Below are 72,089 nucleotides of genomic sequence, written 5' to 3'. Positions count from 1 at the left end.
AGGACTGATACTGAAGCTAAAGCTCCATTACTTTGGACACCTGCTATGAAGTCTGACTCATCTGAAAAGACCCTTATTCTGGGAAAGATTGAAGACAGGAGGAAAAGGGAACAACAGAAGATGAGATGGTTGGATGGCATCACTGATTCAATGGACATGAGTTTGAGCAAGCTGTGGGAAATGGTGAAGGACAGGAAAGCCTGGGTTGTTGCAGTCCGTGGGGTCTCAAAGAGTCAGACACAACTGTGGGACTGAACAACCTGGTCAGGATCTTTCTAATTAATATGAAAACCAAGGACATGACTTAGGGAGTGAACAACAGTAACAACATACTATAACCTACCTTAGAACATTATCGTGATTGTCTGCAAAAATTTTTATTTGTGATGTAGCCATAAACAAATGTAGTCATCATATAACATTTATGATGTAGTCTCCTTATGCACTTCATCCCCCATTATATTAATGATACTCAGAAAGGTTTAATGTTAAGCTCAATGAAAGTGAAAGTGAAATTGCTCAGTCATGCCTGACTTTTTGCAACCCATGGACTGTAATCTACCAGGCTCCTCCATCCATGGGATTTTCCAGGCAAGAGTACTGGAGTGGGTTGCCATTTCCTTCTCCAGGGGATCTTTCCAACCCAGGGATCGAACCCAGGTCTCCGGCATTGTAGGCAGATACTTTACTGTCTGAGCCACTAGGGAAGTGTTCAATATTTTAAACCAAATAAGAGATGGAGTCTTGATTGGAATCTCTCAGGGGGCTCCCAGTTTTCAAACCCTGGAGCAGTGATTCTCAACCAAGAGTGATTTTTCAATTAAAGATATTTGGCAATATTTGAAGGGGTCCTACTGAACTCTTCTGATGTACAGGACATCATCCAGTGCAAGTAATCATACTTCCCAAATATCAACACTGAGAAGGTGATGAAACCTATTCTAGACTAGCACTTCTCTGAATCCACTGTTTCTACAAATTACCAAGGATTGTATTTCAAATATAAGTTATTTTTCAGTAGGCCAGATCAGGGGCCTGGGGCCCTGCATTTCTAACAAAATCCTAAGTGTTATTTGATAGTACAGGTCCTGGTCTGTGGATGTCAATTTAAGTACCAAGAAAGTGATTCTGTGTTAGATTCAGGTGTAAGTAGTTTTAGGCCTTCACCCAGAATCCTCCATTCTTTCTTAATTTTGAAAGAAAAGATTTTTGATCACCTTTTAGGTAGTGATAAATTTTGTGTTTGATTTTTTATAGAAGTATTGAGAGACATCAAATAACTTCTATTAGAATAAGATTTTGTAGTAGTCACAATAAGATCCTCCAAAAGATGTCTACAGGAAAATCTCAAGAACCTTAGAATAGCCTAGTTTACATAACTAGCTTAATTACAATAGCAGAGGAAATAAGGTTGCTCATCACTGATCTTTATTTAAGAATATTAGCACAGATATCCAGGTCAGACTAATACAATTATGATGATTTTTCTAACCATGCAAGAGGGAGTAAGAGTTGGAATTAGAGAGAGAGTTAAAATGCCAGGCACCTGCATTTGAATATGGAGGAAGGACCCTGAACTATGGAATGGTGGTGCCCACTAGAAGTAAAACAGAAAATTTAATGCAACCTGTTTTGGAGGATCCATAAGGATCACAGTCTTGCTCAATGAGACTTCAGGCCTCTGACCTTACATAATTTTATGGCAGGCACTTTTTTTAACACACAGGTGTGGCAATTTGTTATTCTAGCAATAGGAATCTAAAATATATTTGTCCAATCATCTACTATTTCTAGGAGCTCAGCTAAAGATTTTTGATTCACACAATAAGCTTCTCTTAAATAGGACATTTTGTGTTGAACTCCTACCATATATAGGAGGAAATCAGAGTCACCTTAGAGATCTTTTTCCCATTAGCTGATACACAGAATTTTTTTTATCTAAATGTAAATGTGGCTCTGATTTTGAGGCCTTTGAAATTTAAAATAGGAAAAGTACATCATTATTGAAATTAATAACCTACTTTAAATCTTTCTGTTAACATTTCTACATTCTTTCTAGTTTATGTTAATTCAAGCATTTTTTTTTTCTTACTTCTATCCTTCCAACTTTCTCTCAAGTTTTCTTTCAACACAATCGATGAGATTACTAATGAGACTGTGTGCAATAAATATATGTGAATGGGTTTATTTCAGAGAATGGTGTATACAGATGCAGGCACATATAAACATATATGTACTCCTAACCTTGAATATGGTTTGTGGACTCAGCAAATATTTCTATGCATTGCATAAATACCTCACAATATCCAAGTGAAGCTAGAATTTATCATCTCATATTTTCTTATGAAATAAAAACAGAGGCTTAGTTCAGGTCAGGTCAGTTCAGCTGCTCAGTCATGTCTGACTCTTTGCAACCCCATGAACCACAGTACGGCAGGCCTCCCTGTCCATCACCAACTCCCAGTGTTCACACAAACCCATGTCCATTGAGTCAGTGATGCCATCTAACCATATCATCCTCTGCTGTCCCCTTCTCCACCTGGCCTCAATCTTTTCCAGCATTAGGATCCTTTCAAATGAGTCATCTCTTCCCATTAGGTGGCCAAAGTATTGGAGTTTCGGCTTCAGCATCAGTCCTTCCAATGAACACTCAGGACTGATCTCCTTTAGGATGGACTGTTTGGGTCTTGAGAGGGACTCTCAAGAGTCTTCTCCAACACCACAGTTCAAAAGCATCAATTCTTTGGTGCTCAACTTTCTTTATAGTCCAACTCTCACATCCATACATGATGACAGGAAAAGTCATAGCCTTGACTAGATGGGCTTTGTAGGCAATGTCTCTGCTTTTTAATATGCTGTCTAATTTGGTCATAACTTTCCTTCCAAGGAGTAAGTGTCTTTTAATTTCACTGCCACAATCACCATCTGCAGTGATTTTGGAGCCCAGAAAAATAAAGACAGCCATTGTTTCAATTGTTTCCCCATCTATTTGCCATGAAGTGATGGGACCAGATGCCATGATCTTAGTTTTCTGAATGTTGAGCTTTAAGCCTACTTTTTCACTCTCTTTTTTCACTTTCATCAACAGGCTCCTTAGTTACTCTTCACTTTCTGCCATAAGGGTGGTGTCATCTGCATATCTGAGTTATTGATATTTCTCCCTTCCTCCAGCCTAGCGTTTCTCATGATGTACTCTGCATATACGTTAAATAGGCAGGGTGACAATATACAGCCTTGACGTACTCCTTTTCCTATTTGGAACCAGTCTATTGTTCCATGTCCAGTTCTAACTGTTGCTTCTTGACCTACATATAGGTATCTGAAAAGGCAGGTCAGGTGGTCTTGTATTCCCATCTCTTTCAGAATATTCCACAGTTTATTGTGATCCACACAGTCAAAGGTTTTGGCATAGTCAATAAAGCAGAAATAGACGTTTTTCTGGAACTCTCGCTTTTTCAGTGATCCAGTGGATATTGGCAATTTGATCTCTGGTTCCTCTGCCTTTTCTAAAACCAGCTTGAACAGCTGGAAGTTCACGGTTAATGTACTGCTGAAGTCTGGCTTGAAGAATTTTAAGCATGACTTTACTAGCATGTGAGATGAATGCAATTGTTTGGTAGTTTGAGGATTCTTTAGGTTTGCCTTTCTTTGGGATTGGAATGAAAACTGACATTTTCCAGTCCTGTGGCCACTGCTGAGTCTTTCAAATTTGCTGGCATATTGAGTGCTGCATTTTCACAGCATCATCTTTCAGGATCTGAAATAGCTCAACTGGAATTTCATCACCTCCACTAGCTTTGCTCATAATGATACTTTCTCAGGCCCACCTGACTTCACATTCCAGGATGTCTGGCTCTAGGTGAGTGATCATACCATCGTGATTATCTGGGTCATGAGAATCTTGTTTGTACAGTTCTACTGTGTATTCTTGCCACCTCTTCTTAATATCTTCTGCTTCTGTTACTTCTATGCCATTTCTGTCCTTTATTGAGCCGTTCTTTGCATGTAATGTTCCCTTGGTATCTCTTATTTTCTTGAGGCAATCTCTAGTCTTTCCCATTCTATTGTTTTCCTCTATGTCTTTGCACTGATCGCTGAGGAAGGCTTTCTTATCTCTCCTTGCTATTCTTTGGAACTCTGCATTCAAATGGGTATATCTTTCTTTTTCTCCTTTACTTTTCCCTTCCCTTCTTTTCACAGCTATTTGTAAAGCCTCCTCAGGCAGCCGTTTTGCTTTTTTGCATTTCTTTTTCTTGGGGATGGTCTTGATTCCTGTCTCCTGTACAATGTAACATACCTCCATCCATAGTTCATCAGGCACTCTTTCTATCAGATCTAGTCCTTTAAATCTATTTCTCACTTCCACTCTATAGTCATAAGGGATTTGATTTAGGTCATACCTGAATGGTCTGGTGGTTTTCTCGACTTTCTTCAATTTCAGTCTGAATTTGCCAATAAGGAGTTCATGATCCAACCACAGTCAGCTCCTGGTCCTGTTTTTGCTGACTGTATAGAGTTTCTCCATCTTTGGCTGCAAAGAATATAATCAATCTGATTTCAGTGTTGACCATCTGGTGATGTACATGTATAAAGTCTTCTCTTGCATAGTTGGAAGAAGGTGTTTGCTATGACCAGTGCGTCTCTTGACAGAACTCTATTAGCCTTTGCCCTGCTTCATTCTGTACTCGAAGGCCAAACTGTCCTGTTACTCCAAGTGTTTCTTGACTTCCTACTTTTGTATTCCAGTCCCCTATAATGAAAAGGATATCTTTTTTGGGTGTTAGTTCTAGAAGGTCTTGTAGGTCTTCATAGAACTGTTCAACTTCAGCTTCTTCAGCGTTACTGGTCGGGGCATAGATTTGGATTACCGTGATATCGAATGGTTTGCCTTGGAAACGAACAGAGATCATTCTGTCATTGTTGAGATTGAATCCAAGTACTGCATTTTGGACTCTGTTGTTGACTCTGATGGCTACTCCATTTCTCCTAAGGGATTCCTGCCCACAGTAGTAGATACAATGGTCATCACAGGTAACTGAGGCTCAGGGAAATTATATTGTTAATAAGAACATTTAATTGTGCACCCTTTAAATTATTCACAAGTGGAACCATATACTATACTCTTAATTTTGGACATTTAGAAAGCTGTATACTTTAAAAATGTGCAGTTCATTGTATGCAATTACATGTTAATGAATCAGCTAAAAATTAAACATTTCTAGTGCTGCGTGGTTTAAGGTAATATGTTAAGCACAAGTAGTTGAGTCACAGCTAAAATTGGTTGGAGCTAGGAAGAAAGCAAAGTGTCAAAGTGTTTTATTTATATATTTTATATCACATATGTCATATACATATGATATTTATATTATCCATTGTCTTTTACTGATTATGAAAGAAATTAGAAGGGAGAACATAATTCATTTAGAGCATAGGAAAGAATCACATTCTTAGGCTGCAACAATGGAATTTTTTTCAAGCAGAAAAAGATACAATTACACCAAACAATCCTACACCCCAGTGATAAACATCTTTACACACAGACAATGAAATGACATGCACCAATAAGTAAACGACACCATGAAAAAAAGTTTGCATAGAAATAATCTTACAGAAATTTTTGCTACATCATACTAAAGTTCCCCTCTGACTCTAGGTTTTATAATGTCAAACTCTTACTGAAATTTTTGTTTCATGTACACACCAATTAGAGACATGTTTTTGATGTTCACTTTTGCCAGTGACTCATGTGGGTAAAGTGGACACTGAGCTACATAGAGAACAGTACACTGTGAGGGCATAAAACCAGATAAAGTACTATGAAACACACTACCTGTTAATGTCTACTATTTTTCAGAAAGAGCAATTATAGTGGTGATGTTTCAAGATACGATGAACCAAAATGTGATAAAATGTAGTTTCATATTTTACTCTCCTATGAAATTATGTAATAGGTTTGGGTACAGTTTTTTTCCATAAGTGTAATTCATGATTATTCTTTAGTAAAATGAAAGAAAAAATACTCAGTATAAAGTATTTCATTTCAGAAGAATTTATTCTTAAGAAATGGGTGAAGTCTCATGAGATAATTGGAAATTTACATATATGTCACGCAAGAATCAATTTGAGAGAGTAGAAAAAATGACAAAAGAAAAAAACTTAGATAACAGAGAAAATTTAATAAAGGTTATTTTTAAAATTTTATAGATAAGTTTAAATCAAAGAAATGGAAATACCAGGCTATAAATTGAAGAAGCAATTACTATTATCACAATCTGAACAAAGAATCACAATATCTGCCTATGAGGCTTTGAGTCCTGCTGTCATGGGCATTTCTTCAGTCCAAGGGCAAATGGGCCTATTAAAATGTTTCCATCCCAAAGAATCTTTTCAGAGCCCTCTTTATGTCTTTATTTCTCAGACTGTAGATGAAGGGGTTCAGCATGGGTGTGACCACAGTGTACATCACTGAGGCTATTGCACTTGCTTCTGAGCTGTGGGTATCAGCAGAGCTAAGGTACACTCCTAAACATGTAAAATAAAATAAGGAGACAACAGAGAGGTGAGATGCACAGGTGGAGAATGCTTTATACTTCCCCTGAGCAGATGAGATTCCACAGATAGAGGACACTATCTTAGAGTAAGAGTAAACAATACCAGCCAGGGGAACACCGCCGAGAATTCCAGATCCAAAATACAGCACTGTGTTATTGAGGAAAGAGTCAGAACAGGCAAGTTGGATCAGCTGTTTGATTTCACAAAAAAAGTGGTGGATTTCCAAGTCTGAGCAGAAGGACAATCGCAATATCATTAAGCTGTGTAACAAGGAGTTCAGGACACTAATGATCCAGGAGACCAGAACCAGCCATCCACAGAGCTGGACATTCATGGTGACTGTGTAATGCAGGGGGTGGCAGATGGCCATGAAGTGGTCATAGGCCATCACAGTCAGGAGAATGTCATCTAATCCTGCAAAGAGAATGTAAAAATGCATCTGGACAATGCAGCCTTCATAAGTTATGACTTTGCTCTGTATCTGAACATTTTGCAGCATCTTTGGGATGGTAGTGGAGGTGAAGCAGATGTCTATAAAGGACAGGTTGGAGAGGAAGAAGTACATGGGGGTGTGGAGGTGGGGGTCTGAGCTGACGGCCAGGATGATGAGCAGGTTTCCAAGTACAGTGATCAGGTACAAGGAGAAGAAAAGCCCAAATATGAGGGGCTGCAGTTCTGGTACCTCTGAAAGTCCCATGAGAAGAAAGTTTGAAATGTATGTATTGTTCCCTGGTTCCATATAGTGAAGGCGACTCTTGGAAAAAAAGAGAACAACGTGACTAATTTTTCATGAAATTTGCATAACTCACATAGCTGAAATACTATTATTTCTATTTTGCTTGCAAGAAACTGATGTTAATATATTATATGTAGATAGACCCTCCCTGAGGATGTATCCCACTTCACCTCTCACCAGATATCTTTATCACATTGTCAGCATACTTCCAAAAAGTTCATGTATTTTCAGTTTTAATGAGGAATTATTTCAGATATTTGAGAAATATTTTATATTGAGGGCCAACATGCTCCAAGCACATATAGGGAATAAGTAGAGGTGCTGAAAAACAGATTTCCCACAATCCAAGGATGGTGAAAGATGATATTCAAATAAATATATTTTATGTCAGAAGGTGAAAGATGTTTTGTTTTGAAGAAAACCAAAACAGATATAAAGGAGTGAGTAGGAGGGAAATTTATTATGTACTGAGTGTTCAGGCAAGGCCAACAAACAAGAGGTTATTTGAAGAGATGTTAAGAACGAGACAGAAGGATACAGTATGACACCAGGAGAAGTGTGTGCCTGGAAGAGGCAACAGCCACTGCAAAGGTCCTGAGCAAGACACTTGTTCCACATGTTCAAATGCAAACAAGGAAGCCAGAGGAATGAGCAAGAGGGTGAGTGATTAGAGATGATGTCAGGGATGCTGAGTAACAAGGTGGCCTCTGTTACAACTGACACCTCAGTCCACAGGGAATTCCTCCTTCTTGTTGTTCTTTGCACTTTGTTAATTTTCTTGCAAAAATGTCCTATGAATTATACTAGATCCCTTTCATAGTTCCATCTGTTGGTTGAGTTCTGGCCTCTGTGAACTTCTTATGTCAACTTAATATATGAATCCAGGTGTCTCTGCTTTAAGAACTGCTCTCACTTCACAAGGCACAGGCACACCCCTCCCCCCCCATAGCCTCCTGAATTACATCACTGGCATGAATTTCTCATCTGGAACCAACCTCCTTGGGCCATGGGTGGTTGAAACTCAAAGCTGGTCAGATCAGATTAACTTTTTTCTAAACAATGTTTTAATGGTGCCCAGAAATTCTAGTTCATAAGATTCTGAGAGGGTAATAAAGTTATGGTTCCTTTTAACTACAACCACTTTCTGCCCTGTGTTAAAAAAAATATAAAAAGTATGGCAGAGAGAGATAAAATGAAGAGAAAAGATCTAACAAGCTCAAATCATCCCTGAGACAATGGGACAAAGAAAAGCCTCCTTGGTTTGACAACATTTCAACTTTAGCTACATCTCCTTGATGCCCAGGAAAAATCAGAAAGAAACATCTCTTTTCCAAGGAGAGAAACAGTTATATCTACATGATGTGAAAAACCAAAACCATACAGATTTAATTTCCCAAGAGAAAAATAAGTAAAGATAGTAAACTCACAATTCAAAAATAAAAACACACAAAATACGACAAGTTTCTGATGTGTTACATGAAGCAGTACAAGATGTCTTTCCTGTGCTTTTCCATATGATCTGAACTTTTTCTGTGTGGTCTGATACTGAATGAGGCAAGCCCTGTCTCTTTTTTTCTTATGAGTCGTAATTTGTTTGCTACTGTTGGTCTTAATGTTTCACTTTTTTAATTAATCCAATGGGCACACTTCAAGTCTAGTTCTGATCTTTGACCAACAGGCAAAGGCCTTTCCAGACCATACTCTATAAAGTCAGAGTAGGCCATGAAAATTCCTTCTTATTCTGGATAAATTTCTTTACATGATTTAAGCCTGAAGACTACATTTTATTTTAGTGTACTGTGACATTGTCACTATATTGCAAGATGCTTATCATCAGAGACTTAAATTGCCTTGTTCAATTCTTATTTTCCCAGGCCTGTGACTATATTTGCATTTATTTAAAAAGCACACTGAAGAAAAATACAAATTATGAAATGACAAAATATGGCTAAAATAGGAAACCAGTTAAAAGGGTGATTTCACATAATTATATTAAAGAAAACGGAATGGAACAGCAAAAGCTGACTGAAACATGATGTATATAATAGGAGTAATTAAGCACTTATGACATGAATTAATAATTAATTTAGAAAAGACCTTGACCCAAGAGAATATAACATAGAATGATCCAGAAATTTCTGGCAAGTAGCAAATGTTTTGCTATTAGTTGTCGAATGATTAAGAATTAGGTCCCTTTAGATATGAACACTATCCTATGGGATGGTTGCATCCTATTTGCTTGGAAAAGGCAGGATTGTTGAATAAAAGCTGGAGTAAATGGCCACCTATCTAGAAGGAAATTAAGTAGTTCCTTATCTGGCACATCTTTTTAAAAGGGACTAAAGACCCCAGTGTAAAAGTGAGCAGTACTCTTTAGATGAATATACGAAAAACTACACTGGAACTACTTTTCCATTGATATTAGAAACACGGATAACTTTTAACTCAGGATTCCTCAGTCTCTGCACTATTGGACATTCTCTGCCAGATTCTTCTCTGGGGTGGGGTGTGTCCTATAAATTGCAAGAGGTTTAGAAGCATCCTTGCCCACCACTTACCCATCATCAGTGTGACAGTGAATAATGTCTACAAATACTGCATAAAGGCTCCTGGGGGACACAGTTATCCTTGGTTGAGAAAAATAATATTAAATTAAGAATTGCAAAGTACTTTTGTAGTAGTGATATAATAGTCACTTATTGATAAATAATATAATAGACCACCAAATGTCTGAGTCACACAGTCACACCATGTGATATTATACAGATATGGAAATAATGGACTGGCATTATACTGGTTGATTGGAAGCAAGTCCCTGAGGTATTACTGAGAAAGAAACAAAAGAGGGATGAATTATAAAAAACATTAAACATAATGACGATTTGTCACTAAAATATAAAGACCATTTCTCATGAATTCAGGATTGTATCTATCCATTTGTGTAAAAGTATAAAAGCATGTATAAGAACACATTTTAGAAAGAGATATTTCAAAAACTAAGAACTTATGGAACAAAACATATTGGTGAGAGTGCAATTATGTTAAGTATATTGTTTCCTGAGCAATATGGCATATGCTAAATAAGTAACTTCAGTCATATCTGACCTCATGTGACCGTATGGACTGCAGTTTGCCAGTAGCCTCCATCTGTCCAAAGGATTCTCCAGGCAAGAAGAGTGGAGTGAGTTGCCATGCCCTCCTCCAGGGGATATTCACAACGCAGAGATCAAACCTGCATCTCTTAATTCTCCTGCATTGGCAAATGGGTTCTTTACCATTAATACACCTGGGAAGCCCCTTGCTGAACAATAGGATGTAATAAAATTGAGTGAAAATCTACAACTAACTGATAAAAAGACACAAAAGAGTAAGCATTTAGCAATATTAACATGGATCTCTAATTCAAATCAAATTGCCAAAGATTTGGAAGTGAAATAATATAACAGAAGAACATTTACAAAGTGAAGAAAGAGCAGTATCTAAGTTATAATTTTATCTTATATATAGACAGAGGAATTCAAATACGCTTATGTAATATAAGTCAAATGGTAAAGAATTATGATCAGAAGAGATGCAATTTTTAGGAAAAAATTTAATCAGAAGGCCGAAAGGAATAATAAGGAATAACTGATGAGAAACTCTTAATAGAAGTAAATATGTATGAGTTGTCTATCACACTAAGAATGCTAAAGAATTCTCACTTTCCTTTCTTGCTTACAGCAAGAGTTGACACATTTAGAATATTAAAGTGACAAATTATTACGGTAAGAAAAGTAGCAATAAAGAGCAATGAGCGGTATGTACTGTGCAGCATGGTGACATCAGTTCATAATACTCTTTATCGCAATTGAAAGTTGCATGAGAAACGCTGGGCTAGAAGTACAAGCTGGAATCAAGACTGCCGGGAGAAATATCAATAACCTCAGATATGCAGATGACACCACCCTTATGGCAGAAAGTGAAGAGGAACTAAAAAGCCTCTTGATGAAAGTGAAAGAGGAGAGTGAAAAAGTTGGCTTAAAGCTTAACATTCAGAAAACTAAGATCATGGCATCTGGTCCCATCACCTCATGGGAAATAGATGGGGAGACAGTGGAAACAGTGTCAGACTTTATTGTTTTGGGCTCCAAAATCACTGCGGATGTTGACTGCAGCCATGAAATTAAAAGACACTTACTCCTTGGAAGGAAAATTATGACCAACCTAGATAGCATATTAAAAAGCAGAGACATTACTTTGCCAACAAAGGTCCATCTGGTCAAAGCTATGGTTTTTCCAGTGGTCATGTATAGATGTGAGAGTTGGGCAGTGAAGAAAGCTGAGGGCCAAAAAATTGATGCTTTTGAACTGTGGTGTTGGAGAAGACTCTCGAGAGTCCCTTGGACTGCAAGGAGATCCAACCAGTCCATCCTGAAGGAGATCAGTCCTGGGTGTTCATTGGAAGTACTGATGCTGAAGCTGAAACTCCAGTACTTTGGCCACCTCATGCGAAGAATTAACTTATTGGAAAAGACCCTGATGCTGGGAAGGACTGGGAGCAGGAGGAGAAGGGGACGACAGAGGATGAGATGGCTGGATAGCATCACCGACTCGATGGACATGAGTTTGAGTAGACTCCAGGAGTTGGTGATGGACAGGGGAGGCCTGTTGTGCAGCAATTCATGAGGTCGCAAAGAGTCGTACCTGCCTGAGCAACTGAACTGAACTGAACTGAAGAGACAGCATATCCTAAAATCTCCCCTCACAAGAAACAAATTGTAACTATATGTGGTGACAGATGTTAAGCTGATTCACTGTGTTGATCATTTTGCAGTATAAACAAGTATTAAATCATTATACTGTGTACCTGTAACTCATATATTGTCATAGGTCAAATACCCAAATTCTTTTGGAAAAGCAATGAAGAAAATGTTGGCAGATGTGACCAACAAAATTTATCAGTTCTTATACAATGTCACAAATATATCTATGCATATATAAAAGAACTATATCACAAATTTAAAGTTTTTGTTAAAAAATAATCCTTCCTGTCAAAGAATGCAATTTTAAAAAGGAATAACAACACTCTGATACCACTATATAAAACAAAATAGTTACAGAGACATTTTTTTTAATAGAGAAACACTGCATGACTAACAAATCCATAGATCTATTTAGCCTCACAGATAATAAAATAGTTGGATTGTAAACCTCCCTAGCATACATCTTTTTGTTTACATAACTAAGTTTTTTTTGTTTGTTTTCTTATGTGCACACAAGAGTGAGAGAAGATACTGTAATGTGTATGTTGCCTACACAGCTATTGAAAGTGTGTATTTGCAAACAGTCCTCAGTTTAGATCTTTCTCCTCTATGTGGAGGCACAGTCTAATATGCCCCATCTTACAATAAAATGAAATGCCCTCACCTCACTGACTGACCCTCTACAGTTAATACCCTATTTGTCTACTCCTGTTAATTAACAAGAACTTTAGACTCATGTTCCACTTTCACTGGATGCAATTTATACCTTCCATTCATTCTTCTGTTGGACTTCACTGAAAGTGAAAGTTGCTCAATCATGTCCGACTCTTTGCGACCCCAGGGACTATAGAGTCCATGGAATTCTCCAGGTCAGAACATTGGAGTGGGTGGCCTTTCCCTAGCATGATTTAATTGTCAACATTGACATTCTCGTTTTCAAGGGCAGTGTTCCTTTTTCAGCATCATAAAGAAATACATTTTCAGGAAACCCAGCAAACAACCATGGTGACCTCTGCCTCTGGGATATGCTAGATTAGCCCTTGGGTGACCTCTGGTACCTTCCTGGCTTCCATCCTCTCTGATACTCTCCTGCAGTGTCTGTGGAGCGCTCAGACTCACCTATTTGGGAACTCTGTGAGGGAGGCTTCCTTGTGAAAGTCAAAATTCACCCCTAAGTAGTTGATGATGCAGATCCACGCTCTGTCTCCCCACAAGACAGCAATAAGAGATCAGGCATTGTTCTCTCAGCCATATGTAGGATTGCAAAAGCAACAACTACATCCTGTCCAACCAAAGAGGCACAGGCTGAGGGACTGCAGCAGAGGAGATATTTACATCTCCCATGTCAGCTCATTAGACATATTTTCCCTTTGTTATTCCAACCTCTAAGTACGTGATTTCCCTTGGAGAAGTGCTCTGAACAGAATGTATTTTTTTCTGCTGATTCTCTGTTCCTAAGAGACTCCATTATAAGTCAGGTAAATTCAGCTTCCTCACTCCTTCACCTTTACTTCTCCGGCTTCCAAAGCTCTAAGACTCCTGGAACCTCATCACATCCCTAAGTTCAAGTTTTCTAAAGAGTATAATATTGACAATTGGTCTTGACTAGGTCCTTTGGGTCTTCAATGCTTTGATCTGTTGTGGGAACACAACCGAAGAAATCTCTGAATATGACTATTTTTCCCTTTTCAAAACAGGGGATAACTTTGCTCCTTTAATATAAAACTTGGTTTCAAGCAAGTTTTGCAAAACCTAAAAAGATTTCCTTCTTACATCAGAAATGTTTCCTGCCAACGCAGGAAACATAAGAGAGGCGGGCGGATAGGATTCCTGTGTTGGGAAGATCCCCTGGAGGAGGGCCTGGTAATCCATGTCAGTGTTCTGGCCTGGAGAATCACATGGACAGAGGAGCCCGGCGGGCTACAGTCCATGGGGTCGCTCAGAGTCAGACACAGCTAAAGAGACTTAGCACAACACAACACACATCCTGCTCCTAGGAGTAGAGTTTAACCTTTGGAGTCAGTCAATGAACTTCCTTTACATAAGGTCATTTATGTTACACGCTGATCTTTCAGTCACTATGGACAGATTTTGCCCCCTTAGTTGGTACAGAGAATTTCACTTTTTATAAATGTAAATGTGGATCTGACTCTGAAGCCTTTGGAATTTAAGATAGGAAAAGTAAGTCTTTATTAAAATTAAGGTCACACATTCTACTTTAAATCTTCATATTAAAATTTCTACATTGTTTCTAATTTATGTTCATTCAAACGTTCATTTTTTTTTCTTTTTTTTTAACTTCTCTCCTTCCAACTTTCTCTTATGTTTACTTTCAGGACAATGGATGGAATTACAAATGAAACTGTGTTTAAATCTATGTGTACATGGGTGTTATTTCAGAGACAGTGTATACAGATACAGAGGTACATACGTATTCCTAAGCATGAACAATGTTTGTGGGCTCAGCAAAGTATTTCTACGCACTTCATTCATTCCTCACAACATCCAAGTGAAGTTAGGATTTATCATCTCACGTTTCCTTCTGAAAGATAAAACTGAGGCTCAGGGCAACTCTATTATTAACAATAACATTACAAAGAAATTAAAACTTATTGTGCACCCTTTTAAATCATATGCAAATGGAACTATGTAATATACTGCTAATTTTTAAAATTCAGGAAGTTGAATACTTTAAAAATGTACAGTTTATTATATGGAATTACACTCTAATTAATTAGCTAAGAGTTAAAACTTCCTGGCAGTACATTGTGGAGGGAAGTATGTTAAGCACAGGTGGTTGTGTCATATCTAAAATTGATGGGAGATAGCTCCTCTAATTAGGAATAAAGGGAAGTGACACATATGAATTAGGAACAGGAAAATTTAAATAAAGCAATTAACATTTGAGAAACCTAGTAATTTCCCTATAAACGAAAGACTGACCTAATATATAAAAGGAAGAAATTGGCATAAAGTGGTCCAAGACAGAAGAGCAATACACTGCACACCACACCATGGACGATCCTTTAAAACAGAAAACAGAGCCTGCCAGCTGACAGCAGGCCCAAGAAGAGACAATCGGAACTCAGATCAGCTGCCCATCATAGAAACCATCTGGTAAATCTTCATTATAATAAGCCATTTGCTTTTAAGATGACTTGCTATGTAGCAACAGGTAAAGGAATCAGTAATCAAAATGAACAGAACTGGGGGGAGTTATAATAATATGCTTCTTTTTTCTAGACAACTGTTGTGATGTTTGAATAACATTCATGATGACTCTATCATTCAAGTTTATGTCAACTTTATAAAAAAGGGATTCTGTTTAGCGTTCTGTGTAGGTAAGCAAGTAAGGTTAAAAGGATATGCCTTTTGAGGAGAATTCTATCAAACAGTTAGATGAGAGCTAATGCCTATCCTTCTAAACCTCTTTCAAGAAATTGCAGAGCAGGAATGCTTCCAAACTCATTCTACAAGGCCACCACCTCAAAGAATGGTATCACCCTGAAACGAAAGCCAGATGAAGACAACACACACACATACACACACACACAAAAAAAAAAAAAAAAAAAAAAAAACTACACTGAGGAATCTAGATGCAAAAATCCTCAACAAAAGTTTAGCAAACTGAATTCAGCAACATGTCAAAAAGTTCATATACCATAATCAAGTTGGGTTTATTCCAGGGATGCAAGGATTCTTCAATATATGGAAATCAATCAATGTGATACCCCATGTTAACAAATTGAACTATAAAATGCATATGATCATCTCAAAAGATGCAGGAAAAAAAAAACCTTTGACAAAATTAAGCACTCATTTATGATTAAAATTCTTCAAAAAACAAGCATAGAAGGAACCCAACTCAACATAGTAAAGGCCATATATGATAAGCCTACAGTAAACACTATTATCAATGGTGAAAAAATGAAAGCATTCCCCCTAAGATCAGGAACAAGACAAGGGTGTCCACTTTCACCACTATTATTCACATAGTTCTGGAAGTCCTAGCTACAGCTAGAGAAGAAAAAGAAGAAGAAGAATTGACATAAAGTGGTCCAAGAAAAATAAAATAAGGAAGAAAGGGAAGAAAAAGAAATAATAGGAAACCAGATCAGAGAAGAAGTAAAGCTCATACTATTTGCAGATAACATGATACTGTACATAGAAAACCTTAAATATTGTATCAAACTTACTAGAGCTAATCAGTGAATTTAGAAAAGTTGCAAGATACAAAATCAATACACAGAAATCACTTGCATTTCTATATACTAACAATGAAAAAGCAGAAAGAGCAATTAAGGAATCAATCCCATTCACCATTGCAACAAAAAGAATTAAATACCTAGTAATAAACTTAACTAAGGAAACAAAAGAACTGTACACAGAAAATTATAAGACACTAAAGAAACAAATCAAAGATGACATAAACAGATGAGAGATATTCCACATTCCTGGGTAGGAAGAATCAATATTGTGAAAATGAATATACTACCAAGTGCAATCTACAGATTTAATGCAATCCCTATCAAATTACCAATGGCATTTATCATAGAACTAGAACAAAAAAAAATCACAATTCATATGGAAACACAGAAGAACCTGAATAGCCAAAGCAGTCTTGAGAAAGAAGAATGGAGCTGGAGAAATCAAGCTACCTGACTTCAGGTTATACTACAAATCTACAGTTATCAAGACAGCATGGTTCTGGCACAAAAACAGAAATATAGACCAATGGAACAAGATAGAAAGCCCAGAAAGAAACCCATGCACCCATGGGTACCTTATCTTTGACAAAAGAGGCAAGAACACACAATGGGGCAAAGACAGCCTCTTCAATAAATGGTTCTGGGAAAACTGGAAAGCTACTTGTAAAATAATGAAATTAGAACACTTCCTAACACCATACAAAAAGATAAACTCAAAATGGGTTAAAAACCTAAATGTAAGACTAGAAGCTATAAAACTCTTAAAGGAAAACATACGCAGAACACTCTCTGACATAAATCAAAGCAAGATAATCCATGAGCCACCTCCTAGAGTAACAGAAATAAAAGCAAAAGTAAATAAGTGGAATCTGATTAAACTTAAAAGCTTTTGCACAACAAAGGAAATTATAAGCAAGGTGAAAAGACAGCACTCAGAATGGGAGAAAATAATAGCAAATGAAACAACTGACAAAGGATTAATTTCTAAAATATACAAGCAGCTCATACCACTCAATATCAGAAAAACAAATAACCCAATCAAAAGTTGGGGAAAAGACCTAAACAGACATTTCTCCAAAGAAGACATACAGATGGCTACAAACACGTGAAAAGATGCTCAACATCACTCATTCTTCAGTTCAGCTCAGTTCAGTTTAGTTGCTCAGTCATGTCTGACTCGTGACCTCATGGACTGCAGCATGCCAGGCCTCCCTGTCCACCACCAACTCTCGGAGCTTACTCAAACTCATGTCCATTGAGTCGGTGATACCATCCAACCATATCATCCTCTGTGATCCCCTTCTCTTGCCTTCAATCTCTCCCAGCATCAGGGTCTTTTCAAATGAGTGAACTCTTTGCATCAGGTGGCCAAAGCATTGGAGTTTCACCTTCAACATCAGTCCTTCCAATGAATACCCAGAACTGACTTCCTGTAGGAAGGACTGGTTGGATCTCCTTGCAGTCCAAGGGACTCTCAAGAGTCTTCTCCAACACCACAGTTCAAAAGCATCAATTTTTCGGCACTCAGCTTTCTTCACCGCCCAAATCTCACATCCATACATGACCACTGGAAAAACCATAGCTTTGACCAGATGGACCTTTGTTAACAAAGTAATGTCTCTGCTTTTTAGTATGCTATCTAGGTTGGTCATAACTTTCCTTCCAAGGAGTAAGAGTCTTTTAATTTCATGGCTGCAGTCACCATCTGCAGTGATTTTGGACACCACAAAAATAAAGTCTGCGACTATACCGCTTATTATTAGAGAAATGCAAGTGAAAACCGCAATGAGATATCACCTCACACAGGTCAGAATGGTCCTCATCAGAAAGTCAACAAACAATAAATGCTGGAAAGGGTGTGGAGAAAAAGGAACACTCTCGCACTGTTGGTGAGAATGTAAATTTATACAGCCACTTTGGAAGACGGTATGGAGTTTGGAGTTTTTCCTTAAAAAAACTAGGAATAAAACCACCATATGACCCAGCAATACCACTCCTAGGCATATACCCTGAGGAAACCAAAATTGAAAGAGACACATGTATCACATTGTTCATTGTAGTGCTATTTACGATAACTGAAACATGGATGCAACCTAGATGTCCATCGACAGATGAATGGATAAAGAAGTTGTGGTATATATACACAGTGGAATATTACTCAGCCATAAAAAGGAATGCATTTGAGTCAGTTCTAATGAGATGGATGAACCTAGAACCTATTATACAGAGTGAAGTGAGTCAGAAAGAGAAAGATAAATACCATATTCTAACATATATATATGAAATCTACAAAAATGGTACTGAAGAATTTATTTAAGGGCAACAACAGAGAAACAGACATAGAGAATAGACTTATGGACATGGGGAGAGGGGAGGGGAGGATGAGATGTATGGAAAGAGTAACATGGAAGCTTACATTACCATGTGTAAAATAGATAGCCAACAGGAATTTGCTGTATGGCTCAGGAAACTCAAACAGGGCCACTGGATCAACCTAGAGGGGTGGGATGGGGAGGGAGACGGGAAGGAGGTTCAAAGGGAGGGGGTATGTGCATGCCTATGGCTGATTCACGCTGAGGTTTGACAGAAAACAACAAGATTCTGTAAAGCAATTATCCTTCAATAAAAACACATTAATTAAAAAAAAGAGAAAAAGGATATGCCTATTTGTAAAACCTATACCTTTATCACAGGACTGGATGGGAATTTAAGCTCTCTAGTGAACCATGATTTGGAGATATATATCTATATCTATATCTATATAGATATATATATAATGTATGTCATATAAATAATATTCATATCATTCATTCACTGTTCCTTTATTGGTTATGACAGAACTGGAATGGGGGAAATATTTCATTTAGAGCATTGGAAGGAACCATATATTTTAGGCACAATGAAAGTTTTGAAGCAGAAAGATATATTTATGCCAAATAATCCTTCACCCCAACAATAAACCCTTTTACATACAGACCTAAACCATAGACCTCCATAATTAAATGGACACTATGAAAAAATACTTTGCATAGGAATAATCTGACACAATTTTCTGTTGCATCATACTTAAGGTCCTGTCTGACTGTAGGTCTTATTATGGCAAATTCTGTATTGAAATTGCTGTTTCATGTAGATGCCAATCAGAGACATGCATCTGATGCTCCTCTATCTCAGCAACTCCTGTAGAGAATGTGACACTGAGCTAAATAGAGAATAGTACCCTGAGGGGTGTGAAATCAGATGACCAGTTATGAAACATACATCTGTTCATGTCTACTTTTCCAGAAAGAGAAATTATGGTACTGATGTTCCAAGGTATGATGAATTAAAAAGTAACAAATTGTACTTTCATATTTTATTCTCCTATGAAGTTATATAATTGGTTTGGTCACCGAGTTAGATTTTTCATAGAAGTAGCACAAACTATGATCATTCTTTTAATAAAATGAAAAAGAGTTTACTCAGTACAAAGCATTTCATTTCAAAAAACAATTATTTTTAAGAAATTGTGAATGCTCATGAGATGAATGGGAATTTACATATGCTTCACACAAGGTTTGAACCAATTTGAGAGAGCAGAAAAATAACAAAAGAAAAAACTTAGATGACAGAGAAGAGAAACGTTAATAAAGGATGTTTTTAAAATTGTACATAGAAGTGAAATCGAAGAAATGGAAATACCAGGAAATAAAATGAAGAAGCAGTTGCTATTACCATAATCTAAACAAAGAATCTCACTATCTGACTCTGAGCTTTAAGCCCTGCTATCATTCTTCAGCCTGAGGTAAATGAACCTTTTCTAAAAGTTTCCATCCCAAAGAATCTTTTTAGAGCCCTCTTTATGTCTTTGTTTCTCAGACTATAGATGAAGGGGTTCAGCATGGGTGTGACCACGGTGTACATCACCGATACTATAGCACTTGTGTGTGAGCGGTAGGTAGCAGTGAAGCTAAGGTACACTCCTAAGGCCGAGCAATAAAATAAGGAGACAACCGAGAGGTGAGATGCACAGGTGGAGAATGCTTTATATTTCCCCTGAGCAGATGAGATTCCACAGATAGAGGACACTATCTTAGAGTAAGAATAAAGGATACCAGTCAGGGGAACACCCCCTATAATTACAGATCCGAAATACACCGCCATGTTATTGAGAAAGGGGTCAGAACAGGCCAGTTGGATGAGCCATGTGATTTCACAGAAAAAGTGATGGATTTCCAAGTCTGAACAGAAAGACAGTCGCAAAATCATTAAACTCTGTAACAAGGAATACATAGAACTCAACACCCAGGATACCAGCACCAGCACTCCACAGACCCAGGGGTTCATGATGACCGTGTACTGCAGCGGGTGGCAGATGGCCACATACCGGTCATAGGCCATCACAGTCAGGAGGAAGTTATCTAATCCTGCAAAGAGTAAGTAAAAATACACCTGGACAATGCAGCCTTCATAGGTGATGACTTTCCTCTGTGTCTGGATGTTTTGGAGCATCTTTGGGATGGTGGTGGAGGTGAAGCAGATGTCTACAAAGGACAGGTTTGAGAGGAAGAAGTACATGGGAGTGTGGAGGTGGCATTCTGCACTGACGGCCAGAATGATGAGCAGGTTTCCAAACACAGTGATCAGGTACATGGAGAGGAAAAGCCCAAAGATGAGGGGCTGCAATTCTGGTCCCTCTGAAAGTCCCAGAAGAAGAAATTCTGGGATTTGTGTATTGTTCCCTGGCTCCATGTGATGAAGCTGACTATTGGGAAAAAAGAAAATAGCATGAAGAATTTTCACCCAAACAGACACAACTCACATCACTGAAATACTATAATTTCAATTTTGTTGGCATGAAATTGATATTAATATGTTGTATATAGAAAAATTCTCCATGAAGTTATACCCCATTTCACCTCTTAATAAAACTTTTTGTCCCATTCTCTGTATATTTCCAAGGGGTTCATGTATTTACACTTTTAGTGAGAAATTCTTTCATGCATTTGAGAAAAATATTGAGAACAAACATGTTTCAAGCCATACAGATAATAAATAGAGGTGCTTAAACAAATATCTCACAATCCAAGGATGATGAAAGATGATATCCAAATAAATATATAATATGTTAGAAAGTGACAGGTGTTATGAAGAAAACAAAAACATATATAAAGGAGAGAGTAGCCAGTGGCATTATTTTATACCAAGTTGCCAGGGCTGCAAATAAGGGGTTATTTGAAGAAATGTCCAGCAAGAGAGAGAAGTACCTGGTGAGATACCAGGAGAAGTGTGTGCCTGGCAGAGGGAGCTGCCACTGCAAAAGACCTGAGGAGGATGCTGGATCGACATGTTCAAAGGCAAATGAGAAAGCCAGCGGGGCAGAGGGATAATCAAGAGGGGGAGTGATGAGAGATGGTGTCAGGGATGCTGAGGAGCAAGTTGGCCCCCCAAGCTAGAGCTGACACTTCAGTCCACAGAGAATCCCTCCTTTCACGGTGTTCCCAGCACTTTCTGGATTTAGTTGCAAAGGCTTCTTGTGAATTAAAGCAGATCATCCGTCTTTGATTGAGTTCTGGCCTCTGTCACCTTATTATATCACCTTAATGTATGAGTCCAAGTGCCTGGGCTCTAAGACCTGCTCTCACTCCACAAGGCACAGGCACAGGCACACCATGGCTCCTAGGCTGTGTTTCTGTCACGAATTTCTCAACCAGACCCACCTCCTTAGGCCAGGGGTGGTAACCACTCGAGCTAGTCAGATCAGATTAATTTTCTCCCAAAAAATGTTTAAATGACACCCATAAATTCCAAATCATAAACTTCTGATGGAATAATAACATAGGGATTCCTTTTAGCTACAGCCACTTTCTGCCCTGTATTTAAAGAAACATAATATATGAGGGAGAAATAAAATGAAGGAAAAAGATCTAACAAGCTCAAATCATCCCTGAAACAATTTGATGAAGAAAAGCTTCCTTGGATTAGCAACCTTCCAACTTCACCAATACCTCTTTGATGCCCATGAAAAACCAGAAAGAAACATCTTACTTCCAAGGACAGAGGCAGTGATACATATATGATGTGAAAAACCATACAGATTTAATACCCCAAAAGAAAAATAAGTAAAGGTTGTAAACTCAACAATTCAAAAATAAAAACATAGAAAATGTGACAACAGTTATGTATGTGTTATATGAGACAGTAGAAGATGTCTTTCCTGTCCTTTTCTATATAATTTGATCTTTTTTTGTGTGTTCTGATACTGAATGAGGCAAGCCCTATCTCTGGTTTCTTATAGATCATAATTTGTTTATTACTCTTGAGCATAATGTTTTCACTTTTTTAATTAATCCAATGAGCACACTTCAATTCTAGTTCTGGTCTTTGTCCAGCAGGCAAGTGCCTTTCCAGACCATACTCTAAAAACCTTGAGCAGGTCATGAAATTCCTCCTCTTATTCTGAATAAATTTCTTTACGTGATTTAAACCTGAGGAAACTATATTTCAGTGTACTGTGACATTGTCACTATATTGCAAGATACTAATCATCAAAGACTTAAATTGCCTTGTTCAATTCTTATTTTCTCAAAGGTCTGTGAATATATTTGCATTTTTTTAAAAAACACACTTAAGAAAATGAGAAATTCTGAAATGACAAAATATGGCTAAAATATGAAACCAGTTAAAAGGGTGATTTCTTATATTTGTATTAAAGAAAACTGAATGGTACAACAAAAATTGACTGAAACTTGATATATACTAGGGGTGAAAGTGTAGTTGTTCTGTCGTGTCTGGCTCTTTGCGACCCCATGGACTATAGCCTACCACGCTCCTCCATCCATGGGATTTTCCAGGCAAGAATACTGGAATGGGTTGCCATTTCCTTCTCCAGGAATCGTCCCTTCCCAGGAGGGAATTGAACCCAGGTCTCCCGCACTGTAGGCAGATACTTTACCGTATGAGGCACCAGGGAATTAATAGGGGTAATTAAACATTTATGACATTTATGACATGAATTAATAATTAATTTAGAAAAGACTTCGACTCAAGAGAACATAACATACAATGACCCAGAAATTTCTGGCAAATAGCAGATGCTTTGGTATAATGTGTTGAATGATTAAGAATCAGGTCCCTTTAGACATGAACACTATCCTGTGGGATGGTTATATCCAATTTGGTTAGAAAAGGCAGGATTGTTGAATTTAGCTGGACTAAATGGTCATCTGTCCAGAAGGAAATTAAGTTGTTCCTTATCTGACACATCCTTTTAAAAGGGACTAAAGACCCCAGTGTAAAATTAGGCAGTCCACTTCAGCCAAATATATAAAAAACTACATCAGAACTGCATTTCTACTGATATCAGAAACACGGATAGTTTTAAAATCTGGATTCCTCAGTCTCTGCACAAGTGGACATTCTCTGCCAGATCATTCTCTGGGCTGGGGTCTGCCCTGTAAATTGCAGTATGTTTAAAAATATCCTTGCCCACTACTTACCATTCATCAGTGTGAAAGCAAATAATGTCTATGATTATTAAAGGACCCTGGGAGAAACAATTACCATTGGTGGAGAAACACAGTATTAAGAATTTCAAAATACTTTTGCAGCAGTGATATAATAGTTACTTGTTGATAAATAATATTATAGGCCACCAAATCTGTGAGTCATACAGCCACACCATGCAATATTATACAGATATTAAAATAATGAACCACCTTTACACTGGTTGATTGGAACCAAGTCCCTGAGGTATTATTGAGAAAGAAACAAAAGAGGGACAAATTGTGGAAAACATTAAACATAATGACGATTTGCCACTAAAATATAAAAACCATTTATGATGTATTCAGGATTGTATTGATGCATTTGTGTAAAAGTATATATGTATTAAGGACACATTTTAGAAAGAGATTTTTCAAAACTTAAGAACTTATGGAACAAAATATATCGGTGAGAGAGCAATTATATGAAGGGTACTGTTTCCTGGGCAATGTGCTATATGCAAAATCACTTCAGTCATGTCTGACTGCATGCAACCCTATAGCCTGTAGCCTGCCAGGAGCCTCCATCTGTCCATGGGATTCTCCAGACAAGAAGACTGGAATGTGTTGTCATGCCCTCCCCCAGGGTATCTTCACAACCCAGAGATCAAAACTGTATCTCTTTTTTTTTTCTTATTTATTTTTATTAGTTGGAGGCTAATTAATTTACAATATTGTAGTGGTTTTTGCCATACATTGACATGAATCAGCCATGGATTTACATGTGTTCCGCACCCCGATCCCCCCTCCTGCCTCACTCCCCATCTGATCTCTTAATTCTCCTACTTTGGCAGACAGATTCTTTACCACTAGCACCACAATAATAAATTGAATAATAAAATTGAATGAAAATCTACAACTTACTGCTAAAAAGACACAATAGAGTAAAAATTTAACAATATTAACATGGATCACTAATTCAAGATCAAATTGCCAAAGATTTGCAAGTGAAACAATATAACAAAAGAACATTTGCAATGTGAGGAAGGAGCGGTATCTAAGTTATAATTTTATCTTATATGTAGAGAGAGGAAGTCAAATATGGCTATAGAATGTAAGTCAAATAGTAAAGAATTATGGTCAGAGGTGATGCAGCTTTTAAGAAAAGGTTTAATCAGAAGGCCAAAAGGAATAAAAATGAAAACAGATGAGAAACTGTTAATAGAAATAAATATGTATAAGAAATTATTTATCAGCACTAAGGGTGCTAAAGACCCCCACTTTCCTTTCTTGCTTACATCAAGAGTTGACACGTTAAGAGTATTAAAGTGACAACTAAACTATTACGGAGAGAAAAATAACAATAAAGAGCAATGAGCTGTATGCACTAGGCAGCATGGTGACTATAGTTTATAACACATTTTTTAGAATAATTTTAAGTTGCTAAGAGACAGTAGATCCTAAAAGTTCTCCTCACAAGAAATAAATTATAACTATGTGTGGTAACATGTTAAGGAGATTAGCTGTGGTGATCATTTAGCAATATAAACAAATATTGAAGCATTATGCTTTGCACCTGTAACTCATATATTGTCAAAGGTCAGTTATACCCAAGTTCTTTTGGAAAAGCAATGGAGAGAAAGTTGTCAGATTTGACCAACAAAATTTATCAATTCTTATACAATCCCACAAATAAATCTATGCATATACAAAAGAGCTAAATCACAAATGTAAGTTTTTTTGTTAAAAAATAGTCCTTCCTATCAAAGAATGCAATTTAAAAAAAGGAATAACAGCACTCTGATAGCACTATGTAAAACAAAATGGTTATAGAGACATTTTTTAAATAGAGAAACACTGCATGACTAACAAATCCATACATCTAGTTAGCCTCACTGATAATAAAATAGTTGGAAAGTAAACCTCCCTGGCATACATCTTTTCACTTATATAACTAAGTTTATTTTTCTCTCTTAGGTGAACACAAGAGTGAGAGAAGATACTAGAATGTGTATTTTGCTTACACAGCTATTGAAAGTGTGTATTTGCAAACAGCCCTCAGTTTAGATCTTTCTCCTCTACGTGGAGGCACAGTCTAATATGCCCCATCTTACAATAAAATGAAATGCCCTCGCCTCACTAACTGACCCTCTACAGTTAATACCCTATTTGTCTATTCCTGTTAATTAACAAGAACCTTAGACTCATGTTCCAATTTTACTGGATGCAGTTTATCCCTCTTATTAGTTCTTCTGTGGGGCTTCCACTAGCATGATTTAATTGTCAACATTGACAATCTCATTTTTGAGTTCACTGTTCCTTTTCAGCATCATAAATAAATACATCTTCAGGAAACCCAGCAAGCAGCCACGGTGACCTCTGCCTCTGGGCTATGCTAGATTGGTCCTCAGATGACCTCAGGTACATTCCTGGCTTCCATCCTTCTGATCCTCTCCTGCAGTGTCTGTGGAGCTCTCAGACTCACCTGTTTGGGAAGTTGGTCTCACTTTGTCTGGGAGGTTTCCCTGTGAAAGTCAAACTTCCCCCTTAAGTAGCTGGTGATGCAGACCCATGTTCTGTCTCTGCACAGGACAGCTTAGAGATCAAGCATTGGTCTCCCATCCAGATGTAGGACCACAAAAGCAATGAACACATACTGTCCAACCAAAACGGATCAGGCCGAGGGACTGCAGCAGAGGAGATATTTACATCCTCCATGTCAGCTCATTAAACATGTTTCCCTTTGTTACCCCAACCTTTAAGTTCATTATTTCCCTTGATGGCACTGGTCTGGACAGAATGCAATTTTTCTTCTGATTCTTTGTTCCTAAGAGACTCCATTACAAGTTAGGCAAATTCAGTTTCCTCACTTCTTTGCCTTTACCTCTTCTGCTTCCAAAGCTCTAAGGCTCCTGGCACCTCATCACATCCCTGAGTTCAAGTTTTCTCAAAAGTATAATATTGACAATTGGTCTTGACTAGGTCCTTTGGGTCTTCAATGCTCCGATCTGTTGTGGGAACACAACCCAAGAAATCTCTGAATATGACCATTACCATTTTCAAAACAGGGGATAACTTTGCTCCTTTAATATAAAACTTGGGTATTATAATTCTTGGTTACATGCAAGGTTTACAAAGCCTAAACTGATTTCCTACTTACAGCAGAAAATAAACAACCCACCTGCCAACGCAGGAAATGTAAGAGACAGAGGTAGGATCCCTGGATCAGGAAGATCCCCTGGAGAAGGCCATGACAACCCACTCCAGTATTCTTTCCTGGAGAATCCCATGGACACAGGAGCCTGGCAGTCCATGGGGTCGCAGAGAGTTGGACGTGACTGAAGTGACTTAGCACAAAACAGCACACATACTGCTCTTAGAAGTTGAGTTTAACCCTTTGGAGTCAATCAGTGAATTTCCCTTATATAACATCATTTTATGTTACACTCTGATTTTTAATAGGAGAAAATTTTAGTCATTCTGGAGAGATTTCGCCCCCTTAGCTGGTACAGAGAATTTCACTTTGTCTAAATGTAAATGTGGATCTGACTCTGAGGCCTTTGGAATTTAAGATAGGACAAGTAAGTCATTATTAAAATTCAGGTCACACTTCCTACTTTAAATCTGTGTATTAACGTTTCTACATTTTCTCTAATTTATGTTCATTTAAGCGTTCATTTTTTTTACTTCTATCCTTCCAACTTTCTCTCATGTTTTCCTTCAGCACAATGGATGGAATTACAAATGAAACAGTGCATTTAAATCTATGTGTGCATGTGTGTTTATTTCAGAGAAAGTGTATACAGATACAGACACATATACGTATTCCTAAACTTGAACAATGTCTGGGGACTCAGAGAAGTATTTACATACATTTTATGCCTTCATCACAACCTCCAAGTAAAGTTAGGACTGATCATCTCACATTTCCTTCTGAAAGATAAAACTGAGGCTCAGGGTATTTCCATCAATAATATTACAAAGAAATTAAAATTTATTGTGGAGCTTTTAAAATTATACACAAATGGAACCATGTAATATGCTGCTCATTTTTGAAATTTATAAAATTGTGTGTTTTAAAAATCTGTAGTTTATTATATTAATAATAGCTTTATTTATAATAGCTTTAGCTACGAACAAAGCTAGTGGAGGTGATGGAATTCCAGTGGAGCTATTTCAAATCCTGAAAGATGATGCTGTGAAAGTGCTGCACTCAATATGCCTGCAAATTTGGAAAGCTCAGCAGTGGCCACAGGACTGGAAAAGGTCAGTTTTCATTCCAACCCCAAAGAAAGGCAATCTCAAAGAATGCTCAAACTACCACACAGTTGCACTCATTTCACATGCTAGTAAAGTAATGCTCAAAATTCTCCAAGCCAGGCTTCAGCAATACGTGAACCATGAACTCCCAGATGTTCAAGCTGGTTTTAGAAAAGGCAGAAGAACCAGAGATCAAATTGCCAACATCCGTTGGATCATCAAAAAAGCAAGAGAGTTCCAGAAAAACATCTATTTCTGCTTTATTGACCACGCCAAAGCCTTTGACTGTGTGGATCACAATAAACTATGGAAAATTCTGACAGAGATGTGAATATCAGACCACCTGACCCACCTCTTGAGAAACCTATATGCAGGTCAGGAAGCACCAGTTAGAACTGGACATGGAACAACAGACTGATTCCAAATAGGCAAAGGAGTACGTCAAGGTTGTATATTGTCACCCTGCTTATTTAACTGATATGCAGAGTACATCATGAGAAACCCTGGGCTGGAAGAAGCACAAGCTGGAATCAAGATTGCTGGGAGAAATATCAATACCCTCAGGTATGCAGATGACACCACCCTTATGGCAGAAAGTGAAGAACTACAGAGCCTGTTGATGAAAGTGAAAGAGGAGAGTGAAAAAGTTGGCTTAAAGCTCAACATTCAGAAAACTAAGATCATGGCATCTGGTCCCATCACTTCATGGCAAATGGATGGGGAAACAGTGGAAGCAGTGTCAGACTTTATTTTTTTGGGCTCCAAAACCACTGCAGATGGTGACTGCAGCCATGAAATTAAAAGACGGTTACCCCATGGAAGGAAAGTTATGACCAACCTAGATAGCATATTAAAAAGCAGAGACATTACTTTGCCAACAAAAGTCCATCTAGTCAAGGCTATGGTTTTTCCAGTGGTCATGTATGGATGTGAGAGTTGGACGGTGAAGAAAGCTGAGCACTGAAAAATTGATGCTTTTGAACTGTGGCGTTGGTGAAGACTCTTGAGAGTTCCTTGGACTGCAAGGAGATCCAACCAGTCCACCCTAAAGGAGATCAGTTCTGGATGTTCATTAGAAGGACTGATGCTAAAGCTGAAACTCCAATATTTTGGCCACCTCATGTGAAGAGTTGACTCATTGGAAAAGGCCCTGATGCTGGGAGGGATTGAGGGCAGGAGGAGAAGGGGACGAGAGAGGATGTGATGGCTGGATGATTGAGTGGCTGAACTGAATGAATTAGTTAAGAATTAAAATTTTCTGGTTGTGCATTGTTAAGGGTAGTATATTCAGTTCAGTTCAGTCACTCAGTCATGTCCGACTCTTTGCAATCCCATGGATTGCAGCATGCCAGGCCTCCCTGTCCATCACCAACTCCTGGAGTTTACTCAAACTCATGTCCATTGAGTTGGTGATGCCATCCAACCATCTCATCCTCTGTTGTCCCCTTCTCTTCCTGCCTTCAATCTTTCTCAGCATCAGGGTCTTTTCCAAGGGTAGTATATTAATCACATTAATACTGGTGAAAGACAGCTCCTCTAACTGGGAAAAAAGCAAAGTGGCATATATGGATTTAGGAACAGTGAAATTTAAATATAGTGTTTAACATTTGAGAAATAAAGGTTTTTTTTTTTCTTATAAACTAAAAGACTGTTGTTCAATCTCTAAGTCATGTCCGACTCTTTGCAACCCCATGGACTGCAGCTTGCTAGGCTTCCCTGTCCTTCGCCAATTCCCAGAGGTAGCTCAAATTCATGTCCATTGAGTCAATGATGCAATCCAACCATCTCATCCTTCTACTTACCTTCAAAGCTTCCCAGCTTCAGGGTCTTTTCCAATGAGTCAGTTCTCTACATCAGGTGACCAACATATTGGCACTTCAGCTTCAGCATCAGTTCTTCCAATGAATATTCAGGGTTGATTTCCTGTAGGGTTGACAAGTTTGATTTCCTTGCAGACCAAGGGATTCTCAAGAGTTTTCTCCAATACCACAGTTGGAAAGCATCAATTCTTTGATGCTCAGCCTTCTTTATGGTACAACTCTCATGAAGTCCCATCCTCAATAAAAACTAACCTACTTACATAAAAGGAAGAAATTGACATAAGGTGGTCCAAGACAGAAGACCACTGCAGCTGAACATACCATCGTGGAGGAGCCTTTAAAACACAAAATAGAGTCTGAGAGCTGACAGTGGATCCATGAGGAAACAACCATAACTCAGATCAACTTCCCATCATAGAAACTCATTACATAAAAAATTCATTATACTAAATCATTTGATTTTAGGATGACTTGTTATGTAGCAATAGCTAACTGATATACGCTAATCCAAGTGAACAGAACTGAGGGAATTATAATAATGTGTTGCTTTATTTCTAGGCAATTGTTATGATATCTGAATAGCATTCATGACTTCTCTATTATTCAAGTTTATGTCATACAAGTTTTTTAAAAAAGGGATTCCATTTAGTTTTCCTTGTAGGTAAGCAAGAAAGGTTAAAAGGATATGCCTATTTGTGAGGAACATATAACTTTATCACAGGAAAGTGAAAACGTGAAAGTCACTCGGTCTGACTCTTTATGATGCCATGGACTGTACAGTCCATGGAATTCTCCAGACCAGAATGCTGGAGTGGTAGCCTTTCCCTTCTGCAGGGGATCTTCCCAACCCAGGTCTCCCACATTGCAGGTGGATTCTTTACCAGCTGAGCCATAAAGGAAGCCCAAGAACACTGGAGTGGGCAGCCTGTCCCTTCTAGAGTGAGTCTTCCTGACCCAGGAATCAAACTGGGGACTCCTGCATTGTGGGCAGATTCTTTACCAAATAACCTATCAGGGAAGCCCATTCATCACAGGACTAGAAGGGAATTTAAGGTCTAATGAGCCATATATATATGTGTGTATATATATATATATATCTCCAATATATATATAGTATTATATATATCATGCATATCATATAAATATGATATGATATATATATGTATATATAAATATATATATGATATACAATATGATATTTATATTATTCATTCACTCTTTCATTGATTATAACAGAAATGGAATGGGGGAAATATTTCATCTAGAGCAATGGAAGGAGCCATTTATTTGTAGGCAACAATAGAAGTTTTCAAGCAGAAAGATATAATTATGCCAAAAACTCCTTCACCCCAACCATAAACCCCTTTACACACAGATACTAAATCACATAAATCAATAAATAAATGGACACCATGAAAAAATCATTTGCAAAGATATAATCTGACACAAATTTTTGCTGCTTCATACTTAAGGTCTCTCTGACTCTAAGTCTTATTATGTCCAAGTCTTTATTGAAATTTCTGTTTCACATACATGTCAATTGGAGACATGCATTTGATGATCAGCTTTACCAGTAACTCCTATAGAGAATGTAGACTAGGTTAAATAGAAGATTGTACCCTGTGAGGGAGTAAAATCAGATGACCATTTATGAAATACACTGTCTGTTGACATCTACATTTTCAGAAAAAACAACTATTGCAGTGATACTCCAAGGTATGAAGAACTAAAGCAAGATAAACTTTAGTTTCATATTTTACTCTCGTATGAAATTATGTAATTAGTTTGGTTTCCAAGTTTTTTTTCCCTCAGAAGTAGCACAATTCATGATTATTCTTTTAGCAAAAAGAAAGAAAAAAATACTCATTATAAAGTTTATCACTTCAGAAGAATTTATTCTTAAGAAATGTGTGAGCATCATGAGATAAATGGGAATTTATATATGTTTCACACATGGTTTTGAATCAATTTGAGAGAGTTGAAAGAAAACAAGAGAAATATCTTAGATGATAGGGAACAGAAAAGTTAAGAAAGGATGCTTTTAAATTTTATGAGAAGCTAAAAACAAAGAAATGGAAATACCAGGCTATAAACTGAAGAAACAATTGCTATTATCACAGTCTAATCAAAGAATCACGTATCCCCCATGAGGCTTTGACCCTACTATCATGGGCAGTTCTTCAGCCGAAGGGCAAATGGCCCTTTAACAAACATTTCCATCCCAAAGAATCTTTTTAGAGCCCTCTTTATGTCTTTGTTTCTCAGACTGTAGATGAAGGGGTTCAGCATGGGTGTGACCACAGTGTACATAACCGATACCATAGCACTTGTATGTGAGCTGTAGGTAGAAGTGAAGCTAAGATATACTCCTAAGGCTGAACAATAAAATAATGAGACAACCGAGAGGTGAGATGCGCAGGTGGAGAATGCTTTATACTTCCCTTGAGCAGATGAGATTCCACAGATAGAGGACACTATCTTGGAGTAAGAGTAAAGTATACCAGCCAGGGGAGCACCCCCGAGAATTCCAGATCCGAAATACACCGCCATGTTATTGAGAAAGGGGTCAGAACAGGCCAGTTTGATCAGCCATGTGATTTCACAGAAAAAGTGGTGGATTTCCAAGTCTGAGCAGAAGGACAGTTGCAAAACCATTAAGCTGTGTAACAGGGGAAAGAGGGCACTCACGATCCAGGACCCCAGAACCAGCAGTGCACAGAGCCGGGGGTTCATGATGACCGTGTAGCGCAGGGGGTGACAGATGGCCACGAAGCGATCATAGGCCATCACGGTCAGGAGAAAGTCATCTAATGCTGCAAAGAGTAAGTAAAAATACACCTGGATGATGCAGCCTTTGTAAGTAATGACTTTGCTCTGTGTCTGGATGTTCCATAGCATCTTTGGGATGATGCTGGATGTAAAACCGATGTCTACAAAGGACAGGTTTGAGAGGAAGAAGTACATGGGTGTGTGGAGGTGGGGGTCTGAGCAGACAGCCAGGATGATGAGCAGGTTTCCAATCACAGTGATCAGATACATGAAGAGGAAAAGCCCAAATATAAGGGGCTGCAATGCCGGCTCCTCTGAAAGTCCCAGAAGGAGAAATTCTGATATTTGTGTCTTGTTCCCTGATGCCATGTGATGGAAGTGACTACCGGGAAAAAAGAAAATAGCATGAATATTTTTCAAACAGGTGTAACTCACATAGCTGAACTTCTATAATTTCCATTTTGCTGGAAAGAAATTGATGTTAATAAGTTGTACATAGATAAATTCTCCTTGAAGGCATAATCCATTTTACCTCTAATTCGATACTTTTGTCTCATTCTCAGCATATTTCCAAGGATTTCATGCATTTACAGTTTTAAGAAGAAAGACTTTTATGCATTTGAGAAGCATTATGCTGACAGTCAACATGTTCCAAGTACATATAGGGGATAAATAGAGACACTTAAAAACAAATCTCTCACAATCCAAAGGTGGTGAAAGATGATACTCAAATAAATATAGAATATGTTAGAAGGTGACAGGTGTTATGAAGAAAACAAAAACATGTATAAAAGAGAGTTTAGTAGGAATATTATTTTGTACTAAGTATTCAGGCAAGGCTTACAAACAAGGGGTTCTAGGAAGAGACATCAAGAAAAAGAGAGAAAGTCCTAGCGTGATACCAGCAGAAGTGTGTGCCTGGCAGAGGGCACGGCCACTGCAGAGTAACCAAGGAAGAAGCTGGTCACATGTTCAAATGCAAACAAGGAAGCCGGTGGGATGGAGGAATAAGCAGGAGGGGGAGTGGTTAGAGATGGGGTCAAGGATGCTGAGGAACAAGGTGGCTTCCCTGCTACAGCCCAAACTTCAGTCCATAGAGAATCTCTCCTTCCATGTTGTTCCCAGAACTTATGGATTTAGTGGCAAAGGAATCCTGCAAATTATATCAGATCGTCTTCTTAGCACCATCTCTGATGGAGTTTTGGCCTCTGTCACCTTATTACACCACCTTAATATGTGGGTGCAGGTGCCTTTGCTTTAACAACTGCTCTCACTCCACAAGGCACAAGTGTACACACACACCGTAGCCTCCTGGGCTGTGTTATTGTCATGAATTTCTCACCCAGCACCACCTTCTTTAAACCATGGGTGGTGACACCTCAAGCTGGTCAGATCAGATTAATTTTCTCCTAAAGAATATTTAAATAGTACCCAGAAATTCCAGTTCACAAGCTACTGAGCGAATAATACAGTTGAGGTTCCTTTTAGCTACAATGACTTTCTGCCCTATATTTAAATAAATATAAAAAGCATGGGAGAGAGAGAGATAAAGTGAAGGGGAAAAATCTAACAAGCTCAAACGGCCCCTGAGACAATGGGATGAAGAAAAGCGTTCTTGGTTTGGCAACATTTCAACTTCAGCTATATGCCTTGATACCCAGGAAAGATCAGAAAGAAAAATACCTCTTTTCCAAAGACAGAAGCAGTGGTATCTGGAGGGTGTGAAAAACCATACCCATTTGCCCTGTCTCTGTTTTTTCGTTTGTTTGTTTGTTTAATGTGGACCATTTTTAAAGTCTTTATTGAAAGTGTTACAATATTGCACCTGTTTTATGTTCTAGGTCTTTAGCTGTGAGACATGTGGGATCTTAGCTTCCCAACCAGGGATCGGCCCACACTCCCTGCACTGGAAGGCTAAGTCCTAACCACTGGGCAGCCAGGGAAGTGCCCTTATCTCTGTTTTCTTATGAGATATATTTTATTTGTCATTATTGGGCTTAATGTTTTTCATTTTTTTCATAAATCAACTGGGAACATCCTAATTCTAGTTCTGATCTCTGGACAGCATGCAAAGACCTTTGCAGACCATACTCTGTGGGTCCGTGAGGTCATGAAAATTCATTCTCTTATTCTGGATAAATTTCTTCACATGATTTAAGTCTAAGGACACTGTTTTATTTCAGTATAATGTGACACTGTCACTATAATGCAAGATCCTAAGCATCAGTGATTTCAGCTCCCTTGTTTACTTCTTATTTCCCCATATGTACATGGATACATGTGCATTTATTTTAAAAACACAGTTAAGAAAATTATAAATTGTGAATAGAAAGAATGGCAAAAATGTTAAACCAGTTAAGAGTGATTTCATATAAGTGCATTAAACAAAACTGAATGGAACATCAAAACCATTATGTTTCAATCAATTTTTGATGTTCCATTCAGTTTTTAGCAGTAACAGAACAATCACAACAATAATTAATAATGATTAATGATTCATCATTAATAACTAATTTAGAAAAGACCTTGACTCAAGATAATCTAATATATAATCTACCCAGGAATTTCTAGCAAGTAGCGAAAGTATTGTTAATATTTGTTGAATGATTAGGAATTAGATCCCCTTAGATATGAACACTACCATATGGAAAGGTTGTACTTCAATCTGATTGAAAGATTGGATTGTTGAATAAAAGTCGGAATAAATGACCATCTATCTGGAGGGAAATGAAGTGGTTTCCTATTTAATGCATCTTTTTAAAAGAGACAAAAGTCCCTGTAATAGCGAACAGTCCATTTCAGATGATCACATAAAACCACACACAAAATCTACAGGTGAGAAAATATTATTATCAAGGGGAGAAAATCAGAAGTAAGAAGAAGAACAAATTTAACTATGTAAAAATTTTAAATATTTTATGGTCAAAAATACCCACCCCAAAATCAATCGCAGAACAATATTTTGTAAAAATCATTGGAAATGCAATTAACTGTTGAGAAGAAGGCATAAAGTATATTTAGATGTATGATAATAATAAGAAATGGCTTGCTGATTGAATCTATGAATCTTGGCTCAAAGTGGGTACTGGTTTAATAAACAGGAAGATATCTAATTCACGACCTTCAGCCAGGGAAAAAACTTAATGTTGATTGAGGCTGAAACTTTTAAACAAGTATTACAAACATAAGGGGAACTCTCTAATTTCACTGGCAGACATATGAAGTGGAGAACATTGTGGAAACCACCTAAGATAGCTATTGATAATAGAAACACAAATATTCTTTAACTCAGGGTTCCTCCATCTCTGCACTACTGGATAGTCTCTGCCAGGTCCTTCTCTGTGGCGGGGTCTGTCTTGTACACTGTAGGATGTTTAGAAGCATCCTTGCCCACCACCTGCCCCTCATCCATGTGGCAGCAAAAAATGTCTACTGATATTGTTCAATGTCCCCTGAGGGACAGTTACCCTTGGCTTAGAAGTGCAATGTTAAATTAACAATCTCAAATTTTGTAGCAGTGATATGATAGTCCTTATTGCTAAATAATGATACAGACCATTGAATGTATGAGTCACACAGCCACACCATGGAATTTATACGGACGTTGAAATAATGAGCCAGCATTATTACTAGTTGTTTAGCAGCAAGTCCCTGAGTTGTTGCTGAGAAATAAAAGTGGATAAATTGTAGAAAAACATTAAACATAATGGCCATTTATCAGTAAAACATAAAGAAAATTTAATGATGTATTTAGGATTATATTTATACCTTTGTATAAAAGTATGTGAATATGTATAAGTTCAGATTTTAGAAGGGTGTTTTTAAAGGAAACTAAAAACTTAAGGAATAAAAAATACTTATTCCATAAATAAAAACTTATGGAATAATAAATATACTTAACCTTATGAAGCAAAATAAGGTAAAATACATTGCTTCCTGAGCAACTGTAGGTAAAAAATTGAATGAAAATCTACCACTAACTAATAAAAACACATAAAGGAGTAAAAATTTAATGATACCAGCATTGGTCACTAATTCAACTTGAAATTGCCAAAATGGGGAAATGAAAGAATATAACAGGACACTTGCAATGAGGAGATGGGGCAGTACCAAAGTTGCAATTTCATCTCATATTGAAACAGATGGACTCAAATATACTTACGGAATATGAAGGCAATGTTTAATATGGTATAGAAGAATGTCTTCCAAATTACGACCAGAGCTGATGCAACTTTTGCAAATAGATTTAATTAGAAGGCTAAAAGGAACAATAAGAAATAACAGTTGTGAAACTAGAAGTAAATATGTACAAAGTGCTATTTATTATTAATATCACTAAGGATGCTGCAGAACTCTCACTTTCCTTCTTGGTTTACAACAAGGATTGAAACATCAAGAATATTAAAGTGATAACTGAATTCATTCAGTAAGAAAAGTGACAATGCAAAAGCAATAAATGGTGTGTACTGTACACAGTGGTGACTATATATAGTTCATAGTGCTTTATAGCATAAACTGACTGAAAGATTTGACACAAAAACTGGCCAAAAATTTGACCAAAAGAATGAATTATTATACAATCCCCAGGCTTCCCTGGTGGCTCAGCATAAAATATGAACCTGCCAATGCAGAAGACCTGGGTTAGATCCCTGGGTCAGGAAGATCCCCTGGAGGAGGGCATGGCAAACCACTCCAGTATTCTTACCTGGGAAATCCCATGGACAGAGGAGCCTGGCGGGCTATATTTCATGGGGTCACAAACAGCTGGACACGACTTAGCGACCAAACAACAACATACAATCCCCACAAATGTATCTATATACAAAGAATGACTTGACATTCAATTTTTGTAAAAAAAAAAAAAAAAAAAGAAAAGAAAAGAAAGAAAAGCAATTTCCTCTTTCAAAGGATTCAATTAAAAAATAAAAAATAAGCGGCAGCACTGACACCACTATATAAAACAGAAGAATTGTAGAGACATTTTTAAACAGAAAAACACTGAATGGCTAACAAATCGTCAACTGTATTCAACCTCACAGGTAATATAATAATTACAAACTTAACCTCATTATCATACATCTTTTCACCTATGTAACTAAGCTTTTTTTTTTTTTTTTTTCCTTACTTGAATACCTAGCTTGGGAGAAGGTACTCTAATGTGTGTGTCTATTGCACAACTATTGCAAGGGTGCCTTTGCAAACAGTCCTGGGTACAGATCTTTCTCCTGCATGTGGAAACAGAGTCTAACATGCCCCATCTTAAAATAAAAAGAAATGCTATCACTTCACTGTGTGTCCCACCACAGGTAATATCCTGTGTCCCCCATTTCCTCTTCTATTGGGCTTCCAGCAGATTTGTCAAAACTGACATCCTTGTTTCCAAGTGCAATGGTCACTTTTTCTACATCATAAATAAATGCATTATTATGAAAAGCAGCGAACAAACAGAGATCTCTGCATCTGGGCTATGCTCGATTGGTCCTCAGGTGACCTCAGGCACACTTTCCTAGCTTCCATCCTCTCTGATCCTCCCCTCCAGTGTCTGTGGGGCTCTCAGACTCACCTGCTTGGGAACTCTAGGGGGATGATTTCTCTGCAAACGTCAAAATTTCTCCCTAATTAATTGACAAGGCAGATCAAAGTTTTGCCCTCAAACAATAAAACAGGAATGAATAAAAATCAAGCATTAGTCAGGTCCCAGCCAGATGTAGGACTGCAAAAGTAAATAACCACATTCTATACAGTCAAAGAGCCACAGGCTGAGGGACTGTAGCAGAGGAAATGTTTACAGCTTCCTGTGTCAGTTCATTAGGCATGTTTTCCTCTTGTTAATTCAGCTTCTAAGTACATGATTTCCCTTAGAGACACTCGTCTGGATAGAGTGAGGTTTTTTGTTTGTTTTTTTTTTTTCCTGCTGATTCTCTGTTCCTAGGAGACTGCATTATAAGTTAGGTGAATTCGGCTTTATCGCTCCTTTGACTTTATCTCTCCTACTTCCAAAGCTCTAAGCCTCTCAACACTTCATCACATCCCTGAGCTCAAATTATCTCAATAATATAATATGGACAATTTGCCTCAACTAGGTCCCCAGGGCCTTCAAAGCTATGGTTTTTGTTGGGAGCACAACCCCTGAAACCTCTGAAAATGACTATTCCCTTCTTCAAAAGGGGATAACTTTTCTCCTTTAATATAAAACTTGGATATTATAATCCTTGGTTTCATGAAAGCTTTTGCAAAGCCGAAAAGGATTCCCTACTCATATCAGAAGTTAAGAGCTGTCATTTAAGAATCCTCAATATAAAATATTTGTAACTATGGAAGACATATGTAGATATCATTATGCACTGCTAGCTCAGCTGACTGTCAAATGTAATTTCTCCAACAATGTATTCTATGAAGCAATACTTGACGAACTCCACTCTTCAGTGTAGAAATGGGATTCAGAGGGACTCAATGTTCTGCTTACAAGTGTAAACAAAGCAAGGGATGGAGTCTTGATGGGAATGTGTCTCAGTGCCTCCAGTTCTCAAACTCTGAGCAGTGATTCTCAGCCAAGGGGATTTTGCCTCTGGGGATATTTGGTAATGTCTAGAAAGATAGTACTAATCTCCTACATCCCACAAGACAGAACCCGATAGAAGTAATGTTCTTGCCCCAAATGCCAACAGTAAGAAAACCTATTCTAGACCAGAGCTCCAATAAGCTCATTGTGCATACAAATCATCAAGGTTTGTGGTTGAAATACAAATTATGATTTTTTGGGTCTCTAGCAGACATAGGAACTGCCTTTCAAACAAGCTCTTAGGTATTGTTGAAGGTGTAGGTCTTGGTCTGTGAATCACAGTTTGACTATCAAGACAGTAATCCTGTGTTAGAGTCAAGTATACACAGTTTCAGTCTCCTACACCAAGGATCTTTATGTAACTTTGAAAGATATGTTTTTTTTTTCATTCACTTTATAAGTCATGATAAATTATGTATTAGATTGTTGAAATATAATAGCTCCTGAGTAACGTGAAATAAAATATATATTAAAAAGGCTTTGTGGTAGGCAGAATCTGAGTGAGTGAAAGTCTCTCAGTCATGTCCGATTCTTTGTGATCTAGGCCTAAATACTGGAGTGGGTAGCCTTTTCCTTCACCAGGGGATCTTCCCAAACCAGGGATCAAACCCAGGTCTCTAGCATTGCTGGCAAATTCTCTACCAGCTGAGCAGCCAGGGAAGCCCCATAAGATATCTCTAATTAAATGCAAAAGAATTTGTTCCACAACTTGAGAAAAGATAGTTGCTTTTCAAAAAATGCGTTTAATCACAAACATAAAATAATGCAAATTAGGATAGTTGGATATGAAATAAGATAGCAATATGCATGATATTTATTCCTTACTACTAAAGATGCAGAAGAACATTCCATGTTTAAAAGTAATAAGGGGAACACAATGTGACTAACTGATAGATTTGACTAAACACAATTTATAAACTCTCACACAACCCCATTAATGGAGCTATACCTACATAGAAGAATTAAATGGCAAACTACAAACTTGATGAAAAAAGTCTTAATTTTTGAAAGAATGCAAGAAAAAAAGAAGACACTCAGATTCCAAAACACAAAGCAAAATTCTCGCAAAGAAAATTTGCATATAGAAAGTGAATGGCTAACAAATCAAACAGGTGATTTGGTGATGTTGTTCTGTTGCTAAGTCATGTCCAACTCTTTTGCAACTCCATGCACTGTAGCCCACCAGGCTCCTCTGTCCATCGGATTCTCCAGGCAAGAGCACTGGAGCATGTTGCCATTCCATTCTCCAAGGGATCTTCCTGGACCAAGGATCAAACCCACGTCTCCTGCATTGGCAAGTGAATTCTTTACCACTGTGCCACCAGGGAAGGCTTAGCCATCCTGTAATGAAATAATTACCAAGTAATACTCCTTGGCATACCTCTTCATGCATATTACATACAATGCTCTTTTTCATGGGAATATCAAGGTGGTAGGCAATATTGTGGAATATGTGCCCCAAATACTGCAGTTGCAACATAGCATCTACCTCCATGGATCTGGATTCTTCTCATAAACACAGAACATGTTGAAACACTGAGTCTGAAAAAGTTTTTAAATACCCTCCCTTCAATGCTCACACCTCCAAACCTAAGACTCTGCTTTCCTACTCCCATGAACTGCAAAACTCCTCAGATATATTCTGTTTTTACCAGAACCACTTTATTCCTCCCATTCCTTCTTCATTCTCACACGGCTGGAGTTCCATTCCCATCACTTATTTGTCAACAATGATGCTTGTATTACTGAGTCAGCAGACACTAATCTTTTCATACATTAAATCAATCAATTTTAAATGTATTAGTCAACCTAGAAAAAAAAATGTGAAGATCTCTTGGGTCTGGTTTAGGCTGCTTAAGTTCTCAGGTAGCCAGATTTATGACTTGAAAACCAGGAAGCATGCCCTGTCTGCCCAAGATTGCACAGGCTGAGGGACTGCAGCAGAGGAAATGTTTATAACTCCCTATGTCTGCTCATTATATAGAGTTTTGCCAAGAGAACGCACTGGTCATAGCAAACACCCTCTTCCAACAACACAAGAGAAGACTCTACACATGGACATCACCAGATGGTCAACACTGAAATCAGGTTGATTATATTCTTTGAAGCCAAAGATGGAGAAGCTCTATACAGTCAGCAAAAACAAGACCGGGAGCTGACTGTGGCTCCAGTCATGAACTCCTTATTGCCAAATTCAGACTTAAACTGGAGAAAGTAGGGAAAACCACTGGACCATTCAGGTATGACCTAAATCAAATCCCTTATGACTATACAGTGGAAGTGAGAAATAGATTTAAGGGACTAGATCTGATAGACAGAAAGCCTGATGAACTATGGATGGAGGTTCATGACATTGCACAGGAGACAGGGATCAAGACCATCCCCATGGAAAAGAAATGCAAAAAGGCAAAATGGTTGTCTGAGGAGGCCTTACAAATAGCTGTGAAAAGAAGAGAAACGAAAAGCAAAGGAGAAAAGGAAAGATATACTCATGTGAATGCAGAGTTCCAAAGAATAGCCGGGAGAGATAAGAAAGCCTTCCTCAGCGATCAATGCAAAGAAATAGAGGAAAACAACAGAATGGGAAAGACTAGAGATCTCTTCAAGAAAATTAGAGATATCAAGGGAACATTTCAGGCAAAGATGGGTTCGATAAAGGACAGAAATGGCATGGACCTAACAGAAGCAGAAGATATTAAGAAGAGGTGGCAAGAATACACAGAAGAACTGTACAAAAAAGATCTTCATGAGCCAGATAATCACAATGGTGTGATCACGCACTTAGAGCCAGACATCCTGGAATGTGAATTCAAGTGAACCTTAGAAAGCATCACTACGAACAAAGCTAGTGGATGTGATGGAATTCCAGTGGAGCTATTTCAAATCCTGAAAGATGATGCTGTGAAAGTGCTGCACTCAATATGCCAGCAAATTTGGAAAACTCAGTGGTGGCCATAGGACTAGAAAAGGTCAGTTTTCATTCCAATCCCTAAGAAAGGCAATCCCAAAGAATGTTCAAACTACTGCACAATTGCACTCATCTCACACGCTAGTAAAGTAATGCTCAAAATTCTCCAAGCCAGGCTTCAGCAATACATGAACCGAGAACTTCCAGATGTTAAAGCTGGTTTTAGAAAAGGCAGAAGAACCAGAGATCAAATTGCCAATATCCGCTGGATCATCGATAAAGCAAGAGAGTTCCAGAAAAACATCTATTTCTGCTTTATTGACTATGCCAAAGCCTTCGACTGTGTGGATCACAATAAACTGTGGAAAATTCTGAAGGAGATGGGAATACCAGACCACCTGACCTGCCTCATGAGAAACCTGTATGCAGGTCAGGAAGCAACAGCTAGAACTGGACATGGAACAACAAACTGGTTCCAAATAGGAAAAGGAGTACGCCAAGGCTGTATATTGTCACCCTGCTTATTTAACTGATGTGCAGAGTACATCATGAGAAACGCTGGGCTGGAAGAAGCACAAGCTGGAATCAAGATTGCTGGGAGAAATATCAATAACCTCAGATATGCAGATGACACCACCCTTATGGCAGAGAGTGAAGAGGAACTGAAAAGCCTCTTGATGAAAGTGAAAGAGGAGAGTGAAAAAGTTGGCTTAAAGCTTAACATTCAGAAAACTAAGATCATGGCATCTGGTCCCATCACCTCACAGGAAATAGGTGGGGAGACAGTGGAAACAGTGTCAGACTTTATTTTGGGGGGCTCCAAAATCACTGCGGATGGTGACTGCAGCCATGAAATTAAAAGATGCTTACTCCTTGGAAAGAAAGTTATGACCAACCTAGATAGCATATTAAAAAGCAGAGACATTACTTTGCCAACAAAGATCCATCTGGTCAAGGCTGTGGTTTCTCCAGTGGTCATGTATGAATGTGAGAGTTGGACTGTGAAGAAAGATGAGTGCCGAAAAATTGATGCCTTTGAACTGTGGTGTTGAAGACTCTTGAGAGTCCCTTGGACTGCAAGGAGATCCAACCAGTCCACCCTAAAGGAGATCAGTCCTGGGTGTTCATTGGAAGGACTGATGCTGAAGCTGAAACTCCAGTACTTTGGCCACCTCATGCAAAGAGTTGATGCATTGGAAAAGACCCTGATGCTGGGAGGGATTGAGGGCAGGAGGAGAAGGGGACGACAGAGGATGAGATGGCTGGATGGCATCACCGACTTGATGGGCATGATTTTGAGTAAACTCTGGGAGTTACTGATCGACAGGGAGGCCCGGCGTGCTGCGATTCATGGGGTCACAAAGTGTCGGACACGACTGAGCGACTGAACTGAACGATGTCTGCTCATTAGACACTGCTTTCACGTTACTCTCACCACCGCTCACATCATTGTCCTAAGGGCCACTAGTGTGGATGGAAAAAATGTTTTTTTTCCTGCTGAATCTCTGTTCCTTGAGCCCACATTGAAAGACAGGTGAATCCAGTCTTTGTTACTCTTTCTCCATGAACTTTTCTGCCTCCCAGAGTTTTAGCATCACTGCCATGCTGTGCTGTGCTTAGTCGCTCAGTCATGTCTGACTCCTTGTGACATGTAGTCCCTCAGGCTCCTCTGTCCGTGGGGATTCCCCAACTTATTGCAATATTGAGACCCAAATCTGAGACTGTGGAACCTTTGTTGATCAGGTTCCAAGGATCTCCAAAGTATTGTCTTCTGGTGGGAAAGTCTCCTGAGATTTCTAGTAAATTGGGATTCCCTTCTTCAACAAGAGATAGAAGTATGCTCCTTTGATATAAATACATAGGTATTATAATCATTGGCTTCATGATGATTTTGATAAATCAACTAGGACATTCATGTTAGTGATACAAGTTAAAAAGTATCATTTAGTGCTTAATTTTTTTTTTAAATGTCAGTTAGATGACATGTTTCCATTTAATGGTACACCATGCACTGACCTTAGAATCTTATGTGGATTGTCTTATATTCATGAAACTTTATTCTCTGATGTTTGCACTATGATGTGTTCTACACTTGCATAAATGTGACTCAGAAGAGTGAAAGGATCTGCCTAAAGTTATGTCCATTTGACTGAAGAGGTATCTGAAGTTGAAAGTCGCTCAGCCGTATCTGACTCTTTGCAACCCCATGGACTATACAGTTCATGGAATTCTCCAGACCAGAATACTGGAGTGGGTAACCTTTCCCTTCTCCAGGGGATCTTCCAAACCCAGGAATCAAATCAGGGTCTCCTGCACTGCAGGCAGATACTTTACCAGCTGAGCTACTATGGGACCTCAAATCCTAAAACAGAAAAATACACATATTGTTGAATGAAGATCTGTATGTCTTCCTTGGGAATGTGTCTATTGCATATTTTCAGTCTACTTTTAATAGAATTATTTGTTTTTTAATATTAATTTGATTTAATCCTTTATATTTTTGGATAGCAACCCCTTATTGGATATATACATTATAAATATATTTTCCCATAGATAGTTTGTTTTATTGGTGCTTTCCTTCACTGTGCAAACAAATGTATTCCATTTGTTTATTTTCATTTCCCTTGCTTGGGGAGATATATACAAAAACATTGCTAAGATGACTCCCAAAGAAGAATCACTTATGGTTTCTTGTAGCTTATTAAATAACTTCATGACATTATCTTGAATTCTCTACTTGTTTGATAACAATCTTCCATGACATTAAGATTGGTTTTTTGGAAAACTGTTCATTTTATATTTTCAAATTTTTTTAGAATATAGTTGACTTGTAGTGTTGTTAGATCTTCTTGTAAAGCAAAATGTATCAGTTACATACATATACACAATATGTCACCTAAAAGATCTTTTGGTCAAACAGATCTTGTGTATATATGTATATATATATATGTGTGTGTGTGTGTGTGTGTGTGTGTGTATACATATTGGAGAAGGAAATGGCAACCCACTCCACTATTCTTGCCTTGAAAATTCCTTGGACAGAGGAGCCTGGCGGGCTACAGTCCTTGGGATCACAAGGGTTGGACACGACTTAGCAACTAAACTACCACCACCATATGTGTGTATATATATATATGTGTCTATATAGAAAGACACACACACACACAAGTTGACCTTTGAACAAGAAAATTAAGGGTTCTGACTCTTCATGGTCAGAAATCCTCCTGTAACTTGACAGTTATTTTTCTATATCACTGACACAACCAACTGTAATAAAAATAATATAAAGTATCTTGGTTGTTAAGTGTATTTTTAAATGAATAATGCAACTCATAACTATTACTTCAGGAAATAGGAGAAAAATTACTTGAGATGACTCTTTTAAGAAGTAATTATTCTTAATAAATCTATTATGCCCCAACAAAGAATGGAATCTACAAAAATTTTTGACCCGAAGGTAGGAAAATTTTGAAGTAGGAAACAACAAAAATGGCCTATGTATAAGACTGAGGAAAAAACTTAATAAAGAGAGTTCCTAAAATTGCATAAAGATGCCGAATCCAAAGATGAAAAGAAAAATGGAAATCCCAGGAAACAAGTAGAAAGAGCAAATTTTATTCCACAATGATCAAAGAATCACTATTTTTGGTTCAGAGGCTTTGAGCTATGCAATCCAGGGCACTAGGTATTTGGTCTTTTAAAGTTGGCATGAAGTAGAATCTCTTCAGAGCCCCTTTTATATCTTGATTTCTCAGAATGTAGATGAACTGGTTCAGCAGGGGTGTGACCACAGTGTACATCAATTGTACTTGAATGTGAGGTGTGGGTAGCAGCAGAGCTAAGGTAAACTCCCAAGGCTGTAAAATAAAATAGGAAGACAACCACGAGGTGGGACACACAGGTAGAAAATGCTTTATACTTCCCCTGAGCTGATGTGATTTTACATATGCAGGAAACTATTTTAGAGTAAGAGTGAAGGATACCAGCAAAAGGACCGACACCCATCAGAAGAGCTGCAAAGTGCATCACTATGTTAAGAAAATTGTCAGAACTGGCAAGTTGTACCACCTCACTGAGTTCACAGAAAAAGTGGGGGATTTGCATTTCTGGACAGAAGGACAGTCGCAGCACCATTAAGCTGTGTAGCAAGGAATGCAAGGCAATCAGCACCCAGGATATCAGAACCAGCAGTCCACAGAGGCGGGGGCTCATGATGACGTCGTAGTGCAGGGGGAGGCAGATGGCCACATACCGATCATAGGCCATCACACTCAGGAGAATGTCATCTAATTCTGCAAAGAGAATGTACAAATACATCTGGGTGATGCAGCCTTCATAGGTGATACCTCTGCTCTCTGTCTGGATGTTCCATAGCATCTTTGGGATGGTGGTGGAGGTGACACAGATGTCTACAAAAGACAGGTTGGAAAGGAAGAAGTACATGGGTATGTGGAGGTGGGAATCCGAGCTGACAGCCAAGACAATAAGTAGGTTTCCAAATACAGTGATCAGGTACATGGTGAGGAAAAGTCCAAATATGAGGGACTGCAGTTCTGGTTCATTTGAAAGTCCCAGAAGAAGAAATCATGAAATTTGTGTGTTGTTACTTGGTTCCATGGGGTGCAGTTGACTACCAGGAAAAAGAAAAATAACATGACTAATTTTCACACAAACTGGCATACTTCACATAGCTGAAACACTGCAATTTCTATTTGGCCCTCAAGAACTTGATGTTAATGCTTTATTTATAGGTAAGTTCTCTTTGAGGGTGTGTGTGTGTGTGTGTTCAGTCACTTCAGTCATGTCCAGCTGTGTGCAACCCCATGAACTGTAGCTCGCCAGGCTCCTCTGTCCTTGGGATTTCCCCAGAGTGGGTTGAATTCTGGAGTGGATTGCCATGTCCTCCACCAAGGGTTCTTCAGAACCCAGGGATTGAGTAGGCATCTCCTACACAGTTGCTGCAATGGGGGAGGATTCTTAAGTGCTGAGTCACCCTGGAAGCCCCTTTGAGGGTATACTCCATTTCATCTCTGACTAGGAATGTTTGTCCAATTCTCATCAGATTTGCAAAGAGGTCCTACCTCTAGAGCTTAATTTAGTGCTGACCATGTTCCAAGTACACGGAGCAAATAAGCAGAGTGTTTAAATGAAAAAAAAAAAAATAATAATCTCTCACAATCCAAGGAGGGTGAATGAGGATATTCAAATAAAATATGACAGAATATGTCAGAATGTGACAGATGCTATGAAGAAAACAAAGCCAGGTATAAGAGAGAGAGTGGTAGGAGGTGCTACTTTGTCCCAAGTGCTCAGGGAAGACCAGAAAATGAGATGATGTTTGAACACTTTCCTCCAGAAAGAGGGATAAGGAGCCAGTATGACGTCAGGAGAACTGTGAGCCTGCTAGAGGGAGCTGCAAAGGCCCTGAGGAAGATGCTTGTTCCACGTGTTCAAATGAAAACAAGGAAACCAGTGGGGCAGAGGAATGATCAAGAGGGGGAGTGATTAGAGATGGTGTCAGGGATGCTGAGGAGCAAGGTGGCCTCCCTGCTACAGTTGACACTTCAGCACATAGAGAATCCCTCTTCCATGTGGTTCCTTGGACCTTAAGAATTTAGTTGTAAAACCATCCTATGAATGATATCAGATACCCTACTTAGTCCCATCTGTTGAGTGAATTCTGACTTCTGTATTGTAAGTCATCTTAATATATGAGTCCAGGTGCGTCCGCTTTAAGAACCATTTTCCCCTCACAAGGCAGGGCACACACACACTCACACACACACTCACAATCATGCCTTTCTGGTTTGTGTTACTACCATCACTGGCTACCCAGATCCACCCGCCTTAGGCTATTAGAGGTTACAGATTGGCTGGTCAGATCAAATTATTATTCTCTGAAAGAATATGTAACTTTTACCCAGAAATTCCAGTTTATAAACTTCCCAAGAAACAATAAACTTGGAGTTCACTTTTGGTATGGACAATTTCTGCTCAGTATTTAGAAAAGAATGAGAAGTATGACAGTGAAAGAAAGAGAGAGACATGAAATGGACATTTGGACATTAAGGGAAAGAAATATCCAATAAACTCAAATGACCCCAGAGACAATGGAATAAAGAAACATTCCCCTGCTTCATCAATATTCCAGCTCCAGTGATATCTCCTTGATACCCAGAAAAAAATAATAAAGAAAAATATATTTCTGCCAAGGACATAAACAATGATGTAGATATGACTGGAAAGATCTTGTAGTGTGAATATCCTAAGAGGAAAATAAAACTGTGGAACATAAATACCAATTTAAAATCAGAAATAGACAAAATACAGCAGAAGTTGGACATGTTTTATATGAAGCATATGAAACAGTAGAAGGTTTCTTTTCCTTAAAGATTTTCCCTATTTGTTACCTCCTGTTCATAAATAAGATTCTTATACTTACTTTCTAATTTTACTGGAAGCATTTTATGCCTTCTATTCCTACAAAAGAGATTTGCCTCGTGGCTCAGAGAGCAAAGAATCCATTTGTCAGTTCAGGAAACAAAGGTTTGATCCCTGGGGTGGGAAGCTCCCTTGGAGAAGGAACTGGCTACCCACTCCAATATTCTTGCCTGGGAAATCCCACTGACAGAGGAGCCAGGTGGGCTACAGTCCATGGGGTCGCAAGAGTTGGACACAACTTATTGATGAAACCACCACAACCACGCCATGTGAGATTCCAATATTACCATTTTTTTAAATTTTTTTTTTTATATTGCAGCTGTTTTTGCCATACATTGACATGAATCAGCCATGGATTTACATGTGTTCCCCATCCCAATCTCCCCCCCACCTCCCTCCCCACCCCATCCCTCTGGGTCTTCCCAGTGCACCAGGCCCAAGCACTTGTCTCATGCATCCAACCTGGGCTGGTGATCTGTTTCACCCTTGATAATATACATGTTTTGATGCTGTTCTCTCAGAACATCCCACCCTCACCTCCTCCCACAGAGTCCAAAAGTCTGTTCTGTACATCTGTGTCTCTTTTTCTGTCTTCCATATAGGGTTATTGTTAGCATCTTTCTAAATTCCATATATATGAGTTAGTATACTGTATTGGTCTTTATCTTTCTGGCTTACTTCACTCTGTATAATGGGCTCCAGTTTCATCCATCTCATTCGAACTGATTCAGATGAATTCTTTTTAATGGCTGAGTAATATTCCATGATGTATATGTACCACAACTTCCTTATCCATTCGTCTGCTGGTGGGCATCTAGGTTGCTTCCATGCCCTGGCTATTATAAACAGTGCTGCGATGAACATTGGGGTGCACGTGTCTCTTTCAGATCTGGTTTCCTCGGTGTGTATGCCCAGAAGTGGGATTGCTGGGTCATATGGCAGTTCTATTTCCAGTTTTTTAAGGAATCTCCACACTGTTCTCCATAGTGGCTGTACTAGTTTGCATTCCCACCAACAGTGTAAGAGGGTTCCCTTTTCTCCACACCCTCTCCAGCATTTATATGGACACCTTATCTTCGACAAAGGAGGCAAGGATATACAATGGAAAAAAGACAACCTCTTTAACAAGTGGTGCTGGGAAAACTGGTCAACCACTTGTAAAAGAATGAAACTAGAACACTTTCTAACACCATACACAAAAATAAACTCAAAGTGGATTAAAGATCTAAATGTAAGACCAGAAACTATAAAACTCCTAGAGGAGAACAGAGGCAAAACACTCTCCGACATAAATCACAACAGGATCCTCTATGACCCACCTCCCAGAATATTGGAAATAAAAGCAAAACTAAACAAATGGGACCTAATGAAACTTAAAAGCTTTTGCACAACAAAGGAAACTATAAACAAGGTGAAAAGACAGCCTTCAGAATGGGAGAAAATAATAGCAAATGAAGAAACAAAAAATTAATCTCAAAAATATACAAGCAACTCTTGAAGCTCAATTCCAGAAAAATAAATGACCTAATCAAAAAATGGGCCAAAGACCTAAACAGACATTTCTCCATAGAAGACATACAGATGGCTAACAAAAACATGGAAAGATGCTCAACATCACTCATTATCAGAGAAAGGCAAATGAAAACCACAATGAGGTACCATCCCACGCCGGTCAGAATGGCTGCTATCCAAAAATCTACAAGCAATATTACCGTTAAATTGTCAACCTTGACGCTTGCATTTTCAAGTGCAAGGTTCACTTTAGTTTTAGATCGTACATAAGTACATTAATATGAGGAAAACCAGAAAATAACTACAATGACCTCTGGCCTCTGGGCTATAACAAATCTGTCCTCAGGTGACCTCAAGCTCACGTACTTGGCTTCCATCCTCTCCGATGCTCTCCTGCAGTGTCTGTAGAGCTCTCAGACTCACCTGCCTGCAGATTTTAATCACTTCTTCCCTGTAGAAGTCAAAATACCTCCCTAAATGATTACTGATGAAGACAGAATTTTGTCCCCAAATAAGAAAACAGCAAGTGATAAAATCAATCATTGGTTGCCAGACAGATGTAGAACTTCAAAAGCAAGAACCAGGTCCTCACCAACCAAAGTGGCAGAGGCTGAGGGACTACAGCAGAGGAGATATTTGGAGCTTCCTGTGTCAGCTCATTAGACATGTTTCCTCTGGTTACTCCAACCTTTAACTACATGATTTCCCTTGGGGACACTTCTGGACAGAATATTTTTTTTTCTAGTGGTTCTTTGCTCCTAAGACATGCATTGTAAGTTAGGTGAATTCATTTTTTTATCACTCCTTCCCCTTTAATTATCTTGCTTCCAAAGCCCTAAGATTCCCAGCATGTCATCACGTCCCTGGGTACAAAATTTTCTTTAAACTGTAACATTGAGGATTTATCTTGAGTAGGTCCCTCTGATCTTTAAGACTTTGATTTGTGGCGGGGACAGAACCACTGAAATCTCCTCTTCAAAAAGGGGGATAACTTTGTCCCTTTAGTATAAAACCATGGTTATTGTACTCCCTGGATCCATGACAGTTTCTCCAGGCCAATTAGAAATTTCCCAGTTATATCAGAAGTCAAGAGCTACCCTTTAGTCCCTCGTTACTAAATGTGTGTAATTATAAGAGAGATATTTATATGTTGATATGCACCATAAACTCTCATAGCATATTATGTTGTGTGTGGGATGTGCTCAGTCTTGTCCAAATATTTGTAACCCCATGGACTGTAGCCCTCCAGGCTTCACTGTGCTTGGGATTTCCCAGACAAGAATACTGGAGTGGGTTGCCATATCCTTCTCCAAGGGATCTTCCTGACCCAGCAATGGAACCCATGGCTTTTATGTCTCCTGCATTGCCAGGTGGGTTCTTTATCACTAGGTCCACTATATATATATATATATATATATATATATATATATATATATATATAATGTGTGTGTGTGTGCCACAGCCTGCATGGGTGTTTGGGAACCTAGTTATGAGTCACAGCAGAGGTCAGACATGAAGCAGTGTCTAAGCAGGGCCACAGCACATATCACCGGTGCTTACATAGGCTTCACATGAAGCAACACCAATCACTGATGATGGCTTGATGCCACAGCCCACACCCCTATCCATGCCAGAAGTCCATGCGTGTCTCGAGGCCCTTGTCTTGCAGCCCAATACCATGGCAAGTAAAGCAGCCCCACTGTAGGGACAAAAGAACTCCAGACCCAAAGATGCTTCTGAGCAGGGGACGGTCAACCACTGATGGTGCTTACACAGGCAGCACATCAGAGGCAGTCTGCATCTCAAGCTCTGCCCAGGCCAACAGGGTCCTTGCCCCACCCCATCTAGAGGGCCACACACTAGCACTTCTTGCTCCAGCACTGCTCCCCTCTGGGTCAACAGTGCTGGGACAGGAGTGGGGGAGCACACACTTAGGGGGAACACGGTCAGCTCATATGTGATCCCCAGGGCTTCTGCTCTAGCAACTTGGGACCTGCCTCCCTCCCATTAGGCCAGTAATGGCCACTAAGCTAGAGGAAGCCATATCTCATACCTGGCTCAAGCCCTAAACCCTCCATACCTCTTAGCAAGATGATTGCAACCAGTAAACCCTAAAGAAAGGCATGAATTGTGATAACATCAGATCCAGCTCTTCCAACAAAGCCACTGGGCATACATCAACTGTATATGACTTCCCACAGAAAGATACCACTTCAAGACTGCAAGAGTTAACTGTGGCACATAATTTCAGATAGACAGACAAAGGTACAGAAAAGGAAAAGACAGAGGAATTTATCCCAACTGAAACAGCAACAGATTAGGCCTTAAAAAACAGCTAATGAAAGAGAAACAATGTAACAGGTTTGGAACTCAATGCATTAGTAAAGATGATACAAAACTCTATTTTCTCAAGCTAAAATGATTCAAGAAATCTTCCAAAAGAAGTTTTACTTTCAGTATTCACCCTGTGCATTTTACTAATAAGTGAAAGACCACAAAATATTTAATTCTGTGAAAAAAAGGACTGATGAAACAGTGATCCTCTTAACAGGGAACTATAAAATAAAAACTAGTTAGAACTGAATACTGCAAAAAATTAAGTGAGCAGGAACTAGAAACAATTATTAGTATACCAGGTGATATAGAAGAATGCATAAGTTAACTGAAGTATAGAATCATGGAAATGACTCAGAAAAGATAAAAACAAATGAAAAATGAGAATAGTGTGAACAGTGTTTGACTACATTAAGAACACCAACACTGGCATAACGGGAGTGTCTAGGAAGGAAAAGAGAAAAGGAGAAGGTAGTCAAAATTTGATAAACTTATGGCTGAAAACTTCCCAAACCTGAATAAAAAAGCAAATTCAGGTACAAGAAGCAAAAAGCATCCCCCCAAAATTACAGCAACAAGACTCACACCAATATACATCAATTAAAACTGCAATATTGAAGATATGGCTTTCTAAAGGCAGCACAAGTAAAACAGTGTCATATGAAAAGCAACCCTGTAAGTCTGTCAGCTGATGTCTTTTCTTTTGCTTTCTGTTTTTACATTTTTTTTGCAGAAACATTACTTGTCAGATGGAAGAAGTCGGGTATACTTAAACTGCTGAGAGGGAAAAACCTGCAAACTAGAGCATTCTATCCAGCAAGACTCTCATTTAGAATTGAAGGAGAGATAAGGAACTTTTCAGACAAGCAAAGACTAAAATAATCTATCAATTCTAAGCCTACTCTACAAGGAATGCTATAGAATCTTCTCTAAGAAGGAAAAAAAATGGCATAACAAGTGGCAAGAAACTATATGAAAGACAAAGTCCCGCTAGTAAAGGCACACGTGCAGAAAGGCTGAGGATCAAATCACTTAAGCTAGGATGAAAATTTAATAGGCAAAAAGATTTTCTAAAGTCAAGTATATCCACAATTAAGAATTAAAGGTATAAATAGGGAGGTCTTAAATATAACAACAAACACACAAATGTAGGTCAGGGAGCGAAAATGTAGCGCTATTTGAAACTGCAGGAGCTTGAAAAACAGCCTGTTTTAAAAAGTAAATAAAGCTGTAGGTCACCATATAAAAACCCACTGTTTACCATACATCATAGAAACTGCACTAGATAAAGAAAAACTAGAGAGAATGAAACACAAGAATATTACTTTGTTGTTTAGTCACTTAGTTGTATTTGACTTGTTGCGACCCTATGGACTGCAGCACACCAGCCTTCCCTGTCCTTCAGCATCTCCCGGAGCTTGCTCAAAGCATACAACTAAATAAAATCATCAAATCTTAAGAAACACACAGAAGAAAAAAACCAAGAACTAAAAAACCAAAAAACAAGTAACACGCTGGCAATAAGCAGCACCTATGGATAATTTCTTTGTGTGTCAGTATACTAAATTCTCTAATAAAAAGACAATATTCTTAATAAATTCTTCATAAATTTAAGATATCCCACCAAAGAAATGAAATTTCCAAACTTTTTTTTTATCCAAAGGTATATAAATTTTGGAATAGGAAAAAACAAAAACTCTGCATATAAGACGGAGAATAAAGCTTAATAAAGAAAGTGCCTAAATTGTACAAAGATGCTGAATCCAAAGAAGAAAAGAAAATTGGAAATCCCAGGCAATATCTACAAGGAGCAAATTTTATTCCACAATGATCAAAGAATCACAATTTCAGGTTCAGAGGCTTTGAGTTATGCAATCCAGGGCACTAGTATAATTGGTCTTTTATACTTGGAGTCAAATATAAACTCTTCAGAGCCCCCTTTAAATCTTTGTTCCTCAGACTGTAGATGAAGGGATTCAGCATGGGTGTGACCACAGCATACATCACAGAGACAGTTGTACTTGTGTGTGAGCTATGGGTAACAGCAGAACTAAGGTACACTCCTAAGGCTGTAAAATAAAATAAGGAGACAACCAAGAGGTGGGATACACAGGTAGAAAATGCTTTATACTTCCCTTGAGCTGATGAAATCTTACATATGCAGGAAACTATTTTAGAGTAGGAGTAAACGATACCGGAAAAAGGACCAACACCCATCAGGAGAGCTGCAAAATACATCACTATGTTATTGAGAAAGTTGTCAGAACTGGCAAGTTGTACCACCTGATTGAGTTCACAGAAAAATTGGGGGATTTGTACACTTGGGTGGAAGGACAATCGCAACACCATTAAACTGTGTAGCAAGGAATACAGGACACTTATTAACCAAGATACTAGAACCAGCAGTCCACAAAGCTGGGAACTCATGATGACCATGTAGTGCAGGGGGTGGCAGATGGCCACATACCGGTCATAGGCCATCACAGTCAGGAGAATGTCATCTAATCCTGCAAAGAGAATATAAAAATACATCTGGGTGATGCAGCCTTCATATGTGATAACTTTACTCTGTGTCTGGATGTTCCACAGCATCTTTGGGATGGTGGTGGAAATGAAACAGATGTCTACAAAGGACAGGTTGGAGAGGAAGAAATACATCGGGGTGTGGAGGTGGGAGTCTGAGCTGACAGCCAGGATGATGAGCAGGTTTCCAAACACAGTGACCAGGTACATGGAGAGGAAAAGCCCAAAGATGAGGGGCTATAGTTTGGGCTCCTTTGAAAGTCCCAGAAGAAGAAATCCTGAAATTTGTGTATTGTTACTTGCTTCCATGGTGTGGAGGTGACTACCAGGAAAAAGGAAAGTATTGACAAATTTAACTCATACTGGTATAATTCACATAGATGAAAGACTGCAATTTCAATTTCTATCTCAAGAAGTTGATATTAATATTTTATTTATAGATAAGTTCTCTTTGAGCATATGTGTATATGTTTAACATCTTCAGTCATGTCCAACTGTCTCCAATCCCAAGGACTATAGCACGCCAGCCTCCACTGCCCATGGAATTTCTTAGGAAAGATCTCTGGAGTGGGTTGCCATGCCCTCCTCCCAACCCAGGGATTGAACCCGAGTCTCTTGAAGGGCTACTCCATTGCAGGTGAATTCTAAACCTCTGACTTACTGCAGAAGCCCTTTTGAGGGTAGGCTTCATTTCATTTCTGACTAGGAATTTTTGTCCCATTCTCATCACATTTGCTAAGAGGTCATATATTCTAGAGTTTTAACGTGATATTCCTTCACTCATTTGAGAAATACATATTTAGTGCTGACCCAGTAGAAAGTGCTGAAAAACAAACCTCTTACAATCCAAGAACATTGAATGAGGATATTCAAATAAAATATTATAAAATATGTTAAGTGTGACAGATGCTATGAAGAATACAAAACCAGGTATAAAAGAGAATGGTAGGAGGTGCTATTTTGTTCTGAATGTTCAGGAAAGTCCAGCAAACTAGGTGATGTTTGAACAGATTCCTAAAGAAAGAGAGACAAGGAGCTAGTGTGATGTCAGAAGTGTGTGCCTGGAAGAGGGAGCTGCCACTGCTAAGGACCTGAGGAAGATGCTTGTTCCACATGTTCAAGTGCAAACAAGGAAGCCAGTGGGTCAGAGGGAAAAGCAGGAGGGGGGGTGATTAGAGACGGTGTCAGGGATGCTGAGGAACAAGGTGGCCTTCCTGCTACAGCTGAACCTTCAGTCCACAGAGAATCCCTCCTTCCATGAGGTTCCTTGCACATTATCAATTTAGCTATAAAACCATCCTGTGAATTATATAAGATTCCCTTCTGTATAAGATTCCCTTCCCATCTGTTGACTTAATTTTGACATGTGTGTATAAGTCATTTAGCATATGAAACCAGGTGCTTCTGCTTTAAGACCTGTTCTCCATTTCAAGGCACAAGTATTCATGCACAAACACACACACACACAAACACACAAATGCACCACGTTCTTCTGGTTGTGTCACTATCATGCCTTGGTCACCCAGATTCATCCTCTTTAGGCCGTGAGTGCTTACAGCTCAGCTAGTCAGAATTATATATTCTCCAAAAGAATATGTAATTTTTCCCTGAAATTCCAATTTATAAACGTCTCATGGAACAATAAATTGGGGTTCGTTTTTGGTATAGCCAATTTCTGCTTGGTATTTAGAAAAGAATGAAAAGTACGAGAGTGAAAGAAAGAGAAACGAAATGGACATACGTACATTAAGGGAAAATAATATCCAATATACTCAAATGACTCCTGAGACAATGCAATAAAGAAAAGTTTCCTTTCTTCATCAACATTCTACCTCCAATGACATCTCTATCATGCACAGAAAAAAAAAAATGAAGAAAAATATCTTTTGTTCAAGGATGTAAATAATGATACAGTTATGACATGGAACTTCTTACAGTTTGAATACCCCAAGAGGAAAAGAAACAATTGGAATGTAAACTACCAATTCAATATCAGAAATGGAAAAAACACAACAGAAGTTGGATATGTTTTATATGAGGCATATGAAGCGGTAGAAGACTGCCTTTCTAATGGACTTTCCCTGTATGCTTCCTCCTGTTCATAAATAAGATCCTTATACTTACTTTCTACTTTTACTAGAAGCATTTTATGCCTCCTATTCCTTCTAACTGGATTTCCCTGGTGGCTCAGAAAGTAAAGAATCTGCTTATCAATGCAGGAGACATAGGTTAGATCCCTGACTCAGAAAGATCCCCTGAAGAAGATAATGGCAACCCACTCCAGCATTCTTGCCTGGGAAATCCCATTGACAGAGGAGCCAGGTGGGCTACAGTCCATGGGGTCACAAAAGTTGGAATAACGTCACAACTAAACCACCACCATCATTCCTTCTGTGCTTCCACTATTACCATTTAATTGTCAACCTAGATGCTTACATTTTTAAGTGCAAATTTCACTTTAGTTTTAGACCATACATAATTACGTTAATATTAGGAAAACCAGAAAACAACTACAATGACCTCTGGCCTCTGGGCTATGACAGATTGGTCCTCAGGTGACCTCAAATATACACTCCTGGTTTCCATCCTCTCTAATGCTCTCCTGAAGTGTCTGTGGAGCTCTCAGACTCACCTGCCTGCAGATTGAGAGAGAAGGCTCTCCCTGTAGAAGTCAAAATTCCTCCTTAAATGATTACTGATGCAGACAGAATTTTGTCCCCAAATAAGAAAACAGGAAGTGATAAAATCAAACATTGGTTGCCAGACAGATGTAGAACTTCAAAAGTAAGAACCAGGTCCTCACCAATCAAAGTGGCAGAGACTGAGGGACTGCAGCAGAGGAGGTATTTACAGCTTCCTGTGTCAGCTCATTAGGCATGTTTCCTTTGGTTACTCCAACCTCTAACTTCATGATTTCCCTTGGGGACATTTTTCTGGACAGAATGAATTTTTTTTTTTTTTTCTGTCTGATTCACTGTTCCTAAGACACTACATTATAAGTTAGGTAAATTCATTTTTTATCACTTCTTCCCCTTTAATTCTCTAGCTTCCAAAGCCCTAAGATTCCCAGCATGTCATCACATCTCTGAGTACAAAATTTTCTTTAAACTGTAACATTGAGGATTTGTCTTGGTTAGGTCTCTCTGATCTTTAATGCTTTGATTTGTGGCAGGGACAGAACCACTGAAATCTCTAAAAATTACTATTCTCCTCTTCAAAAAAGGGGATAACTTTGCTAGTTTAGAATAAAACCATGGTTAATATATTTCATGGAAGCATGATAGTTTCTCCAAGCCAAATAGACATTTCCCAGTTATATCAGAAGTCAAGAGCTATCCTTTAATCCCTCATTACCAAATCTGTGTACTTTCAAGTGAGATATTTATATGTTGATATGCACCATAAACTATCTTAGTGTATTATCTGTGTGTTTGTGCTGTGCTCAGACACATCTGAGTCTATGACCCCATGGCTGTAGCCCCAGGCTCCTCTGTCCACTGGATTTCCATATCAAGAATACTGGAGTGGGTTGCCATTCCATTCCCCCGGGATCTTCCCAACCCAGGGAACAAACCCACATGAGCTGCACTGCAGGCAGATCCAACAGGTGGATCAGGCAGTAAAAAATCTGCCAGTAATGCAAGAGATGCAGTATATATATATGCAGATTATAGATATAGTTATGTAGCATGTGTGTGTGTGTGTGTGTGTGTGTGTGTGTGCCACAGCCTAAGATTAGTGGATACTTGGTCACGTAGGCTCAGACATGAAGCAGTGTCTAAGCAGGGCCACAGCACATATCACTGGTGCTTATATGGGCTTCACATCAGAAGCAACACCAATCACTGATGATGGCTTGATGCCACAGCCCACACCCCTATCCATGCCAGATCCATGCATGTCTCGAGGCCCTTGTTTTGCAGCCCAATACCATGGCAAGTAAAGCAGCCCCACTGTAGGGACAAAAGAACTCCAGACCCAAAGATGCTTCTGAGCAGGGGACGGTCAACCACTGATGGTGCTTACACAGGCAGCACATCAGAGGCAGTCTGCATCTCAAGCTCTGCCCAGGCCAACAGGGTCCTTGCCCCACCCCATCTAGAGGGTCACACACTAACACTTCTTGCTCCAGCACTGCTCCCCTCTGAGTCAACAGTGCTGGGACAGGAGTGGGGGAGCACACACTTAGGGGGAACAAGGTCAGCTCATATGTGATCCCCAGGGCTTCTGCTCTAGCAACTTGGGACCTGCCTCCCTCCCATTAGGCCAGTAATGGCCACTAAGCTAGAGGAAGCCATATCTCATACCTGGCTCAAGCCCTAAACCCTCCATACCTCTTAGCCGGATGATTGCAACCAGTAAACCCTAAAGAAAGGCATGAACTGTGATAACATCAGATCCAGCTCTTCCAACAAAGCCACTGGGCATACATCAACTGTATATGACTGTTCCCACAGAAATATACCACTTCAAGCCTGCAAGAGTTAACTGTGGCACATAATTTCAGATAGACAGACAAAGGTAAGTAAAACGAAAAGACAGAGGAACTTGTCCCAACTGAAATAGCAAGAGATCATGCCTAAAAATCAGCAAATGAAAGAGAAACAAACAGTTTACCAGATTTGGAATCAATGCATTAGTGAAGATGATATAAAGCTCCATTTTCTCAAGCTAAAATGATTCAAGGAATCTTCCAAAAGAAGCTTTACTTTCAGTATGCACCCTGGGCATTTTACTAATAAGTGGAAGACCATAAAATATTTAATTCTGTGAAAAGAAGGACTTATGAGCACAGAGATAATTTTAACAGGGAACTATAAAATAAAAACTAGTTAGAACTGAACACTACAATAAATGAAATGAGCAGGAACTAGAAGTAATTAATAGTACACCCGGTGATACAGAAGAATGCATGTTAACTGAAATGTAGAATCATAGAGATGACTCATCAGAAAAGAAAGCAACAAATGAAAAATGAGAATAGTTTGAGGGATGTTTGCCTACATTAAGAACACCAACACTGGCATAATTGGAGTGTCCAGGAAGGAAAACAGAAAAAGAGAAGGTAGTCAAAATATATTTGATAAACTTATGGCTGAAAACTTCCCAAACCTGAATAAAGAAGCAAATTCAGGTGTAAGAAGCAAAAAGCATCCCCCCAAAATGACAGCAACAAGACCTACATGAAGATGCAGCAATTTAAACCACGAAGTTAAAGATATGGGTTTCTAAAGGCAGCAAAAGTAAAAGAGTGTCATATAAGATGGAAACATATAAGTTTATCATTTTATTTATTTCTTTTTTTTTTTTTTTCCAGAAACTGTGCATGATAGAACAGAGAGGCATGATATGTTTAAAGTGTTGCGAGGGAGAAACCTGCAAACTAGGGCATTTTACCCAGTAAGATTATCATTTAGAATTGAAGGAGAGATAAAGAACTTTTCAGACAAGCACAGACTAATAGAATTTATCAATTCTAAACCTACTCTACATGGGAATGATATAGTACCTTCTCTAAGAAGGAAAGGAAAAGGCATAACAAGTGGTAAGAAACTATAAGAAAGAGAATATCCTGCTAGTAAAGGCAAACATATAGAAAGGCTGAGGATCAAATCACTTAAGTTAGTATGAAAATTTAATAGACAAAAAAATTCTAAAATCAAATATAGCTAAATAAGAATGAGAGGATAAATAGGAAGGGGTCAAATATGGCTTCAAATACATAAAATTAGTGCAGGGAGTTAAAATGTAGCGCTATTGGTATGTAAACGAACTTAAAGGATAACTTGTTTTTAAAAATAGACACCGTTGTAGATCATCATATAAAGACACTTTCTTTACCATACATCAAAAATCTACACTAGATAAGCAAAAACTAGAGAGAAAGTAACACAAGCATATCACTAAATAAAATCATTAAATCATAAGAGAAGAAACACAAAGGAAAAAGGAAAACAAATAACTACAAAACAGAAAACAAGTTAACAAATTGGCAATAAGTAATACCTACCAAAATCCTCTTTAGCAGCCAGTAGATTAAATGCTCTCCTAAAGAGCCAGCTTAAAACTAAATACTAAAAAAAAATAGCATCAGGGCATCCAGCCCCATTATTTTCTGACAAGTAGAAGGGGAAAAGGTGAAAGCAGTGATAGATTCCTCTTCTTGGTCTCCAAAATCGCTGTGGACGGTGACCGCAGCCATGGAATCAGAAGATGATTGCTTCTTGGCAGGAAACCAATGATAAACCTAGACAGTGTGTTGAAAAGCAGAGACATTACTCTGCCAACAAAGGTCCATATAGTCAAGGCTATGGTCTTCCCAGTGGTCACATATGGTTGTGAGAGCCAGGCCATAGAGAAGGCAGAAGGTGGAATAATTGATGCCTTTGAACTGTGGTACTGGAGAAGACTCCTGATAGTCCCTTGGACAACAAGGAGATCAAACCAGTCAGTCTTAAGGGAGATCAACCCTGAATATTCACTGGAAAGACTGATGCTGAAGCTGAAGTTTCAGTATTTTGATCACCTGGTACAAACAGATGACTCATTGGAAAAGTCCCTGCTGCTGAGAAAGATTGAGGGCAGAAGGAGAAGAGGGCATCAGAGGATGACATGGCTGGATGGCATCACCAATGCAATGAACATGAACTTCAGCAAACTCCAGGAGATGGTGAGGGACAGGCAGGCCTGGCCTGCTGCAATCCATGGAGTCACAAACGGTTGGACATGCCTGGGCAACCAAACAACAACAGGCTAAATGCTTTAATAAAAGGACATTACTTCTAATAAATTCTTCATAAATCTATGATACTCCATCCAAGAAATGGAATTTCCAAACATTTTTGATCCAAAGGTAGGAAAATGGCGGAGTAGGAAAAAATAAAAAAATGTCTATATATAAGAATAAGGATAAAGCTTAATAAGAGAGTTCCTAAAACCGTATAAAGATGCTGAATTCAAAGAAAAAAAGAAAAATGGAAATTCCAGGAAATAAGTGTAAGGAGCAAACTTTATTTCACTATGGTCAAAGAACAATTTCTGATTCTAATTCTTTGAGTTATACAATCCAGAGTACTAATATAACTGGCCTTTTATGCTAGGCATCAAATATAATCTCTTTAGAGCCTCTTTTATATCCTGGTTTCTCAGACGGTAAATGAAAGGATTCAGCATGAGTGTGACCACAGTGTACATCCCCAAAGTGATTGTACTTGAATGTGAGGTGTGGGTAGCAGCAGAGCTAAGGAACACTCCTAAGGCTGTAAAATAAAATAGGAAGATAACCTCGAGGTGAGACACACAGGTAGAAAATGCTTTATACTTCCCCTGAGCTGATGCGATTTTACACACGCAGGAAACTATTTTAGAGTAAGAGTAAAGGCTATCAGCAAAAGGACCAACACCCATCAGGAGAGCTACAAAATGCATCACTGTGTTATTAAGAAAGTTGTCAGAACTGGCAAGCTGCACCACCTGATTAAGTTCACAGAAAAAGTGGGGGATTTGCATTTCTGGACAGAAGGACAATTGCAACACCATTAAGCTGAGTAGCAAGGAAAACAAGGCAATCAGCACCCAGGATATCAGAACCAGCAGTCCACAGAGCTGGGGGCTCATGATGACCGTGTAGTGCAGAGCATGGCAGATGGCCACATGCCGATCATAGGCCATCACTGTCAGGGGAATGTCATCTAATCCTGCAAGCAGTATGTAAAAATACAACTAGATGACACAGCCTTCATAGGTTATGACTTTGCTCTGGGTCTGAATATTCTGTAGCATCTTTGGGATGGTGGTGGAAGTGAAGCAGATGTCTACAAAGGACAGGTTTGAGAGGAAGAAGTACGTGGGTGTGTAAATGTGGGAGTCAGAGATAGTGACCAGGATAATGATCAGGTTTCCAAACACAGTGATCAAGTACATGGAGAGGAAAAGCCCAAAGGTGAGGGGCTGCATTTCTGGATCCTCTGAGAATCCCAGAAGAAAAAATTCAGAAAACTGGGTATTATTACCTGGTTGCATGTGGTGGAGGTGACTACCAGGAAAAATGAAAATAGCATGACTAGTGTTCACACAAATTGGCATAACTCTCATAGATGAAATAGTAAAATTTCTATTTTGCTGTCAATAAAATATTTTTAATATCTTGTGTTTAGAAAAGTTCTGTTTCATCTCTACTTAGGCATTTTTGCCCCACTCTCAGCATATTCCCAAAGAAATATGCATTCTACAGTTGTAATGAGAAATACTTTCATACATTTGAAGAATATATATTGAGTGTCAACCATGTTCAAAACACATATTGCTGTTTAATCACTAAGCCATGTCTTACACTTTTGAGACTGTCCTCCCTCCCCCAGACGATAGCCGGCCAGGCTTCTCTGTCCATGGAATTTCCCAGGCAAGAATACTAGAGTGGGTTGCCATTTCTTTCTCCAGGGGATCTTCTCAACCCAGGGATCTAATCTGCCTCTTCTGCATTGCCAGGCAGATTCTTTACCACTGAGCCACCTGGGAAATCCCTCTAAACAAATATAGGTAACAAGTACATGGTGCTAAAAAAAGGAAGTTTTCACAATCTAGTTACGGTGAAAGATGATGTGCAAATAAAATATTATATGTCAAGTGATTACAGTTGGTATGAAGAAAACAAAGTTAGATATAAAAGAGAGTAGTAGGAAGTATTTTCCGGTATTGCATGTTCAGTTAAGGCCAGCAAACAAGGTGATAATTGAACAGATAGTTCAAGAAAGGGAGAGAGGATCTAGTATGATATCAAGAGAAATATGTGCCTGGCAAGGGAATGGCCACTACAAAGGACCTAAGGAAAATGCTTGTTCTTTGCACTTTATGAATTTAGTTGCAAAAGCATCTTGTGAATTAAAGAATCTCCCATCCTTAGTACCTTCTGCTGACTGAATTCTGGGCTCTGTGATTTAGGACACCTTAATATATGAGTCCAAACGCCTCTGGTTTAAGAATTGCTCTCAAGGCACAAGCGCACATGCTCACACACACACACACACACACACACACACACACACACACTCACACCATGTCCTCCTGGGCTATGTTCCTGCCAGGCATCTCTCACCCAGAACCACCCTCCTCACACCAGATACCATTATAACTCAAGCTGATCATATCAGATCATCTTTCTCCTGCAGAATGTATAAATGGTATCCAGAAATTCCCGTTCATAGACTGCCCATAGACCAATAAACTTGGGGTTCGTTTTTATGATCACTTTCTGCTCTGTACTTAAAGAAATATAAAAGTTATGTGTGTGTGTGTGCGAAAGAGAGGCAGTGGGAGAGAGAAGAGAGGGAAATGAAATAGACAATAGAGGGTAAAAGATTTAATAAGCTCTAGTGGTCCCTGAGACTATGAGATGAATTAAAGCTTCCTTTGTTTGGCAACATTCCAATTCCGGTTATCTCTTCTTGACATGCAGCAAAAATAATTTTCAAAAAGAAAAATACATGTTTACCTTGACAGAACAGTTATAGTTTTATAATGAAAGAAACCTGACATATTTGACTACCCCAAAAGAAAAATGGGCAAAGTAAATAAACCAACAAAAATGAATATACAAATGAAAACAGCAACAGCTGAAAATGTTTTATATAAAACAATAGAAGACATTTTTCCTGAACCTTTTCCATTTATTTGACCAGTTTTTTACTGTTCTATAAGGAATGAGGCAAGCTCTTTCCCAGTTTCCTTCTGGGGCATCTTGTGTTTGTTATTCTTGGAGCTTACGCAGTATCATATTTTTAAAATAAATCTGATGAGCATATCCCAATGCTATTTCTGGCCTTTGTTCAACATGCAAAGGGTTTTTCAAACTGCATTCTGTAAATTCTACAGACACCATGTCAATCCAACCTTTTGCCCTGAAAAAATTTCTTCATAGGATTCATGCCTAGACATTATATTATATAAACAATTATTTCATTGTACTATTACTTCACCATGATAATGCAAAATCCTAATCATCAACGACTTCAACTGCTCTGGTCATTTTCAGAAAGATATGTGAATACATTTGCACTTATATAAAAACACAGGCTTCCCAGGTGGTGCTAGTGGTAAAGTACCTGCCTGCCAATGCAGGAAGCATGAGACACAGGTTCAATTCCTGGGTCAGGAAGATCCCCTGGAGGACGGCATGCAACCCACTCCAGTATTCTTGCCTGGAGAATCCCGTGAGCAGAGGAGCCTGGTGGGCTACAATCCATAGAGTCATAAAGAGTCAGACACAACTGAAGCAGCTTAGCACACATGCAAGCAAAGAGAAATGTATTTAAATACATGTGAAGTTACAAAATAAAGGGAACTGAAGGAAAAATAATTAAATAAATTAGTTCCAAAGAAACTGTATTTTTGAAAAATTGAATGGAGCATCACACACTAACTCAAACAATATTAAAATAGTAATGATTTAATGATAGCCAATGAATTAGTAATTAAATTGGGAAATGCATAAACATGAATATAATATATAATGTTCCTGAAAATTATGGCACATATTAGATTCTCAGTTATTGCATATTGAATGAATCAGGAATTATGTCTCTATTATAGATTTCATTAAATATATATAAGGTTGTACTTCAGTTTGGGAAGATTAGATTATAGAATAAATCAGAGGGGTAATCTATTCAGTATAAAAAGCAATCCTTTTTGGTGAATACCTAGAAAATTATACACTAAAATCCACAAGTGTGCCAAACTATCTTAAAGCAATAAATCCAGCAGAAGATAGATGTATTTAAACAAGCAAAATGAAAAAACATATTAATGGCAAAACAGTCCCCTAAAGGTCAACTGAGAAACAGCTATTATTAAAAATCATTTCAAAAGTTGATAATGGTAAGATTAAGAGGCATATATTATGTGGGCATATAATAATAAAAATAGACACATCAAAAATGGCAATTCAAGGTATTAATTTTTTATCAAACTCAGTAATAGTTAAGAAAAGAACACTTTTTCACAACCATCAGTCTGGGAAATTACTTAGAGTTGTCACACAGTTTATAGTGATACTCCAAAACAGGGAGCAAAGGTGCACTATCTGTTTGCAGACAGAAATTTAAAATGTTACCTTATTAGGAAAACCGTCTGAACAATGGTGCAGATATTCAAAGTCCAGTTCTTTAACTGGAGGCTTCTCAATCTCAGCACTATTGACATTCTCAGGCAGGTTGTTCTGTGTGGTGGGGTCTGTCCTGTGCATTGCAGGATGCCCAGAGCATCCCTGACCTCCACCCACTGTTCCTGGAGTATAAGACAGATATTTCTACAAGCATTTTTCAGTGTTCCTGAGGAAACAAAGTTGCTCCTGCTTAGAACAACAGTTTAAATTTAACAATCTCAAATATTTTTGCAGGAATGATATAATAGCAACTCAAAGAGCAAGATTAGGAAAGACCATCTGCAGTGTGAGTAACACAGCCCTTTATGAAATACTAAACAGCTATTCAAATAATGAACCCATATTGCATTGAATACTAGTTGACAAAAAGAAAGTCCTGGGGCATTATTGACCAATAAGGAAGAGGCAACACAAGTGGAAAAAAAAAAAAAAAAAGACTGCACTGAGTCATCAAGAGTATCTGTGATGTGCATAGAATTCTATTCATGCACGCGTACAAAAGTGTATGAATACGTATGTGTGCCTCATATAGAAAGAAAAGTTTAAAAGAAACCAAGCGCATATGGGACAATGTTACTGAGAATAAAACTAGGTTATGTGGTAGTGGTTTTAAAGTAACTGAATGTAGCAAGATTGAATGAATATCTGTAAGTTTGATAAAAATGTGAACAGTAGTAATTTAATGATACCAACATTAGCCACTAATTCAATGTTAAATTGCCAAAGACTTGGAAATAAAAGAATATAAGAGAAGACATTTTAAAATGCAAGCAGGAAACAGTATTCAAGTTAAATTTTTTTTCTTAAATATACATGGATTCAAATATGTTCATGAAAGACAAAGGTGACATTTAATCAAATGGTTAAAAAAAGTGATTTCTATATGGTGTCCAAAGGTAATACAACTTTCAGAAATACATTTAACCAAAAAGATTAAAAGGAACAATAAGGAAGGAGAGAGTAAAAGTTAGAAATATGTTTAATAGGTGGTTGTGTGTGTGTGTGTGTGTGTGTGTGTGTGTGTTAAGTTGCTACAGTCATGTCTGACTCTTTGCAACCCTATGGACCTCAGCTCACTAGGCTCCTCTGTCCATGGAATTCTCCAGGAATGAATACTAGAGTGGGTTGCCATGCCCTCCTCCAGGGGATCTTCCAGTCCCAGGGATCTAACCTGTGTCTCTCACCTCTCCTGCACTGGCAGGGGGTTCTTTACCACTATCGTCACCTAGGAAGCTCATAGTAGGTGATTAATTAGCACTAAAATATATGTAAGAAAACATTCACTGTCATTTTTTTTAAAACAAGTATAGTCAAGTGAAGAATATTGCAGTGACAGCTCAATTATTTCAATTTAAAAAAATGTAAAAAGCAATGGGGAGAACACCATATGACTTACTGACCACATACATTTTATAAATTACCAAACATTCTCACAAATATATTTATACATACATAAAATAACTAAATGGCAAGCATTTTGTGGGGAAAAAAAACCCTCCAATTCATTATGAAAAATGTGAGCAAAGACAGTAATAAAAGCACTCCAACTGCAGCATGCAGAGGGTTCTCAAGGACAATTTTTGATTAACAGAGTAAATGTGTAACACACAGATAAATATATATTATATATATATGTATGTGTGTATGTGTGCTCAGTCATTCAGTTGTGTCCAACCCTTTATATATATGTAAACATATATAACCATCCAACAAAGGGCTTTCCCTTTGCCCAGTGGGTAAAGAATCTGCCTGCAATTCAGGAGACAGGAAATGTGGCTTTGATCCCTGGGTGGGAGTGGTCCCATGGAGGAAGAAATAGGAAACCACTCCAGTATTCTTGCCTGGAGAATCCCATGGACAAGAGGAGATGGCAGGATACAGTCCATGGGGTTACAAAGAGTCAGACAGGACTGAGTGACTAAGCATTCCAGCGAAGAGACGTCACTGTCTTTCAAGAATTTTTAAAAATTTGTTTATTTTTAATTGGAGAATAATTGCTTTAAACTACTGTATTGGCTTCTACCCTACATCAACATGAATCAGCCATGACATACATATGTTTGCAGGGTTATATTTTCATGAAATTCTTGGTCCAGATCTTACTCATTAATATGGAAACAGTCATATATGACCCATCTTAAAAAAAAAAAAAAATCCTTACTTCACAGAACATCTGTCCACATCTAATAACCTATTTCTCTACTCTTGTTACTTAGTATGTCATAAGGCTTATGTTCAAATTTTACTGGAAACACTTTATGTCTCCCATTCTCTCTTCTAATTGGACTTTCATTTTTATCAATTAATTGGCAACACTGAACTGTACCTTACTGAGGTCAGTGTTTGCTTCTCTTTTGCATGCCTGCTCAGTTGCTCAGTCATGTCTGACTCTTTCTGACCCTAAGAACTGTAGCCCATCAGGCTCCTCTGTCCATGGAATTCTCCAGGGAAGAATCCTGAAGTGGGTTGCATGCCCTGCTCCAGGGAATCTTCCTGACCCAGGGATCAAACCCTTGTGTCTTATGTCTCCTGCATTGACAAGCAGGTTCTTTAACACTAGTGCTGCCTGTGACGTGCTTGCTCCTCTTTTAGTCCTAAGTCAATACATTTATTTATGAATTAAGGTTTCCCAAGTGGTGTTAGTGATAAAGAATCCACCTGTCAATGAAGGAGATGCAAGAGACTCAGGTTCAATCCCTGGGTTGCGAAGATTCCCTGAAGGAGGAAATGGCAACCCACTCCAGTATTCTTGCCTGAAAAATTCCAAGGACAGAGGAGCCTAGCAGGCTACAGTCCTTGAGATTGCAAAGAGTCAAACATGACTGAATAACTGAGCATGCACACACAATAATCAGGAGCGCAAACTTCCACACTAATCTCTGGTGTCTGATCTAGGCTGGACTCAATCACAGCTGACCTCAGATAAATGCTCAAGGTTTGCATTGTATTTCTCTCCTACAGTGTCAACAGTCTCAGACTCACCCAGATGGGAACTGAAAGAAAGGTCTTTGTGTGGAAGTTCAAATGCCTCCTGGAGCGTTGATAATGGAGACTGAAACTCTGTCCCCAAAAGACAGCTGGAGGGAGTGAAGGACCGGTTTCCCAGTCAGACTCAGATCTTCAAAGTGAGAGAGTCAATTCTTAGGCAGGTTGATAAGAAGTCTAGGGGTCCCCAAAGAGAGAGGGGTCTGGAATTCTCAAGGAGGAAAAAAAGACAATTTTTTTTCCTCTACATTCCTTAGGACTATGCAACAATAATATATCCTGCTTGAGGACAGTTTCTGGAAAAAACCTTCTAGTTAATCCTGTTATCTTAAAATGTAAATTATGGGAGTGGGTCTAGTAAGGTCTTTACAACCTCCAGACATTCTCTAGATTTGCTATAATAACTAATTAAAAAGTATATAACTCCATTGCTAACACTAGCAAGGGGGCACTCTTTCTGCCCCCTTCTGATGTTTATGTCAGAAGCTTTCTCTATTTCTTTTATACTTTAATAAAACTTTATTACACAAAAGCTCTGCACGATCAAGCCTCGTCTCTGGCCTTGGATTGAATTCTTCTCCTCTGGAGGCCAAGAATCCCAGCGTCTTTCATGGTTCAACAACAACCTTTCAAAAGGAAACATGTTCTGTGGCGTCCAAGATTTCTCAGGCTGAGGGGACCACAGGAGAGAGATTTTATAGCTCACTTAGCTTCTCATTAGGCATCTTCCCGCTGTAACTCCCATACTCTGTACCTGATTTCCCTGGGGGACAGGAGTCTGGACAGAAAGGAAAATTTTCTTATTCATTCTTTGTTCCTGAGAGACCAGTTTACAAGGCAGGTGAATTCTGTTTTTATTACTCCTTTCCCTTAATTCTCCTGTGTCCAGAGGTCTAAACCATCCCTGCAATTTATCCTAGTCCAAGCTAAAATTTCCTCAAAGTCTAAGGTTAAGAATTCTCACTTGATTAAGTCCCTCAGACCTTCCAAGTTTTCACTAGTAGTGAGTACATAACTCTTAATATTTCTAAAAAATATTTTATGAGTATAACTTTGTCCTTTCATATTAAACCTTGGGCAGTACACTCCTTGGCTCCCTGACATTTTTGCCAACTGAATTAGGATATTTATGCTTATATCATCCTTTAGTACTTCACTATGAATTTTTTAATTATGAGACGAATTTAGATATTTTCGTACACTGTAACCTAACTTAGCACATTAGAGGCACTGTCTGCTTTAATTTTAATATAAGTTCATGCCTGGAAAATTCCATGGACGGAGGAGCCTGGTGGGCTACAGTCCATGGGGTTGCAAAGAGTCAGACACGACTGAGCAACTTCACTTTCATTCTTTCTTTCTTTCTATAGTGTGATGTAGTCTTCTTATATATTAATACTTTATTCTCCATTATAGAAATGACACACAGAGGGCTTTAATGTTCTGCCCAAAACTATAAACCAAGAAAGGGATGGAGTCTTGATTGGGAGGCTTGATTGCTCAAATGCTTTTAGTTCACAAGATCTGTGGCAGTGATTCTCAATCAGAGATGACTTTGCAGCTGGGGATATTTTTCAGGGTCTAAAGGGATCCTACACATGTAATGCATAGGGCAGAATTCAATACTTAAAATTATACTACCTCAAATACCATCAGCGAAAAGGTATAAAATTTATTCTAGTCTAACACTTTTCTAAACTGATTGTTCTTAAAAATTACCAAGAATTATTGGTTCTTGAGCTAAGTTCAAATGCAAATTATGATTCAGCAGGTCTAATTCAAGGTACCAGGGACTCTGCATTTCTAACAATGCCCCACACGTTCTTAATGCTGCAGGTCCTTGTCTGGGTATGACAAGAAAATGATTCTGTTAGATTCAGGTGTAAACGGTTTTAGGTCTTCATTAAGAATCTTCCATGTATGTAATTTTGAATGATACATTTCACTCACTTTGTAAGCAGTGGTAAATTCTGTTTGATTTTTTTTTGTGGGAGAAGGTAATAGCTTATGGTGAATGGTGTTGGATTCGTGATCTCCTAAGATTTAACTTCAGGACAAGGGACCAGGCTTGATCACTCAAGAGCTTTTGTATATCAGAGTTTTATTAAAGTGAAAGGGGCAGAGAAAGCTTCTGACATAGACATCAGAAGGGGGACGGAGAGTGCCCCCCCACCCCCGCTAGTTTTAGCAAGCTGTTTTATGTCTGTTAGAAAGCTATTAATCAGATGAGAGAGACACCTCAAGGCTGCTGGAGTTTCACCAGGCCCCTCTCCCACAATATGCATTTTTGTGATAGGATGGTACCAGGTGTGTCATCCCCCAGCCATAAAGCAATTGATACGAATACTGGTTTGTTGAGCTATTATCAGCCCAATGTTTGAGAAAAGGAAAAAAGTTAGTCTTTAGATGGAACCATCTTGAAGAAAGGCAAATTCCAAAGCAAATACATAGCTTCATTAACATAGCTTAAGAAAAACATTTCCATAAAAAAACACATTGGTTAGCTCAAGGTTTGAGAAAAGTTAAGTTCAGGTGGAACCAGGTGTTGTCATGGCAACAGAGAATTTTAAGAGAAAAAAAAAAAAAAAAAAAAACCTGACACCTCTAATTTGTTTCATCCTGCCACATAAGGGAGACAGAAAAAAATGTCTGACACTTGCAGCCTATTTCCTCCGTTTGGTGACCCCTGGCCTTCCTGCCTGTTGCCCTCTCAAGGGCAAGGGTGGGAAGATTTGAGAGAATAGCATTGAAATATATACATTACCATATGCAAAATAGATGACCAGTGCAAGGTCAGTTCATGGAGCAGGTCACCCAAAGCCAGGGCTCTGACAACCCAGAGGGATAGAGTGGGGAGGGAAGTGGGAGGAGGGTTTGAGATGGGGGAGACACGTGTATACCTATGGCTTATTCATGTTGATGTATGGCAAAAACCATCACAATATTGTACAGCAATTATCCTCCAATTAAAATTATTTTTTAAAAGAAGTTTTGAGTGACATCAAATGATTTATATCTGAGAAAAGACCCTTTAGTAGGCAGAATAAGATACTCAAATGATGACCATACCCTATTCTCAAGACCTTTTGAATGTCTTATCTTAGTTAGCAAGG

At 38.5% G+C, this 72,089-nt stretch overlaps 2 protein-coding genes and 3 pseudogenes across 2 annotated transcripts in view; all 5 read right to left on the bottom strand.

Annotated features, from left to right (window-relative positions):
* The window catches only part of LOC133061216 (olfactory receptor 7A17-like), a gene marked incomplete at its 3' end in the record, with an annotated part of 7,627 nt that extends 336 nt beyond the window's left edge, over positions 1-7,291 (bottom strand). The window contains exon 1 of the mRNA XM_061149202.1: positions 6,385-7,291. Coding sequence (XP_061005185.1) covers positions 6,385-7,291 — 907 coding nt within the window. The remainder of the gene's footprint in view (positions 1-6,384) is intronic.
* Positions 7,292-20,012: 12,721 nt separating this feature from the next.
* LOC133061596 (olfactory receptor-like protein OLF4) lies at positions 20,013-32,919 on the bottom strand. The gene is made up of 3 exons (XM_061149566.1): positions 32,466-32,919; positions 21,497-21,531; positions 20,013-20,978 (listed from the first exon to the last, which is right to left on the bottom strand). The coding sequence occupies exons 1-3, from the start codon at positions 32,917-32,919 to the stop codon at positions 20,013-20,015; spliced, it is 1,455 nt and encodes a 484-aa protein (XP_061005549.1).
* A 12,751-nt stretch (positions 32,920-45,670) lies between these two features.
* Positions 45,671-46,538, bottom strand: LOC133061595 (olfactory receptor 7A10-like; annotated as a pseudogene).
* A 7,653-nt stretch (positions 46,539-54,191) lies between these two features.
* LOC133061215 (olfactory receptor 7A10-like) lies at positions 54,192-55,139 on the bottom strand (annotated as a pseudogene).
* Positions 55,140-61,904: 6,765 nt separating this feature from the next.
* On the bottom strand, positions 61,905-62,852 carry LOC133061594 (olfactory receptor 7A5-like; annotated as a pseudogene).
* Positions 62,853-72,089: the final 9,237 nt, after the last annotated feature.

The sequence above is a fragment of the Dama dama genome, chromosome 9 (assembly GCF_033118175.1).
Source record: "Dama dama isolate Ldn47 chromosome 9, ASM3311817v1, whole genome shotgun sequence".
Classification (NCBI taxonomy): domain Eukaryota; kingdom Metazoa; phylum Chordata; class Mammalia; order Artiodactyla; family Cervidae; genus Dama; species Dama dama.
The sequence above is the reverse complement of the archived record's forward strand: the minus strand, read 5'-3'. Positions and strand labels throughout refer to the sequence as shown.

Bases quoted from the DNA above. Each gene is read 5' to 3' on its own strand.
- LOC133061596 (XM_061149566.1), bottom strand. From the start codon at position 32,919: ATGGCATCAGGGAACAAGACACAAATATCAGAATTTCTCCTTCTGGGA. The intron at 21,532-32,465 runs GTGCCCTCTTTC...GGTCTTTTGCAG, and splicing joins TCTGGGGTCCTGGATCGTGA to TGGCAGCTCCCTCTGCCAGG. The intron at 20,979-21,496 runs GTATCTCACCAG...CCCAATAGTCAG, and splicing joins CCAGGCACACACTTCTCCTG to CTTCATCACATGGAGCCAGG.